General features: G+C 47.1%; 1 long non-coding RNA gene across 1 annotated transcript; it reads right to left on the bottom strand.

Moving 5' to 3' along the window:
• Positions 1-33,673: 33,673 nt before the first annotated feature.
• Positions 33,674-54,167, bottom strand: LOC138798789 (uncharacterized). The gene is made up of 2 exons (XR_011364165.1): positions 53,985-54,167; positions 33,674-33,935 (listed from the first exon to the last, which is right to left on the bottom strand). It is a non-coding gene; the product is annotated as an uncharacterized lncRNA (long non-coding RNA).
• Between the last annotated feature and the right edge of the window lie 17,922 nt (positions 54,168-72,089).

The following is a 72,089-nucleotide window of genomic DNA, read 5'->3' as shown; positions in this document are numbered from 1 at the left end:
TAAAAAGCTGCCTTCTACATGGCATGGAATGGTCTCACATGCAGCTGGCAAGGGAACGATCAGTTGATGAGACAGGCGGCTGGCCGCTTAGCCAATCACTTGCCAAGACAGGCCGCGGCTTTTGATTGGCTGATTGACACCGTGGAAGGCCTCCGAGGTCACCAGGGAACGTGGAAAGGTGAGTTATTACTTTATTATTTCAAACTAATTGTGAGGGTTGCATGGACATCGCTGCCGATGTCCGTGCAGCCCTTGCCGCCTGACAGTTGGCCCGTATAGTTGCTCAGTCTACGAGCACCGATCTAGCAATTGTTTGGTGTTAGTTTAAAGGTGTTGTTCACCAATTTTTTTCTCCCTTAAATCAAAAAGGACCAGAGATTTGTAATTTACTTCTATTAAAAAAAATCTCAAGTCTTCCAGTACTGTTGTATGTTCTGCAGGAAGTGGTATTTATCCAGTATGGAGAGCAGGAGAAGTTTTCTATGGGGATTTGCTGCGGCTCTGGACAGTTCCTGCTATGGACAGAGGTGGCAGCAGAGAGCACTGTGTCAGAATGGAGAGAATACACCACTTCCTGTAGGACATACAGCAGCTGATAAGTACTGGAAGACTGGAGATTTTATATTTGAAGTAAATTACAAATCTCTGGCACTTTCAGCCACCAGTTGATTTGAAAGAAAAAAATTGGGTGAACAACCCCTTTAGGGAACTTTAGGAAAATATTAGGCAGAATTAGACAGGGCCACTTCCAACACTTTTCCCTGTTTTATTATTTTCTGTTTAATTCCCTACCGCCGTCATTATTACTTGTTTGCATCATCATCTAAAACATCATCTTCCGTTCCAGTCATCAAATGACAAGTTGCAATCTTGTTATTTTAACCCGGCCAGTATTGCTGTGTGCTTTATATGTTTGTTTGTTTTTCTGTTTGTCATACAGTTTAGCCTTAGGGTACTAATAATACACCAAGCGATTTTTCGACGACCGCTATGGAAAACGACGCAAAATCGTTTGCGCAATTACACGGAACGATGATGGCTACTTATGATCGTTCTTGCGTAAGTTTTGTCGTCGCAATTGCGTATGGTTTAGCTATGACTTATTACACCGAACGATGTGCGAACGATCAAACGATAACAATTGGTTCGAATTCTATCAAACAACCAACGATTTCTTGTTGGTCGTTTAATCATTGTCTGCTATTACTCGAAACAATTATCATTTAAATCCGATTGATTTAACAATTTTTTGAACGACTGTCGTTCTGTGTAATACCACCCTTACTGTAAGTCCAGGGGATATCTGAGAACTGGGCCCAGGAAGGATGACGACTATAGTAGAAGCTTAGTTCTGCCATCTAGTGATCAACTGATGACTTTACATAGATGTAGATTTTAGGGGAAAAAAAGGTTATTAAGAAAGAAATTAAAAAAACAAACAAAAACTTTTAATACAGGGACAAATATATGTAGCTCTGTAGAGAACCACAAACTAATTATATATTAGAGAGATCCTATTAGGACATAAACCTCTCCGTCGTTCTCATTAGGATCTTATTTAACCGTTAAATACAGACGTTTGCTTTATTATAGAAAAGTATGAGCTTTCAGAGAACAGCCAACCCCAAGGGCTGCGAAGACTCCAGGTCTACAATGTCTCCGAATCCCAGGCGGATGACTCATATTTAAGTATCTTAATTATTAATTATAACCTTCACGGTGTCTGTACTAATCAGGAGGTATGGTGGTGATGTCAGGAGATTAATATCATCCATAGTCGCAGGTCCTTGAGTTAAGAGGATGATACTTACAATTGTGTATGATCAAGATGATCATGTCATTGAGATTTCAGCTCTTCTGGATTCCCATCTCTTCGGCTCTCCTCCCCAATGTGTCTTATTTCCCAACGAGCCCAAATTACACATTTATCCACCCACACGCTGTTCGCCATCAGTGTTTCTCATCCGCGGCTCTTGCGTTAATCACGGGAGGAGATGAAGTAGTTTGCCGTCTTCTCTCGTTATTTGGATGTCAGAACTGGATTGAGGATTAGAGAAGGTTATAATGTATCTGTACATGTGGAGATCATTAAAAGAACCCTACAAGTGCCATTAATGGAGGTCGTTCCCGGTCCAACGTCTGTGTTGCGTCCCTTGAGTGGAGATGCTACCACGCCATCAGATATCTCAATGCGTAAACCTTAAACTCAAGAGTCTGGTGGTGGGAGGATAAAGATGTCTGAATGATGGCTCTGAAAGATCTAGCTGATAAATAAGAAACCCTCTGTGTTGTTGGCTGCATCATTGACAGCAGGAGCCAAAAACGTGTCAGTGTCACAGATGAGATCAGAACCAATGAAGTAAAATTTCAAGGAGAAGTTAAACCAAGTTGTTGGATTATAAGGCAGAATCAGGCACATGGCTTCCAAAAGATAAAGCCAAACAGGGAGCTTTCCTTAAGCCCCTATTACACGGGGCGACTGAGAGAAGAACTATCAGCGCTCGTTTGTCTTATGTTGTGTCCCACTAGGGGTGTTACTATTATCCACACCCTTCGTAAAAGTCTGTACTTTTTGTCTTCTTGTTGCAGCTGAAGTGTTACTAAAGATGACCACTAGATGTCGCTGTATTGTAACTGAAGTATGGAAGCTGCACGGCTGAAGTGTCTCAAAGAGTTATTGTTAGAGATGAGCGAACCTCGAACATGCTCGAGTCCATTCGAGCCGGAACTTTCAGCATTTGATTAGGGGTGGCTGCTGAAGTTGGATAAAGCCCTAAGGCTATGTGGAAAACATGAATATAGTCATTGGCTGTATCCATGTTTTCCAGACAACCTTAGAGCTTTATCCAAGTTCAGCAGCCACCGCTAAACAAATGCCGATCGGATGGACTCGAACCTGAACCCGGTACGCTCATCTCTAGTTATTGTATTTGTGTATACCAGATTCTGTGTACCCTTAGGATCTCTACTTTCTTCTATCCTATCACCTCTTCCCTTTCTGCTCTTCTGTTGCACTCTTTCCACCCAACCACAGCACATCTCACACGCTAGTTAAGAAGTTAGTCCCTTGGGTGAGGGAGAAGTCGTAGTTGAGATTCTGTGGAGAAAGGACGCAGCTCAGATAGCTCTCCACAGTGTTTCTACCTGGGCCCTGGCCCCCTGCCAGGTCCCCCCTAACAAGTCTTAGTCAGGGCCCCGCATGGGTAGGACGTAGGACAGTCACCTCTTACAAACTTCTTTCTTGAAGCACCCAAACCCTGCCTAATGCAGTGCTAAACTCTTCAGGAGAGGACTAGCTAACAGATCATCTTAACCCACATCGTGGACTAGGAGTGCTACAGTGCAGGACAGTATCCACCAAAGAGCCAAAGAGCTAGGAACTGATCGGAGTGGAGCAAAGTTACTGGAAAGTCTATGAACTCCATCTTGCAGCGCGAGTGTCAGCCAGGGAACCCTCAGCACTCTGCTCATCCCAGGTAACAAGGTCTGGGGCCTGTGTTATCCATTAGTATGGTTCAGCCAAAGCTAGGGGCATAAGGTGGTGTGAAGACTATAGGAAAGGTGAATACATGGGCACAGGTTGATTCTTCTTCTACAAGTATCCTACTACACACTCCAACATCCCAGCAGAGCACATTACTACTTGGGTTGAGACTCTAACGGCACCCTCCTCTCTACTACGCTACCTCAGTACAACCTTATCAACTCCACTACATCCTACTCAGCACTTATCACACAGATCTGTTGGTTCTATGTTTGAGTATTTATTGGAACTGTATCAAGTGTATGTCAAGATCCGTTTTATTCTCTGCTGCACATTAACAAGTATTAAACCAAGTCTGTGATTACAGTATTTACTAACACGCGCACAGCACCTTCATCGCAACCTTGGGACATCTCCCCTTTTTGTGGGTGGCGGGTCCTACCACTACTGAGGAGGGTAATTACAACGCTCTGGCCACCTGTGACTACACTATCCCAAGGGACCCAGCAGCAACACAACATGACACCGACCACAAGCGGAAAAGGGTACAACCGGCCTTACAATTTTAAAGCAGGCGTGCCAACACACCAATGTGCCCACCAGGCACTGGTGTCAAGTGACAAAATCCTAAGGTCCGGCTGTATCTGGGCCATCCACCACAGTAGTGGCCTCACACTTCCACCTAGCAAGTGACCAGCCGTCCTACCGCTACAACACCATTCGGGGGCTCACCACAATTACACACGTTAGCAGCAAGAGGGTGAGTGCAGGGGGGGCTGCAGGGGGGGCCACCCGGGTGATCGCTAGATCGTCCAGGCAGCCCATAGCAGATAGCAGCGGTCTGCTGCTGCCGCTCCTATTCCGCAAAACGACGACAGCAGATCGCTGCTATCATAGTCATTTGTCTTTCAACATGTTGAAAGAAAAATGACTGCAACGATCAGCCGACATCGTTCATGTCGGCTGATCGTTGTCTTCTATTACACAAGACGATTATCGCCGATATCGGCCGAATACAGACGATAATTGTTTTGTGTAATAGGGCCTAATCTATGACGAATCTATGACGGTATGTCTCTTACTTTCATCCTCAGCACTGCTCCTGTGCAGATGTTAATGTAATCCTGTGTCCGGCAAGGCCGTGCGGTACACTGGGGCACCGCTCACTCTACTGATATTTATTAGAATGGCGGGCGGGCCGGGGGTGGACCGGCGCTCTGGAGGTGGGGCAGTGCCTCTAGGCAGAGTTTGGAGTCAGAGACTATACCAGAGAGAGAGCCTACTGAGTAGATTCTTCGAGGACCTGGCCTGGAGGCCAGGACCCACTTATGGGTTACTACCTTGCGTCAGAGTGTGCATGCAGATTTGCATTTTCTCGCACACTCCATCCATAGTTATGTCAGGCTGTGTTATGGGGCAACCCTATCCACGCTGGGCAGCAATTCTCTTCAAGGCCTGCAGTTCACTCCAGGATTAAAGACAGTGGCTACGTAAGCACAGCTAGCCAAAAATTCCACTGCAAGCTGCTAGGATTCCATGGGGGTTACCCTGACGGCTACATCTCCCCCCTAGGGAAGTGTGAACTGGGTCGAAGAGATTAATAAAAATTTTGGTCTCTTTAAAGCGGGGGTGATAATAACTATACAGTTTCTGCCCCCCCCCCCCCCCCCCCTCTAATACAGGGGCTACATTTACATACACACATTATAGAACTAAATAGGTAAAATAAATAAAAATACAAAAGGAGTGAGGGACAAGAGCTGGCGAGAGCTTACAGACTAGGAGGACTCGGGGTGAGACGAGGCTTTGTTTGGGAATCCAATGCCATTTTCTGCTCCCACCCTCTTCTTATGCATTGCATATATGTTTTCTGCCTCTCGCTGGATAAATGTGAACACTTAAGGCACCATGAATCTGTAATTAGTTTTTCTTACAGCATAAAAATTGTATGAAGTTATTTGCATTTTCAAACAGAACAATTACCTTCCTATTTAAAAGGAATTTCCAGGGATCACATTTAATTAGAAGCTCCAGCTACAAACTTAGCAAATCTACCACTTTACTTAATGCAGCTCGTAATTTAGAGTAAACTGCTGCAGCCGAATAAACATCATGTAGTGATAGAGTCCAGTGCCGGGCTCCATATACTGATGAAGATGGACTCCCCTCCCCAGATGATGCAGAGCACGATGTTGTGGGGAGAACTTTTACCTCTTTATTTATTTGTTTATGTTTTTGTTATAGTATTGTATTACTGCATCATTTATTATTCTTTATTTTAACATGTATGTTATACCAGTGATGCCCACCCACCATCACGCTTTGCATTGGCTCATGTTTAAATAGTGTATTTTATGCATTCTGTGTCTACTGCATTTTGTGTCTAGTACTGAAGAGCTGATCAAGCACATGTGCTGCCAGTAGCACCCCACTACCACCACCCCAGAACTCACTCAGCCAAACCCTACCCTTTCCTCGGGACATCACTCAGCTCAGGATTGCAGCTGCCCCCTCCCCCGGGACCTCACTACTGCTACTGCTCTACTGAGTGAGGTCCCGGGGGATGCTATGTAAGAGCTGAGTGATTGCGCCACCAAGCCCAAAATCCCGGCCCCCACTGGAATACTGGAATAGGGCAGTATTATACTAGTTTTACTCTTGTACATAGGAGCATTATTATAGTAGTTATATTTTTGTACATAGGAACAGTATTATAGTAGTTATATTACGGGTGAGAGGAGTTCAGTCGGCACCAGCAGATAACAACACTAACGTGAGGCTGAGAGCTAGGGAATATGCAGCAAAGTTCAGTGCAGGTCAACCTTTATGATCGGGGTGCAGGAAACAGCCAAGGACAACGGAATATACAAATGGAGAGAAAGGAATCCGCACTCACCGGTCTGCAGATAGAAGGGTTTATTGTTCCATACACCAGAGGCAGGAGCTGGGAGGGGGAAGGTGTTACGCAGGTGTGCTCCTTACAGCTACAATTGTTTCTCGCCTATTCGGCGCTTCGTCTGGCTGTGAGCAACGTCAGAGGAAGAGGGAGGTGCAATATATACAGAGGCAGGTGAGGGACAAAGACATTATTAACATATATGTGAAAAGATACAAAGTATAAATTACAATAATGTATTCATGTCGTTACGCTCATTCAGGCCACAAGGGCCTGTGGCGTCTAGTTTCAAGATCCACTGGGTTTCACGCTTTAAGAGGAGCTTGAGCCTATCGGAACCGTCTGTGGTATGGTTAACCCTTTCCAGACCAAAAAATTGTAGGAGCTTAGTGTTAGACTGGTGTACAGTCCTAACGTGCTCAATCAGTCGTGGTACTCCTTTGCCCGTGCGCACAGAATAAAGGTGTTCTTTAAACCGCGTCCAAAAAGGGCGCTTAGTCTTACCGATATAGAATCTGTGGCACGGGCATAGGATAGCATAGATAACATGGGTAGTACGGCATGTAATTAAATCACGCACAAAACAGTCCTGACCTGCCAAATTAAGGAAAGACGTATTATACATTTGTGGGCAGTAGGAGCAAGAGCCGCAACGCTTATTACCTTCTGGTCTACCCTGTTGGAGCCAGTTCAGATTACATTTAGGTGTACTTCTGTTTAATGAATCGCCTATAGTGGCATTTTTTCTGAAGGTGATGAGGGGTTTTCTATGAGCTACCGCGGCAATATCTGGGTCTTGCTGTAATAGAAACCAATGTTTTTTGATGATATTGCAGAGGGTGTTATTCATATGAGTATTTTGTAAAATGAATGAAAACCTTTTATCATCGGGAGCATTGAGGGAGTTAGTATTAGACTTATGCCTAGAGTGATGCAATGTAGCTCGATCTATCGCTGAGGCTCTGGTATAGGCTTTGTCTATGACGGACTGGGGGTAACCCCTACTGAGAAGGCGAGACTTTAGTTCATTAGCCTGTCGCTGAAACCCTGTTTCAGTGTCATTTATGCGTTTAATTCGCAACATCTGTCCGTAAGGGATGGAGTTGCGTACCTGAGGAGGATGGGAGCTCTAATAGTGGAGTAAGGCATTGGCTGCTGTGTGTTTACGAAAAACTGTCGTGTGTAACTGAGTAGATGAGGCTGTGACTAAGACGTCTAAAAATTCTAGACTGTTTCCGCCAAAACTGGAGGTGAAAAACATGTTACAAGTATTAGTATTGTTGAGATAGGAAATAAATGCATCAAATCTATCAGCAGTACTACTCCAAACAATGAAAATGTCATCCACGAACCGTTTATACAGCAATATGTCCCGAAAAAAGGGGTTGACAGGGGCAAAAACGGAATTGACCTCAAGCCAAGCTAAGAAGAGATTTGCGTACGTACAGGAGACCGGCGTACCCATCGCGGTGCCGGTCTCCTGGCGGTACCAATCTCCTTCAAAGGTGAAACAATTATTTTGGAGCACGAAAAGAAGAGCCTCTTTAATAAACAACTTAAACTCAGAGGATTTTCCCATGCCTGTGAGGATGTGGTGAATGGCCTCCACACCCGCATCATGGGGGATGCGGGTGTAGAGGCTCTCCACATCCACAGAGGCCAGGGAATAAGCAGAACACCATTGGAAATCACGAATAGTAAGGAGGAAATCATTAGTATCTTTGAGATACGATGTAAAACATTTAAGGATCGGACGCAATGCCCAGTCCAAATACTGAGATAGACCTTCGGTCACTGAGCCGACCGCCGAGACGATGGGACGGCCCGGCGGGCGGCTCAGTGATTTGTGAATCTTGGGTAACAAGTACCATTTAGGTACTCTGGGGGACTGCCTCTGTATATATTGCACCTCCCTCTTCCTCTGACGTTGCTCACAGCCAGACGAAGCGCCGAATAGGCGAGAAACAATTGTATCTGTAAGGAGCACACCTGCGTAACACCTTCCCCCTCCCAGCTCCTGCCTCTGGTGTATGGAACAATAAACCCTTCTATCTGCAGACCGGTGAGTGCGGATTCCTTTCTCTCCATTTGTATATTATAGTAGTTATATTCCTGTATATAGGAGCAGTATTATAGTAGTTATATTCTTTTATATAGGAGCAGTTTTATAGTAGTTATATTCTTGTACATAGGAGCAGTATTATAGTAGTTATATTCTTGTATATAGGAGCAGTATTATGGTAGTTATATTCTTGTATATACGAGCAGTATTATAGTAGTTATATTCTTGTATATACTGTAGGAGCAGTACTATAGTAGTTACATGCACAAGCCAAAAAGACAGAAATGGCTGCACATCGCACCCATGGCTGACACGAAAGCTTATTCAGCTACATTTAAAACCAACATCAGAAGTTAGTATATAATTTGGCCAAACCATATTGCCTCATGTATCACGTGCAGGTCTTCTGATACACATGAGTCCCTAACCATGTGGGGTCTGGGGGGGCCTTTTAGGGTCTGGTCCTGTGACAATGGGGTTGCAGGGCCATTCCGTGGCCCCCCTTCTCTGCTTGCGCACGTTTTGCGGGGATTGTGGTAGCTGACCAGCACAGTGATGTTTTTTGGTTAAGGACTCATGTGTATCAGAAGACCTGCACGTGGTATATGAGGCAATATGGTTTGGCCAAATTATATACTAACTTCTGATGTTGGTTTTAAATGTAGCTGAATAAGCTTTCGTGTCAGCCATGGGTGCGTTGTGCAGCCATTTCTGTCTTTTTGGCTTGTGCATATACTATAGTAGTTATATTCCTGTATATAGGAGCAGTATTATAGTAGTTATATTCTTGTATATAAGAGCAGTATTATAGTAGATATGGTGAGTGTAATACCTTATCCATACTTGTGTCGTTTGGGGGCAGCCTTCCCCGCCGATGGTGCTGGCCGGGTTCTGGTGAGGCTTTTTGGGTCTGGTCCTGTGACATGTGGGTTGCAGGGCCATTCCATGGCCCCCCTTCCCTGCACGTGCACGCTTTGCGGGGGCGGTGGTCACTGACCGACACGGTGTGGAGTTAGCGTAGGGACCCGTGTTAACCAGAGGACCTGCACGTTGGTACACTGGGTTATTATGGCTTGATCAAATCATATACAGACACTCTGGTGTTGATTTTTAATATAGGCCAAGCGGAATTAGTATCAGCCATAGATGGGATGTGCAGCCGTTCCTTTCTCTCCAGTTTCCGTGTATTATAGTAGTTATATTCTTGTACATAGGAGGCAGTATTATAGTAGTTATATTCTTGTACATAGGAGCAGTATTATAGCAGTTATATTCTTGTATAAAGTGGCCAGTATTATAGTAGTTATATTCTTGTATATAGGAGGCAGTATTATAGTAGTTATATTCTTGTACATATGAGCAGTATTATAGTAGTTATATTCTTTTACATATGAGCGGTAATATAGTCTTTGTATTCTTGTAAATGGAGAGCAGTATTATAGTAGTTATGGACATGGAGAAAAAGAAGCTGCTGCACCTTATACCTATGGCTGACACCAATGCCTCTTGGCTACATTTAAAAACCAACGCCAGGATGTTGGTATACAATTTGATCAAACCATATTGCCTCATGTACCACGTGCAGGTTCCCTGGCCCACATAAGTCCCCACACTAAATCAACACTGTGTCGGTCAGCGACCGCCAACCCCGCCAAACTAGTGGAAGCAGGGAAGGGAGGCCAAGGAATGGCCCTGCAACCCCACTGTCACAGGTCCAAACCCCAAGGCCCCCCCCCCATCAAACCCAGCAGGCGCCGCCGGCAGAGATAGCGGCCACCAAGCAACACAAGAGTGAACAAGGTCTTACTACTCACCACTGCAACGGAGATAGAATGGGAGAACTAGGAGGTACTTACCACGTGTGCACTAATTGGGGTCACATTGGTCTTACCAGGAGAGGTGCTAGCCACTCAGAAAGGGGAGAAAAGTAAAATACGGACATGGAGAGATAGGAGCTGCTGCACCTCACACCTATGTCTGACACCAATGCCTCTAGGCTACATTTGAAAACCAACGCCAGGATCAAATTATATACCAACATCCTGGCGTTGGTTTTTAAATGTATTCGAGAGGCATTAGTGCCAGCCATAGGTGTGAGGTGCAGCAGCTCCTTTCTCCCCATGTCCGTATTATAGTAGTTATATTTATCTGCACACTATAGAATGTATTTTGCAGCATCTTGGATTGTGTTTTACGATGCTTTTTGACCACATAGTCAATGACAAAGAAAGCTTTGACTTTGCAGCCTAGTAATCGGTTACCGCTTCTCAGAACCAGAGGTATCGTGTTTCTATAGCAACCAGACCTGACATTTTCAAACTGCGCACAGATCTGGGCTTCATGTGCCGCTCCAGTCTCTCCAAGGAACAAAAACCCAGGAAGAGACTTCTTAGAGTACAATCTGTTCTCTACCTGTCTCCCATCTCAGGAAAGCTGCTGTGATGGCATTGAGCAAGACTCTCTTACAGAACGTAACCACTCATCATTTCTCTTATAGATTCCAATTCTGTATTTCCATTTTCAGATGTGAGATTGCATTTCATTAACAGGGATCTATTGCTGCAGCGGAAGTGTTTAGAGTCGTTATCTCAAAGCTTTGGTCCTCCAGCTGTTGCAAAACTACAACTCCCAGGATACCCCGACAGCCAAAGGGCATGTTGGGAATTGTAGTTTCCCAACACCTGGAAAGTCACAGGTTGGAGACTGGTGTTTTAGAGCAGGGATGGGGAACTTTAGCCCTCCAGCTGTTGCAAAACTACAAACCCCATCAAGCTTCGCTTTGGCTGTCCAGGCATGATGGGAATTGTAGTTTTGCAACAGCTGAAGGGCTAAATGTTTCCCATCCCTGTTCTAGAGGGTTCTATGAGTAGTGTGATGGAACGTCCATTGGTTGGTCGACGTAAAGGGGGTGGGGTCTAGACCTTTCGGCCAGCCTGTTCCAATGGCCGACAAGGGGGTGGAGCCAACGGTGGTGTTGTGGGCGGGGCTAAGTGGCGCAAATTCCGTGAGGCCACGCCCACTTAACTCAATCTGCAGTTGATAAAAGATTACTTTTTACTTGAACAAGCACCATGACGTATGATATAAAATAAGGTATGAAAACCGCTAAATTTACCCTTTACACCTGTGTAGAGATGTCAGAATGCAAAAAGGAGGTGACAGGGTCACTTTAAAGCTTAAATATATGTATAGGTTTTCTTTTTTCTTTTTTACCAGTTATGTATATTTTGTCACATTTATGTTTTGATTATGAATCTTTGTAGAGAGTTTTATGGATAATAGGTGTTTGAGGCCGCCCACAGATCAAGTTTTTGAAGAATAAATGTACATATATTGCAAAGTAAATACCTACAACTGAGTCACATATATTGAGAGATTTAGAAGTTGATCTAAGAGCTGCAAGCATCAGGAGTTATGGCTCTGTATATCCACAGATCTATTGTTAAAGTGAAGGTTTACCCAAGGTGAAGTATAGTCATGTATCTGACAATGATGTATGCTGTAAATCCTTTAAGGGTTTTGTCTGTGCTGGATGCCCAGCAGACATTTCCTAACAGTTTCCTAGCATAAACTTCTCATCTGTGCGGTCAGGTGTCCATTCACACTATACAAAACTAAATGAAACTGTAGTGTCCCAGTATGGTTGGTCCGCTAAGTTTTAAGTCATCCGAGTAAAGGTTACTTTGTCAGGTGTCACACTATGGGATGATAGATGCCTTTTTGCACTTTCACCACTTGGTGTCTCATTCTCCCCAGTTTGAAAGAGCACAGCTGCAGGGTAAAGGGTTAACTTTGTGGTTTTTATGTTCACTGTTCTAACCAAATACGGGTGCAGGTACCTTACACACTACACAGCCACTTATACTCCTTTCCTCTTTTTTCTCTACACTGCTCCACCAAGAGGGGGTTAGATGCGGTCACCCCTATTTAAGGATAGCTAGTTCCTGGTAAGAGGTCTTGGGTCAGTTGTCTGCAGTGAGGAGAACACAAAGGGAGAGAGAGTTGCTGCTGCAGTCTATAGCCAGGCCTGGCTTAGGCCAGGGCCCCTGTATTGTCTCTTGGGCGTTAAATTCTGGAAAGAGAGAAACTAAGTCATTGCTGCTGTTTCTGCTCCAAGATACTATTGTTATGATGCAGTGCTAAACCCATAGGAGGGTAAACTGCCCTCTAGGGCAACCTTGTCTAGGCCAGGGATTCCTCTCCACTTTGTCAGGACAGTCTACAAGAGTCAAGAGACTGATTCCTAGTAGGACAAAGAGCCTAAGCAGATGTATCTTTTTGATCCACTCTAGGCTATCTTGGGAAGGCTCAAGGAGTTAGCTACACCCAGTTGTAAAGACATGGGGCTTATACTACTAAACCTGGTAGTCTCTGATCTGGTTTGGCGAAAGGCGGTCTTCTCTATATGGTGCTTTTAGCTACGAGTTCAAGTATTCTCTTAACTTAATCCCGGTAGATTACCTTTGTACCTTAGATAGGGCCCCCAAGACGATCCCTTACACCTAGAATTGGTCCAGCTACACTTCTTTTCAAGCTCACCTACTGTATATCTCCTCTATCAACTAACTTCTAAGGGTCACTGAAAATTTACAGTAAAGTCTCCATTTGGTTAAGTGCCAGACTCTGTAGTTATGCACGCTCACATTGTGCTACCCCTACAAGTGCCAGTGCCTGTGTGTCTGGAGGTGGGTAACGCCACTCCTGGCAACCGTGACAAGTGAACCAGCAAAAAACACCAAACGCCCACTGCTGCATAACACGTCAGCACCCGTAAAAGTCTTGCAAAAGCTACTGTAAGAAAACAAACATAATTATATCGTAGTTTATGAAAATGACACTACGATAATTTGCCTATATATAGAATGATCAATGATTTAATATAATTAATATTATAAGGTGTTTAAATAATACCACCATACAGTACATTGTCTAAATAATACTGCATAGTGCTACAATAATTTTATCACAAAGTGCATAACTTATACTGGACCACCATACAGTGCCTTAAAGGGGTTTTCCAGGCAAAATATCACAACATGTTTTTGTTCCAATGTTGAAGTTTTTAATTTCCAACAGCAATATTAGAAAACACGAATATACACAAAACAAGCTGATGGGGCAATTGGCATATGCAGGGATCGCGTCTATTGCTTTCTAACCAGCCAGCTTGTTTCGTGTATATTTATTCAGCAGCATGTTGATTATTACAGCATGTTTTCGTTCCAATGTTGATGTTTTTCATTTCCAGCAGTAACACTGGAACGAAAGCATGCTGTTATAAATAAATATACACAAAACGAGCTGGCTACTAAGAAAGCAATCAACATACACGGGGATCTAGTCTATGCAAAACTAGCATACAGAAAACTAACTGTATGCAAATTTTTAAAGGGGTTGTCCAGTATTCAGTATTTTTGATATACTGCTGCTGTTACATATAAAGCAAAAAACATCCTATGCTTACCTGTCCCTGCTGACTCTGTGTCCTTTTCTGGTGTTGCCAGTGTTCCCCGCTGACTGCAAAGCCTCTACTTCCGAGACAAACTTGTCTTGGAAGTCACAGCCCGCTCAGCCAATCACTGGCCACGGGGCTGTCCAGTTTCAGTCAAGTTCGTCTCGGAAGTAGAGGCTCTGCAGTCAGTGGGGGACACCAGCAACACCGGAAAAGGAAACTGGGAGAGCATAGACAGGTAAACAAAGGATTTTTATTGTTTTATGTATACCAGCAGCAGTATATAAAAAAATGCCAGACAACTCCTTTAAACTCCTAGAATAATATAATTAAGAAAAGTATGGGTTCGTGTGAACTGAACCCCAACTGTGCTTCAAGGTTCGGTGAACCTGACAAACTGAACTTTTGAAAAGTTTGTTCATTTCTAGTCTTAATTACTACCATACTATATCCAAATAATACCACAATATACTGGCGCCACATTCCTCGTACATCAGGGTCTTGTCTTTACCCCTTGATATGACTGAATGGGAGGTGAGTAGTGAGGGCCCCTAGATTTCAGAACACCTGCTACATGTGGCCTTGCTATACTCCAGTCTGAGAGGTGATGGATATCGGTTGCCTTAGTTGACTTTATGTTCTTAAGATGCAGCTAATACGAGTCAAGAAGAAAATCCACCAGGAGCTGAGGAACATTTTTCAACTCAAAAGTTTGGACAGATATCTTTGGGATTTTCCCAGCGGGGACCTGGTGCTGAACATTATAAATTGTGTTTGATTATACGTCCAAAGCTCATTTGTTACCCTTTTCGTATGAATGGTGGTTGTGTACAGAAAGTCCATGGATCCTCGATGTGACCCTGACCTTGTGTGGAGGAGATTTCTCACATTTATTTCTAAATGAGGCAAATGATGAAAAGGTGATGACAATAGAAAGTCCGACCCCCATCAGATTTGGAGCCATGGCAGTAGAAAAAGAAACTTCACCTTAACAAAAGTCTTTGATTTCCCTTTGCTATCCAACAAAAATCAATATGGCTGCCAATGCACTGCTTACAGAAGTTGTCACCCAGCTGCCTACTGTGGGCAAAAAGGGCAAATATTACTAAATATTAGTTATCCAGTATAAGGAATAAAAGTTATCCAGCATAGGGAAATTGTATATAAATAAAACTAAGACACCCTAAGACATATATAAGATATATATAAGTCACCCTAAGACATATAACTTTACTGATAGTACTGGCTTCAGAGTGTTTCACCCTAACTGGAAATAGAAAATAGAAGAACTACAAAATGTGTATAGTCTCCCCTTGGCTGGGTCCTTCCCGGAGGGATATCTGTCTTGTCTTGTGTTTTGAGACTCTTCAATGTGGCTCCACGGGTTCTTCTTTTGCATATTTATGTTTCCCAGGGAGCAATGCAATGCAGGGATTTCACTGCATTGAGCGCTTTAACCAGCAGCTGGCGGTGTTATCTCCCAGAGAACAGCGATCTGTTTCTCTTATGGCTCTACTAGGCATTGCTCCCATCTAGCCAGAATCCTGCTCCACACTGATGAGGGGCAATACCTCAAAACAGCTGTCTGTGGATTGATACCTGGCCTTGGTTTTCCCTTGTCATTACATTGACTTTTAGGGCCACCTAATATGGTGGTTTTGGTGGTTTCACTACAGGAGCCGCCCCTTGGCTTGGTCCTTCCCGGGGGATATCTGGCTAGTCCTGCGTTTTGAGACTCTTAAATGAGGCTCTACGGGTTCTTCTTTTGCATATTCTTGTATATAGGGGCAGTATTATAGTAGTTATATTCTTGTATATAGGGGGCAGTATTACAGTAATTATATCAGCACAAGCCATTGAGGAAGCACCTCTGGACCTGTCTCCCCCTGCCCTGAGCTTATCTGCAAGATGACATCTTACCAATAAATCACCATCACTGCATCAACCCGGTGAGTGCCGCTGGTCTTTACTTCCTCAATGGCTTGTGCTGATTAAATGAATTGCTTTCTCATTTACGCTGAGCACCACTATGATGCATGAATGTCACTGAGATTACTCAGTCAACAAAGACTACAACGCTCCTCATCTCACAAAGTCACTTAACCTGAATACACAAACAGCTCCATACAAATTACGGGTTACTGATAGTGCCAACACATCTATTTGCTTGTGCTTACAGTAATTATATTGTTGTACATAGGGACAGTATTATAGTAGTTATATTGTTGTACATAGGAGCAGTATTATAGCAGTTATGTTCTTGTACATGAGGGCAGTAGAACAGTAACTATTTTTTTTGCACATAGGGGGCAGTAGTATAGTAGTTATATTCTTGTATATAGGAGGCAGTATTATAGTAGTTATATTCTTGTACATAGGGAGCAGTATTATAGTAGTTATATTCTTGTATATAGGAGCAGTATTATAGTAGTTATATTCTTGTATATAGGGGGCAGTATTATAGTAGTTATATTCTTGTATATAGGGGGCAGTATTATAGTAGTTATATTCTTGTACATAGGGAGCAGTATTATAGTAGTTATATTCTTGTATATAGGAGCAGTATCATAGTAGTTATGTGCACAATGTAGAAAGAGATATGGGCACTCACCAGCAAACTGGAGTCTTTATTCAGGCACAGTTCACAGCGGGGAAGGGAGGACAGATGGAAGTAGTTATAGTAGTTATATTCTTGTAGATGGGAGGCAGGATTATAGTAGTTATATTCTTGTACATAGGGGCAGTACTTTAGTAATTATATTATTGTATATAGGAGCAGTATTACAGTAGTTGTTTTCTTGTATATAGGAACAGTATTATAGTAGTTATATTCTTGTATATAGAAGGCAGTATTATAGTAGTTATATTCTTGTATATAGGAGCAGTATTATAGTAGTTATATTCTTGTATAAAGGGGACAGTATTATAGTAGTTATATTCTTGTATTTATGAGCAGTATTATGGTAGTTATATTCTTGTATATAGGAGCAGTATTATAGTAGTTATATTCTTTTATATAGGGGGCAGTATTATAGTAGTTATATCCTTGTATATAGAAGGCAGTATTATAGTAGTTATAATCTTAGACACATGGACAAATTATTACTAAGTACAAACAAAGTTTAATACTTGCTCATTTGGGATAATGACGGAATAACCATTTATTTTAGATGCTTACATACAGTGTATTACCCAGCAGGGGGTGATATTAAGGACGGAGAACAACTTCTCTTAGGGTAATTATGGAACCTGAAATCAGTCTTTCTTTAGCATTGATGTTAGCTACAGTGCATGTTATGTATGTTGAATATGATTTTATCATGTACATTAGGACTATTATGAATATATAGTGATATTAGGTACAGTCAGACTTTTTTAGTGATCAGACAGCTTGAGTGGCAGAGCTGTGAGCGTTGAATAAAGTGTTAGGAACAATTCACGTTTGCCTGTGACAAGCTCCTCATTGTCACCTCTCGCAGGATCTGGGCACAGCAAGCATATGTGCGTGGGCTCCATTCCCAGCCCCTCAGTATGCTGTTTAGTAAATATTGTCTCCCTGAGCGATACACTGATAATGAGATGTGACGGTAACAATGACTATGGGTGCGCTAATTTATACAACACGTGTGAGTCCTAAGAGAGTGGTGCCTACACGCAGTTCGAAGAGCTGAAGCGCGCAGCTTCCCTAAAACATGGTTATTGCTATTCACTGTCAGAATAAGAATGGATAATTAGTAGATTAGATGGTACAGTGGTGCCTTGGATTACGAGCATAATTCGTTCCGGGACCGCGCTTGTTATCCAAATCCACTCTTAAACCAAAGCAAATTTTACCAAGAGAAATAATTGAAATGCCGTCAATTGCTTCAACACCCCAAAAATAATGATTTTTTTCTTATTCTGAATAACATGTAAAACAAATGAAACAAACATTTAGAAACAGCAGAATATGTGATATTATAAGTTACTGTACAGTAATGGAGAGGATGGGAAACACAAGGGCGGACAGAGACTGCAGGGAGCATGAAGGAATGAGCAGGGCAGATGTGGGCAAAGTATAGCCGCACTCTCTATCCGGGGAGAGAGGGGTTACAGCTATGGAGAGATTACCTAAACAGCCCTGTCCCCTGATGCAAGCCCCAGCCTGAAGTGGATTTGCTATGATTTGGAAGGTGAGGGAGACTTCCTGGGTCAGAGTACAGTGCTGTAGACCCCGCTATGCAGACCATGCCCTTCCCCCACTCCCCCTCCCACCCAGTACCGGGAGCTCTTACACCAAAGCAATGCTCTTAAACCAAGTCACAATTTTGAAAAACTGTGAGCTCTTCTTGCAAAACTCTCTCAATCCAAGTTACTCTTAAACCAAGGTACCACTGTACACCCACTCTGTAATGTTTATTCTGCATAGTTATGGAACTGCTGCAATAAGAACAATAGAAAAGAACAAAACAAGCACCTCTCTAATTTGTATGTAAGCCAATCACTCTATATAAAATTAAATGCATGAAAAGAACCCTGCTCAATATCCAGTATACAGGTTAATTTCAATATCCAGAGAAAGTCTGTTCGCTGTCATGTGATGGATGCAAATATATATGGTACGGTTATCAGAGGTCTAAGACTGTCACGTGTTTCAGGTTTCATCTTGGTGGTTCTAGTAGATGATGACATGGAGAGATCTTAAAGGGATACTCTCCACAGAATAGATTTTTTTGTGTTACTCCCATTAACTTTAATGGGAGTTGCGTAAGCAATAGCTTTGCTGCTTTTGCGATTTGGGAGTAATAGAAAAAGTGAAATTCCCAGTGATGTGCTCTTTATACATCTCACTTTAACCTCTATTAGAGTTACACAAACTGCATAAAACAGCCCGTTCATCTCATTGTGTACCTGGACTACATCCACAAGCTGTAGGAGGCCTGAGGGCTCCTATTAAAGGGGTTATCCAGAGCTACAAAAACATGGCCACTTTCTTCCAGAGACAGCACCACTCTTGTCTCCAACTTTGTCGGGGGTTTTCTGCTTAGTTCCAATGAAGTGAATGGAGCTTAATTGCAAACCACACCTGAACTGGAGACAAGAGTCGTGTTGTCTCTGAAAGAAAGTGGCCATGTTTTTGTAGCACTGGATAACCCCTTTAAGTCCTAGAAGTGGGACCTGGGAATATTATACATTTATGGCCTATACTGTGCATGTGCCATAAGTGACCCAGATGGGAGCACCCCTTTAAAAAACATAATTAATTGATGGAGAGAGTATATGGAAAAATTGCATACAAATAAGGATGAGTATTATGTGCGCAAACCAATATACCCCAAAATGCGCTCAACAGCTCTAAAATAATTCTGAAAAATTTTGCAGCATCGCCTTATCTTCTATTTCTGTTCTCAGCCTAGTTAATAAAGAAATGCAAGAAAATGGTGCAGAGTAAAGATCTCCTTCTCCCCACATCGTGTGCACGACCGCCGCCAACATGAACATTAAGCCATAATGACCATAGAAAAAAGCCAGACAGGAATAAGTCACTAACAGTAAATGTCATCTCTGCGGGGGGCAACATCCTGCAAATAAAGCAAATCCAAGATCAGCACAATTTACACTGAATGTGATTACCGCCACGGAATCCAGACAATACCTGTGGCTCCTCAGCTGTTGTGTTCATGCATGCTGGGGGTTGTAGTTTGCGACAGCTGGCTCAATAATTGAAAATGTGGTCACCGTCTGAAGACTTTGGAGGGCAGCAGATTTTTTACTTCTCCCAACAATTTATTCTTCTAGACGACAAAGGAGAGTAATATATGTAAATATAACAACACGGGTATTCTGGGCAGTGTTATGGGCTTACATTAGCAGATTTAAAATCCAACATATGGGAGTTCAACAGCATCACCCACTGGAGCCCATAGTAGTGGTATACTATATTGCTGGACAACAGTGCAGTCTATCTCAAACTGTCTCTGATGGGGGAAAGTGTATGTGATTGGAGTTTAAGTTTTACAAAATTTGGAGAAAACTTTGCTGTGGCCGGGCCACAACACCAACATCCACGTGAGCTCTGGGTTGGTTGATGTTGGGGATCCTAATATTGCCCCCTCCCCCAACCATCAGGAGGGATGATCCATCAGGGCACGGCACTTATCATTTGCCTCCTGTCCTACCTGTTCTAGTCTTTATTCAATAATCTATTGCCTGTACAAGGCTATGTTCACATGACGTTTTTCTGTCCTTTTTTTTTCCTTTTCAAAATGATGTCCATCATTTTCAGTGCCTGTTGGTACATTATTCTAGTTCAGGCCCTTTTGGGTGTATTTCTCTTTTGAAGGTGCATTGCACTGGCGTAGCTATCATGGAGGCAGGCCATGCAGCTGCTATGGGGCCTGTGCTTGAAGCCTCTGGCCGCACCAGCCCCCAACCCTGCACCCCTGAAAAGCTGCCGGCCATACCAGTTCCCTGCACTCCCAGCGGCCGCACCAGCCTCCCGACCCACACCTCCTGGAACCCACCAGCCACCCCCACCCCCCGCACACCCCTTGGACACCTGCCTACCTGCACCAATTCCCCCCTGGACAGCCACCGGCCCGCAGCAACCCAATGAAAGGTTTTCTAGAAGTTTCCTCCACAGGGGGTTATTCCTCTCCTGAATGCTGGAGGATTGCTCCTTGTGAGTACAGAATTTACTGTGTTTAGCACCAGATTTATAGTTTTGCCTGTACATCTAGTTTCAAAGTATGTCTGCACTGCATTAAATTAAATTATATATATATATATATATACACACACACACACACACAAGACAGAGAGAGATGAGCGAAGTGAATTTCGATTCGCAGCGGATCGGGCATTAAATTAGCTTCATATCGATTTGCGAATTCACCAGATTCGCTTCACTAATTCACTAAACATGGAGGCTACTATGTCGGCTGCACATGTTAGCTTACAGAACTTTCTTTTGGCGGGAGCAAGGGATTATCCATAATCCATTGTGCCTGTCCAATCAGCTCCAAACCCCTCTATGATGTCAGCAACACCCCCCCCCCCCCCAAGGTAACTGGCTTCCTGGAGGCGGCCAGTCGGCTGTATATAGTAGGTTGCAGCAGGCAGTTAAAGCGGGGAGAGAAATACAGAGATAGGGACAAAGAGCAGAGGAAGGTGGATTGTGGGTTGTTTTCTATGGGAGCAGTGAAGACATTTTCCAGTATACCAAGTAACTGGGTGACTGCTGTTCATTATACCAAGTAACTAGGTGACTGTTATTCAATATACCAAGTAACTCGGTGACTGTTGTCCCAAAATGTGTCCTTCTTAATAACTCACTGAGTGCTCATTTAACAATGTCCACTGCTGTCCTGGGACAAAATTTATGTTACGCCACTGATCTAATAATGTCCACTTCTGTCCATGGCGGAAATTGAATGATTGATGGGCTCATTGACATTTTTTTTTTTAAATTGACATTTTTCAATTTTAACACTGTCACAGCAACAACTGTTGGAAAAAAACGCTACTCTGTAATAGTCCCACTATTGTAGCTACTACAGTTTGCCTTTTTTAATAAAAAATTCATCTGTATGTGATTCACAAATATTTGTCAATTCACGCTAATTTTTGCAAACTTTGCCAACCAAATTTCTGAGTGACTCGCTCATGTCTCTCTCTCTCTCTGGAATATTTACTTCTCTGATTTAAATAAACCTTTATTGTTTTATGGGAAAATCTTTCCTATAGCTAAATGTCATGTATTAGTTTGCTTCTTCCTACGGCCTTTGCCTGTTCAGTGTCTGCAGGTCAAGGTCCGCTGTGATGTGTTATGGGAAATAAAATATTTCTATGGAATGCTACTACATTGTGTAGCATATCGTAAGAGCTCATATCTATTTTTAATGCAGTGGTAATAAGACTCCAAAGAAGACAACTATGAATGCAGCTCTTGAGAAAACTAGAGTATTAGATATAATGTCAAAACCAGGGGAAGGTAACTAAATATAATAAGCCGTTTTAATTGGTAGATCTTCATTCTTTACAAGCTGTAGGACCATGCACAGTACTCCAGAACAGAGTCAGCACTGCGTTCCCCGCCAAGAGAGCAGCTGAATGGTTGTCATTGGTTCTGAGCTTTATCTGCCTTGCAGTAAAGAGGTTAATTTGGTTTTATCCTCTGTGATGGTCCAATTTGCTCAGTGATTTCCACATTTGCGCTTTTACAATCCCTTTACAAAAATGAAAGGTTATTCCAGTGATTTAAGTAAACATTATAATCACAGATGTGAGCGGCTCCACTACGGCCTCTGTCTCTTCCCTCGTCTCTGATCTCAACTAATTGCTTCTTCGGCTGCTGGAATAAGTGACGACTCCACCGGTCTCTTATCAGCTCATCAGATATTAGTTACCCGCTACTTCTGTGGATTTCTTTCAAAGGGGAAAATCATCTCTGTCATAGCGATACTTATTGTATATACAATTATTCTACCCAAAAACTACAAATATTATATGACTTATCCTGTACTCATCTTGAGTTACATCCTGTATTATACTCCGGAGCTGCACTCACTATGCTGCTGGTGGGGTCATTGTGTACATACATTACATTACTTATCCTGTACTCATCCTGAGTTACATCCTGTATTATACTCCAGAGCTGCACTCAGCTCCGGAGTATAATACAAGATGTAATCTAAGGTTCCCATACACTTTATATGTATGACTGCTCACTACAGTACAGGAACAGGAGTCAAGTAACAGACGGATGTCTCTGCTCCTGTACACATATTCCATGGCGGGTAAGGGTAATAGCATAAAGCACAACAGAATGTGTGTACTGAAGAAGGAACTCTGGTCTAAGGCTGGACTCCCTGTTTATGTACTGTACTGGGCACTGTGATCTGTGTCTGTGTCATTGCAGACACAGATGGCAGGAGGCACAGAGCATCAGCTCTCTGTTCTTTCTTTAACTACTAGACTGCAGGCTGCATTAGTCCTGCAATCCAGAAGTGATCCAGAGCAGCTGATGATGCCTGCCTACTGCCTGCAGCATGGAGATCTAGAAAATGGGGGCACAGGAGAGGGGTTATTACTGCTTGGGCAGCAAAGGAAGAGGCTTATCAATATTTAGGGGCACAGGATTAGGGGGATTATTATTACTTGGGGGGCAGGAGAGGGGGATTTCACTAGTTTGGGGCCACGAGAAGGGGGATTACTGCTATCTGGGGCAAAATTATGGAAATTATTATTACTTGGGAGCACAGGAGGGGATTTATGCTGCTTGGGGGCACAGGATGGGAGATTATCGCTACTTTAAAACACAGAAAGGGGGATTATTACCACTTCGGGAGCTCAGAAGGGGGGGTTATTGCTTCTTAGGGGTATAGGGCAGGGATTATTAGTACTTGGGGGGCTCAGAAGGGGGGTTATTGCTTCTTAGGGATATAGGGCAGGGATTATTACTACTTGGGGGGCTCGGTAGGGGGGTTATTGCTCTAGGGGTAAAGGATGAGGTTTTTTTTATTTCTTGGGGGGCACATGAGGGAGGATTATTGCTTTTTTGGGGCAAAGAAGGAGGATTATTGCTACTCTCTAGCTCAGGAAGTAGGATTATTGCTACTTGGGGGCACAGAAGGGGGATTATGACCTCTTGGGGGCACAGAAGGGGAGATTATTATAATTTGGGAGCAAAGAAAAGTGCATTTTTATAGTGTGAAGGCACAGAAGGAGTCTTCTCAACTGTCAAGACAAAAAGGGTAGTACAACGTGGAGGAACAAAAGGTGCTAATGAAAGTGTGGTTCTTCAATGTGTGTGAGTGTGTGTGTGTGTGTGTGGGGGGGTATTAATGTTTAGGTCACTATGGATGGTTAATTTGTATAGGGGTGAGGAAAAGTGCTGAGCCTAAAACGTATGTCCGCTAGATGGCTAAAAGTAGTCTTCATGACGGCCCAAAGCAAATAGAGAAAGAAAGTGAACAAATCTAATTTAAGAAGATGCCCCCTGTGAGTCACTGGATGTAATTGCAGTAAAATCAGACTACTGTACCTTTTTAAGAACATTAATTCTTTTTCAAGAATACATTATTCTATGTTATTCTAAATTCTTCATTAGGAATGCTATAATACAATGTTACTCATTATGATCCCGGGGAACATTATATAGATATGGAAACAATATTAATATTTATTTTTATTTTTATCAACATGTAGGGTTCTGTGGGAATTTAGCGAAGCCCAAATGATCATCTCAGGATGAGAATAGTTGTAAACAAAGCAGTGAAAGGAAACAATGTTTCTCTTCATTTATTGCGTTGCAATGTAAATGTATAACACTCTGGTGGGTGGAGGGGGTTTAATTAGTTAAGAGCATTTCTTTCCTCTGATCAAATTAATTATAAACCAGGCGAGTAATTCCGTAATATCATGGAGAAGGGCCGGAGAGATTCACCCGGAGCACGATGATACCGCAGATATCACAGCTCTGCTATAGGAACGCAGGCCCACCCTTGGTCCACATTACCTGCCCAAGAGAATGGATGGACACGACTTATCACTGGGATATGGTATTCCTATAGCATAAATCTTTAGGTATAATAAAAAAATAACAAAAAACTCCAGGTTTTCATCTCTACATCCTCCACCCGTGACTGGAAAGTCTATTGAAAACTCATAGTACAGCACCTATAGAAGTCAGTACACCATTCTGTATTGTCTTATCAGTCACATTTCATACAGGAATATTGTTGGGGCCCCCCGGCCACTCAGCCCTCTTAATATGCTAGCAGATCCTTTCACTTCTCAGCTCCTGCCGAAATGATGGGTAACATGTCTATTCCAAAACTGGTGGTAAAGAGCCCGTGCAATTGCACAGTTAGGGGCCTCTGCAGTCATGTGCATTTGCCCATAGACTATAATGGGACTTATAACTAATACCTGTCGTTCCAGACAAGCAGAAATCTAAGATGTCCCAGTCAGGGCCGTTTTAATACAATGGTGGGCCCAGTGCACAGGCCTCAAGAGTGGGCCCCCCCAACCCAGCGTTATCAGAATCGGAGCTCCACACACAGTATGATCCCCTGAAAATGTCCCCACACTGTATTAAGAGCCCCAATACATACGGTAGTTACCTCATAACGATATCACCAATGATACCATTACATAATACCGCCACACCATGACCACTATCACTACAGCCCTATAACAGTTACATCCATTTACTCACAGGGGGCGTCTTCTCGGATCAGAGTCTGTCACCTTTTCTTTCACTCCATCCAGCCTGGGCCACCATGAAGTCTTCTCCTGGCTGTGAATCTTCTCTCCAGAATCTGCCAGAGAAACTTTTTAGGCTCCAACACATACAGTAGTAAGGTCCCCTGTACCCCTATACAGTAGTTACCCCCCTATGTACCCCTATACAGTAGTTACCCCCCTATGTACCCCTATATAGTAGTTACACCCCTCTGTGCTGCCCCCAGTAGTATATAGACACCTGTGTGCTGCACCCAGTACTATAGACCAATAGGTGCTGCTCCCAGTAGTATATATACCACCTGTGCACCCCCCAGTAGTATATAGACCCCATCGTGCTGCCCCTAGTATATAGACCCCTTGTGTGCTTCCCCCAGTACTATAGACCACTAGGTGCTGCCCCCAGTAGTATATAGCCCACTCTGTGCTCCCCAGTTATATATACCCCCCGTGCATCCCCCAGTAGTATATATATCCCCTGTGCTCCGCCAGTAGTATATACTCCCCCTGTGCACCCACAGTAGTATGTATATCCCCTGTGCTCCCCCAGTAGTATATAGTCCCCCTGTGCATTCCCCAGTAGTATATATACCCCCCTGTGCACCCTCCAGTAGTATATATATCCCCTGTGCTCCCCCCAGTAGTATATAGTCCCCCTGTGCACCCCCCAGTAGTATATATCCCCTGTGCTCCCCCCAGTATGCTTTCCCAGTTATATATAACCCCTGTGCACCCCCCCATTTATATATATATATAACCTGTGCATCCCCCAGTTAAATATATATATATATCCCCTGTGCGCCCCCGAGTAGTATATAGCCCCCATGTGCGCTCCCCGTTATATATACCAGTTATATATTCCCCCTGTGCACCCCCAGTTATATATACCCCCGTGCGCCCCCCAGTTATATATACCCCCAGTGCACCGCCCAGTTGTATATATATCCCCTGTGCGCCCCAGTTGTGTATAGCCTCCCTCTGCACTCCCCCAGTTATATATACCCCCCTGTGCGCTCCCCCAGTTATATATACCCCCTGTGCGCCCCCCAGTTATATATACCCCCCTGTGCACCCCCCAGTAGTATATAGCCCCCCTCTGTGCTCCCTGTTATATATACCCCCTGTGCACTCCCCCAGTTATATTTACCCCCCTTGCGCTCCGTTATATATACCCCCCGTGCGCTCCCCCAGTTATATATATATATATATATACCCACTGTGCGCTCCCCCATTTATATATATACCCCCTGTGCGCTCCCCCAGTTATATAGATCCCCCTGTACACTCCCCCAGTTATATATACCCCACTGTGCACCCCCCAGTAGTATATAGCCCCCCTGTGCACTCCCTAAGTTATATATACCCCCTATGCACCCCCTAGTAGTATATAGCCCCACTGTGCCCTCCCCGAGTTATATATACCCCCCTGTGCGCTCCCCCCCAGTTATATATACCCCCTGTGTGCCCCCCCCAGTTATATATACCCCCTGTGTGCCCCCCCCCAGTTATATATACCCCCTGTGTGCCTCCCCCCCCAGTAGTATATAGGCCCCTCCTGAGGCACCACTAGTAGTATAGACCCCCGCTGTGTGCTGCCCCCCGTTATATAGCCCCCCCTTTGTGCTCCCCCCTCCCATATAGCAAATAAAAAAAATAAACACTTTATACTCACCTGGGTCCGCGCGCTCCTCTTCTCATCACTACATCCTGGTGGCCGCAGGCAGTGCTTTGCCTGTGGTCACAAGAGGCCGCTCTCCCCTCTCGCGGTGTCGGCGCTGAGTGACGTCACTCAGCGCCGATACCACTACGGAAGAGCGGCCTCTTGTGACCGCAGGTAAAGCACTGCCTGCGGCCACAGGGGTTAATGACAGGGAGGGAGCCAATGGCTCCCGACCTGTCAGTGCCGCTGCTGCTGCCTGTACCTATGAGCGCTCGTTATGAGCGCTCGTTACGACAAAGCGCAGCAGCAGGCGGGGGGCCCTGCAGGGGGTGCCATGGATGGGTAACTTACCCATCCCGATGGCGCCCCCTGGCAGGCTGGTGACCTCAATGGTCGCACAGAGCAGAGGCCGGCCCTGCTCAGGGTGGGCCCCTTTAACCAGTGGGCCCGATGCACGTGCACCATGGGCCCTCTGGTTAAAGCGGCCCTGGTCCCAGTGGCTGGAGTGGGTTTTCTGGTCTTCATTGCCACCCTGGGAGGTCACTATAATGTAATGAGAGGACTGCATTGGTAAGGTGATATTTAGTGCCTTGGGGCATACCCTGGTAAAGAGGCAATGTCACAATTTTTTTTGTTTTTTTTAAAGAAATCAATAGGGGTTGTGATCACAAGCAGTTTTGCAGTAAGTTTTCTACGTTTAAATCCATGTTATACATATGGCCACTAGGTGTCTCCCTTCACTGCGCATGTGTACAGCTTCTGCACGTCCACAATCAGTAGCAGAGAATCCTGCAGGTGCTCGCATTGTATGGTCAGCTCTCCTGTCACACAGTACCAAAACCTTTGTAACCGCACAGTGACTTTATAGTGACTACATTGTTGCATAACAAAGAGCATTGTCTCCTGGTAAGCATGCATAGCTGATAATATATATGCAAAAGTTAATAATATAATTAGCTTTAATTAATAAGTTTATTGCCCTCAGTTGATATACAACCTGCATGATGTTGTTCCTTATGTGACTGGGACTTCCTGTGTTTGGTCTTTTTTTTAAAAAAAAAGACTGCATATTGGCACGGAGGAGACATGGACCGTAGTTTGGCCATACTGTTGATTTAAACATAGAAAACTTGCATGTAGTAGCCACAAGAAAGAGATGTTCTCTGGCCAGGGCAAATTGCATGTAGGGTGTCTGTAGTCGCTCCATGCAGTGACCAGGCTTGGTTCCACATGACGCTGGTAGGCCTTGACAGCTAACTGACTGGAGACAGTACAGTAATTTTTCATCTTTCATCTTTTTCAACTCTTGTAGCGAGATGCTGCATTGTTATGTACTCTATACATCTGTACATTGTACAGGGCTACAGAATATGTCGGTGCTATAGAAATATAGATTATGATTATATCTTGGCCACGCAGCATTCCTGTCCGTGCGTACATTGATTCCAGAGGCAGGGACATCAATAAATCACTAAAAAACATCTTTTTACTTCTAAGCCAGAGTTAAAAATACATAAAGGGATGGCCGCCTGTGAAGTTATAACTAGTGCAGCCAGGATCGATGGGGCTGGAGATACCAAAATCAAAGGCTTTTTATAGGAGGGGGTTTGGTTTTCATGAGCTGTGAACCAAGGTATCCTTGTATCCAGCCCTGTAATAAATGTCCCCCACCTATCCTCACTCTGACAAAGCGCCAGGAGTAGTTACCTCCTGGCATCACACATTTGGCCCCTTGTTACTCTCCGGATGATCCTGTATTGTTGAGGCGGCATTTATCTAGCTGGTAATTGTTTTAATCTGTATCTTTGAACCGCGCTGCTCGCTCTGAGTGGGAATAAAAAAAAGCATCATTTTTATTATTACTTTGAAATTGAAGCAGCGCAATAAAATCGGCACAATGACTACATTAAGCTAAATACTCTCACTTCATACGCTTGATTAAAAGATGTTTAAAGGGACGGCGCGCCGGGTTCCTGCGGCGGCTGCTGCGGTGACTGCCTCTCCACCTTCCAGCTTTTGTCTGCTCGGGATAATAGTTCTTCTCCCAGGATCCTTCTGCAACAAAACTCCTCCCTATTCCCATTCCTTATTTATAGGCACTAATCCCGAGTCTCCCTGGAGGAGGTGTTATGTAAAACTCCGGCACGGTAGAGAAATCTTCTAAGCGAAGGGAGTTTAATTGCTAATTGCAGAACGTTAACCTCTTCAGAGGGAAGCTGAGGCGTGCGAGACTTGGGAAATGGGGGTTGTAATACAGGGGTGTTCGGCTGTGTCCGTCATAGTGCAAAATCCAAGAGCACAAAATTTGTAGATGCAGCCTCAGCCTAGATCTGTGTGAGCCAGCCTGCGTCTCTCCAGCTGTTGCAAAACTACAACTCCCAGCATGCCTTAACAGCCTTTGGCATCTCTTATAGCAGTGTACCCAACCTTGCAGCTCTCAGTCCATTGCAGACTACAACTCCCAGCATGCTCGGACAGTCTTTGGATCTCCTTGCTCTAGCAAACTACAACTCCCTACATGCTATGCCAGCCATCAATGCATCCCACCTATACATCCTATTCCCCAACCCATTGTCCTGTGGGAATTATAGTTTTCAGCAGCTGGAGAGCCAGAGGAATATTTGTCTAGATCAGGGGTGTCAAACTCAGGCTCTCCAGCTGTTGCAAAACTACAATTCCCATCATGCCAGGCATGATGGGAATTATAGTTTTGTAATAGTTGGAGGGCCTGATTTTGACACCCTTGGTCTAGATGGATAAGGCCAGGACTCTATGAGAATGATCAGTGTGTGATTGTTGCACTAATCCCATTGGGGGAGATTTATGAAAGGGTGTAAATATACACCTGGTGTAAACTGCCCACAGCAACCAATCACAGCTCAGCTTTCAGCTCTGGTAAAATATGAGTATATATAAAATATATAATATATTAAAATATAAGAGGAGCTGTGATTGGTTGCTGTGGGAAGTTTACACCAAGGGTATACTTACACCCTTTCATAAATCTCCCCCATTGTGTTGGATATTGCATGCAATTTTACACATTACTTTTTTGCAAAGAGATATTGCATTATTATACAAATTGTGCAAAGCCATCTCACAGACAACATTCCGCCCAAATATACGCCGAAAACCTACTCCAGTCCTCAGCTGGCGTAGGTTTTCGGCAGTGCGCACCGGCGCGCACAGGATTTATGTAGAGGCAGTCCGCCTCTACATAAATCTCCGTAGCGCCGGAGCTGCGGGGGCATTTTTAAGTCCGGCGTAAAAAACGCCAGACTTAATAAATGCCCCCCTCTGTGTCTCCCCTTAAGAGACCTGTGATCACTGGCCTCCAGCATCTGGGCTGACTTGGCCAGATAGAAAAACCTGGACTGGCCAGAAAGGGAATGACAGGCCCCACTACCAACCTGCCTGTCATTCCATAAAATCAGTCTCATAGCAAGTAGTTTGCTATGGGTTTTAACTTTCCTAGATTTCTCCATATCTCACCCAGCTTTCCCTGGATGAGGTATGGACTTTCTGGAACCTAGTATTTACATTTGACAGGTACCTCGGGGAGATATAGCGATTCCCAACAACAATCCCTGTCACTGTCTCACTATATATATATATATATATATCTATGTATATATATATATATATATATATCTATGTGTATATATATATATATATATATATATATATATCATATATTAAACTACTTGCATACATAATTAACTAAATTCCCCTCACTGTGTTTTCTTTATGTTTAGTTTTATTTTTATTTACTATTACATCATATCTGAGTCACAGGATTCAGGAGTGCTGACATCACAGTAAGCTTTGCACCTCTCCTCCTCTTCCATGGACTCTGTTACTACTAGTACTTGTCTGTAGGGCAGCTTGGTTGCATTGTTCATTCATAATACTGGGATTCTTGGTTCATACCTCCCTCTGGGGTGTACCACCACGGGTGTTCTTTTTCATGTACACCTGTCGCATGTCGAAGGTAGTATTCTATAGTTTTACCACAAGATGTCAGTATTTTGTATGTATCCTCTTATGTATTGCAGAAGCCAACAAAGGTTTGCTGTTTTATGTGTACCATGTGCTTTTGCTAGCCTATAGGAGATGTTCTTTCCTTCTACCCTATCACTTCTCTTATTTCATTTACAATACTGGGATTTTTGGTTTACACTTCCCTCTATTTTTTTTTTATATACTAGTAAAGTATAGGACTATGTGTTATTGCAAATACAACTATAGCCCCCTGTCCAATCCATAGCCTCTCCATACCCCCATAATGGCCCCATAATGAAAATCAACAACTAGATAAAACCAATGCAAAAACTTCCCACACCTTTTTGTTACAGTTGTTTCAGCCAGACAATCCTCTGTGGGATCAGCATCCTGCACTCTACAATACATTTTACCCACTCTGATACTGTGTTACTAGCTGCCAGGACATGTTTTGGCTTTTTTGATTTAAAAAAAATTGACTTGATTGTTCATTGTTTTACGTGTTTTTCCTTTTGATGCCATTTACCTATTCTGGCGGCTGATGGCGGGCGAGCAGACAGCAGCAAAGCCAAAAGAATAATCCTTCAGGGCATCTTCCCTGCAAAGAGGGTGATGACTTTATTGTGGAAATCTCATAATCCACCTGCAATTACAGATTGGATGCATTTCATGAATAAATTGTTGGTTACGGAGAATATCCGCTGTTCATGTGAACACACAGAAGACTCATCTCTATGGTCACAGCTTTTTATTTCTCTATTTAGCTTCTCGCTTTCTCTCTCCAGTATGTGGGGACGGCTTCTGGGTAGAACGTGAATTTCTGCTTTATATTTGTAAATAATAAAAGATTTAAAAAAAAAAAAAACACTGAAAAACTAGAATGCTCAGCCTCATCCACACTGGAGGAAGAAGTCATTAAAGTAATAGAACATTTACAGATACATGACATTCTAAACTAATTTTCTGCTCCTTTATACCTCCGTACAACTCATCCAAACATTCAACTTTGTTGTAGGAGATGACATTTTGCTCCTTCAGCTATCAATACTGTTCTGCTTTCCAGCAGACAGCAAATACTAGAACATATTTTCCTTCCGGTTTTAAAAATTTCTTGATCACAACGGCCTCAGTCACAAAACATTTTGCTTGTAACCATGGACCTGTAGGTCACTCCACTACATTTACAAGTGTCAAGTATTCTTGACTTTAGCAATTTTCCTTAGGAAGCCTCCATGTTATACTATACATAACAAATAACTAACAAATATGCTAAACTACGCAACAGACAATATTTACACTCACAAATGTTCTCACAACTCAACTCCAACATCATACCTGGCTCACCAAATACATAAATCTGTGCTGTCAGTTTCCAGATCACACTGCAGTACATACTTACCTAGTGTGCTGCTGTGATCCGGCATCCTCTTCTCCGGCTCTACCATTCAGCCACTGTGTATTCAGGCCCTGTCTCCTCTGTCTGTCATTCATTTTAGAAGAGACAGGGCTTGAAGGCACAGCAGCTGGATGGGAACACTGGAGATACTAATATACTGTACTACTGTTTTTTAAAGTATAGTGCCACTGTCCACTCTAATGTACCACAGTCTTCTCTAATATACTGTCCTCTCTAATGTACTGTACCACTTTACTCTTTAATATACTGTCCTCTAATGTACTGCGCCACTGTCCTCTATGCACTGTACCACTGTCCTCTAGTCTCTGTTTCCCAATCTGGCTGTACAGCTGTTGCAAAACTACCATCATCAACTGCCAGCAGGACATAATGGATGTTGTAGTTCTGCAACATGGAGAGCCAGAGGTTGCAAAATTACAACTGCCATTATGAACTGTCAGCAGGGTATGACGGAGGTAGTAAATCTGCAACTTAATGAGCCACATGGTACCAAACTACGACTCCCATCACGAACTGTCAGACAGACATGATGGGAGTTGTAGCTCTGCAACCTGAAGAGCCATAAGTTGGGAAACACAGCCCATATTGGTTCCTGCTCTGCTGTGGTGCTCTTGCTCTGATCTCTTCTGGTCATGTATGAATGCTGTATAATGCAGATGTAGCTAATCGCACTGCTGTGCATTACACAGGAAGTATGAAGAGGCAGAAAAGGGAGCCATCTCTTTCCCCTGCCATCACTCTGTTATTCAGTTGTATCACTGATGTGCTTATACAAGTGCTGGATTCACAGCTTACACTGCTTAGTAGTGCTTTATAATGTCTTCCATATTGCACATAGAGATCTATGGTGACAGGAGAGGGGAGGAGGAGTTAGTTGCGGAAACATCATGGCAGCTGGACTACACCCACTAGCTCAGGGATAACAGAGGGGAAAACTGATGAAAAATGCCATATATAGGTGAAATTGTGCCACTCCTAAAATTGTCCTTGGAAGGCACCTAAAACTACAGGTAGGTTATGTGTGTGTCCCTTCCCTGCTTATCAAGGACCTTAAAGTGAACCTATCACCTGGAAATGCAGTACCATAGTGCTGACAATGTTACACAGTTCTTGGGAAAAGAATACATATTACCTTTCATTCCTGACTGCAGTCTGGTAAAAAAAAAACCAAAAAAAAAAACGACAAACTGTTTATGTTGCATTGAAGTGCCAAAGAGGTGTGACTTAAGCAGTTCACAGCTGTAATCTGTCTGGGCCACGCCCCCTTACTGCTTCAGTGAAAAGTAATTGAGCAAGTTTTTAGCACATTGCACAGACGGCTAAATAAAAGGTAATATGTGCATCCTTGTCCTTAGAACAACGTAACATTGTCAGCACTCTGGTACTGCAGTTCTAGGTGACGGGTTCCCTTTAAATCTGCCAAGCCATCAGGCAGAGGAGTGTGCATATGAATAGGTGAGTGAATACAAGGCAGTTGATGAAAACAACTTTTTCACATTTATTTATTCCTACAACCCAAACGTCAATAGATTTCTCCCTCCACATTCTGAGGTGGCATTCCTCCTGGGGTGATGAAAATATCGGAGGAGTCAGGGCGAGGGCATCTGAGGTGCACGCACATATTCATCCATCTATTCCAAACCTTTGTGGTGCTAAACGTCTTCGTCAGCTGTTATATATAGGGGGTTTGTGCAATTACACTCGCTCAGATCACAAGATTGGTGTCAAAGACGTCTCTGCAAATAAGATGTCAGAAATGTTAATGAGACAAACGTCTTGTGAGTCGAGCAAAGTGCAGAAGAAGGGAGAGGAATACATCAAATCCTGCGGTTAAAGGAGCGATTTTCTCTGCTTTCTTACATAATAGGAGACAGAAAATAGAATAGGAATAGATTGAAAGGGATTGATACTCAACGTGGGAGAAAAATGCAGGGGATGGTAAGGAGGGGATGTGTAGCCTAGTATGAAGTTATGGGTGGCTGGGTGTTACAATGTTACAGTAATTACAAAGGATGCATTGTCTATGTCTACTAGATGGATGGGAACCCAGCAACAGGATAAGGCCAGGTTTACAATGCATTTTAGGATTTCCAATGTACAGTATACTTCCTATCCAGCGATACAACATACTGTACTGTATAGGCACTGATAGATGTAGAGGAGCACTATGCTACTGACATGGGGCAGGCTATGCCTTACTGCTGTAAGGTGAGAGTCTGTCAACACCTTGTTGACTGATTCCAGGTAGCAACCAGCAGAATTCTGGATGTAAGTAAAGCAGAAAATAGGATGTAAATCGGCATCACTAGATGTTACGAACAATAGTACCACTTGGTCAGGGAAGAGATGGGGAAGACACAGACTGTAGACCCTGAACTTGTCCCCGCCCACTGTCCCTGCCTATTTGGCACAATCAGCCCTAGGTGGCTGCAGACAACTGGGCGACAGTCCCTGACACTAAACGCAGACAAGACAGACACACACATTACAGGAGGGTCAACAGTCCGAGATCACAACGAACAGGCAGCAGAGGTACAAAAATGTAATCCAAAGAGAAGTCAAGTCACAAGCCAAAAAATCAGGGCCATCGGAAAACCAGAATAGTCAGGGTACAGGTTACAAGGGGTCAGAAAAAACAGATAGCAAAAATAGCAAGGAACGCACTGTGCACACTAGGGAACCCAGACTTAATAGCCAGCGAGCGGTTAATACACTAGGGATGTTATATGGTAGGTCAGGGGTCTGGTCTAGATGTGATTGGACCAGTCCCTTGATCTCCAACCACAGGCAACAGTAAATCTTGCATGCTGACTGGCAGGGAGACCTGCCAGTCACAGAATTCCCCAAGGAGATTCAACACTCCGCCGGAGACACAGGCCCGCAGCCTCCCTGGTTACTGGGGACATCGTTGGGCATTCTTGATGCTCTTGCAGTGCTCTCATTATGTGGCGTGCTCTTGGTGCACTCCAGCAGAAGAAGATGGTGTTGGAGTTCTGGAAGGTAAGTTCATAATACAGGATTCATTTTGTTTGTTACAAGTTTCTTCAGGGTTCAGAGTCTTTAAGAGGTTCCCTCCTCATGAAGGTTAGGGTGCTGGTCAGGTTAGGACTCTCAGTGTTGCTATATGGGAAGGTCGGCAAACAGACTGAGGGCTCTTACATTGGAGGCTGCAGCCACTTTTTTGTTCCAGCTCAGTTTGATCAAATCTGAGTAAAGCAAAGTGTCTGCAAATCTCCTCAAACTCATCATATGATGATGTGGAGCTACTGTGCATGGCGCTCTTATTTCTGACAGTCAGCTGGTTACCTCTAATATAGAGTAAGAATGGCGTCTCCGCACCCAGCTCCACCACGCACTGACGGTGTCTGACGGTTTACACACCCTACTCTAACCCAACACAATGACAGGATGAAGCGCTCTCAGCCCCACTTGTGAATCACTCAGATATTATTTGCAGCACATCCTCTTAATCACTTTCTCTTTTACAGAATTTCCACTCGAATCCGTCATTCGCCAAACAGGAGAGAAGGAAATAGGATTATTCACGCTTCTCTTCAGTCCCGAGACAATGGATCCAGATTAAACAAAATAAACATATGTTAATGGGAAAAATATGTCTTATTAGTATGATGCCAAGAAAGCCTGTCCAGATCCAGTGACATGTAGCCCGGCGCAGCCCACTGATCCGCCGCTCTCTGATTAACACGTTTCTCCGGACCTATGGGACGGCCTGGAATTCAGCCAAGGGGAGCACAATTTAATGAGAAGTTTCTTGTTTTTTTATCTAAACAGAAAATAACAAACCAGAAACACAAAATCTCATTAAGCCGAGCGAGAAGACTGCTGGCGAATCTCAGCTGCTCAATTTATAAATGGAGAGCCTGTGTACTTGGGGACAAGGAGGAGGAGAGGAATCGGGAGGTGACAGCTGGGTCTCTTGTGTTCTGCGGGGTCTGTACCATCCACTGTCCAGTCCACCTCATTAGAGGGAAGAAAAAGCTCTTGTCATTAAGGATGGAGTGTAAGCTGCTGTCCACACAGAGAGGTTCTGCTGAGACTCCGCATTCATTGTACTGCATCTCAGTATAAACAGTGCTACATTACCAGAGGCTCAGTGCTGTACCACAAGATGTAATGTGCTGCTCAGTGCTGTACCTCCACATGCATAATGCTGCTCCACCTGATGCAAAGTGCTGCACCTCCAGATGCATAATGCTGCTCCACCTGATGCATAGTGCCGTACCTCCAGATGCATAATGCTGCTCCACCTGATGCATAGTGCTGTACCTCCAGATGCATAATCCTGCTCCACCTCATCAGTAGCGGTCTTCGGCACCAAGCACCCCAAGCAATCGCTTGGGGCCCCCAACATTCAAGGGGGCCCCCACGCCCCGCTCTTCTCTTGTGCTCAAGACCGCTAGACAGGGCCGCTGCCCCGCTCGCTGCTGTGATCTGAACTGTAACTATGAGCACTCGTAATGAGTGCTCACAGTTACATGCAGCAGCAGCACTGACAGGGCGGGAGCCATTGGCTCCCTTCCTGTCAGTCATTCTTGTGGCCGCAGGAAGTGTTTTCCCTGCGGTCACAAGTGGCCACTCTGTCCTTGTGGTGTCGGTGCTCCAGTGACATCAGCGGGGGTCTATATAAATGGGGGAGGAGCGCACAGCGGGGGTCTATATAAATGGGGGGAGCACACAGTGGGGCTATATGATGGGGAAGACACAGGGGGGCTATATATAACTGGGGGAGCACACACGGGGGCTATAGACTACTGGGGCTTCACAGAGGGGTCTATATACTACTTAGGTCAGCACACAGGGGGTCTATATACTACTTGGGGCAGCAGAATGGGGTCTATATACAACTGGGGGAGCACACAGGAGGTCTATATCCAAGTGGGGAGTACACAGGGGGGCTATATACTACTGGGGGAGCACACAGGGGGTCTATATACTACTGGGGTAGCACACAGGGGGGTCTATATACTACTGGGGTAGCACACAGGGGTCTATATACTACTGGTGGGGCACACAGGGGGTCTATATACTACTGGGGGAACACACAGGGGTCTATATACTACTGGGGTAGCACACAGGGGGGTCTATATACTACTGGGGGAACACACAGGGGTCTATATACTACTGGTGGGGCACAAAGGGGGTCTATATCCAAGTATATATCCTACTGGGGGAACACACAGGAGTCTATATACTACTGGTGGGGCACACAGGGGGTCTATATACTACTGGGGGAACACACAGGGGTCTATATACTACTGGGGTAGCACACAGGGGGGTCTATATACTACTGGGGGAACACACAGGGGTCTATATACTACTGGTGGGGCACAAAGGGGGTCTATATACTACTGGGGGAACACACAGGAGTCTATATACTACTGGTGGGGCACACAGGGGATCTATATACTGCTGATGCAGCACACAGGGGGTCTATATATAACTGGGGGGCACACAGGGGTCTATATACTACTGGGGCAGCACACAGGGGGTCTATATACTACTGAAGGAGCACACAGAGGTCTATATACTACTGGCGGGGCACACAGGGGGTCTATATACTACTGGGGAACACACAGAGGGTCTATATACTACTGGTGGTGCACACAGGGTGTCTATATACTACTGGGGGCAGCACACAGGGGGTCTATATATAAAGGGGAGCTCACAGGGGATCTATATACTGCTGGAGGAGCACACAGTGGTCTATATACTACTGAGGGAACCACACAGGGGGTTTATATACTACTGGATGAGCACACAGGGTTCTACATCCAAGTGGGGGAGCACACAGGAGGTCTATATCCAAGTGGGGGAGCACACAGGGGGGGCTATATACCCCTGAAGGAGCACACAGGGGCGCTATATACAAGTGGGGGAGCACACAGGGGGTCTATATACTAGTGGGGGAGCACACGGGGTATACGCAACTGGGGGCAGTACACGGGGTATATACGACTGGGGGCAGCACACAGGGGGTTTATATACAACTGGGACAGCACACAGGGGGTCTATATACTTTTGGGGGCAGCACACGGGGGCTATATAACTAGGGGAACACACAGGCGTCTATACACTACTGGGGGAAGCACACAAGGGATATATACTACTGAGGGGAAAAACACAAGGGGTATATACTACTGGTGGCTGCGCACAAGGGGTATATACTACTGGGGGCAGCACAGAGCAGTCTATTGTTCTGGAGTGCGTGTCAGGGGGGGAGGCCAAGACATAACTTCGCTTGGGGCCCCAGAAATGCCAAGACCGCCCCTGCTTACCTGTCCATGTTCCCGCACTGACCAGAGCCACTGCTGATACTTCCTAACCTGTCTTTGGTTTTCAAAGAATTTTATTAGTTTTAATAATTGAACAGAGCCCAACATAGGCCATCAGAAAACAGAGGCCTACAACGGCCAACACTCAAGAACATAGGCAGAAGCGTATAACAAAAAATTTAACAGCTCCCAGGCTTACATCAGAACAAAAGGTTAACAAAAATCACTCTTTACATTCCGTCATGACTCAACCACAACCACAACCCTTTCCGGGGTCAATCTGTCCCCATAACACTTCTGACCAAGCTCTAGGTACATAAAAACCAACAAGGAACACACAGAGACAAGACAACACAGAGACAACCAGTGTCCAAAACAAAGAGGGGGGGGGAAAAAAAGGGGGTAACATGAATAACAGGGGGGGATAAAAGGAACCATAAACAGCCCTCGCCTCACCCTACCTAGCTGCCCCCTCCCTAATGTAAGAAATCCAGGGGTCCCACACCTTTCGAAATAGATCCTCGCAATCATGTAAGATAGAATGTAAGCGGTCATTGACCATAATCCAATTTAGTCTGTCTTTGAAGTGACAGACCGCTCAGCCAATCACTGGCCACAGTGCTGTCCCATCTTGGCCAGTGATTGGCTGAGAGGCCTGTCACTGACGTTAATGATGTCCGTTCAGCCCTTGCTGTACGATAATCTAGCAGATCGGCGCTCGCTAATCAGGTGTATTGGGCCGTGTAATACCATCCTTATTTTTTCCTGCACGATATGTGCATTAGCTCTACCTAGGCATTTGAGCGGTGTCTTTCTCCAAACTAGAACCAACTATATATAAAGCAAGTAAGTAATTAAGGCAATGGCACACCAATGTGTCAAAATGTAGAAACAAAAAAAATAATATAGATGCGCACCAATCTCTACCACAGCTTGCACACCCCACAGTACAAGTGCATGCAACGGTATCTGCAATGTAATAACAAACACAGGAGTAGCGCAATGCAGGTAGAAGGCACAAAAGCAAAATAGAAAAAAAGAAAAAATTATTAGGCTAGATGAGAACAGGATGAAGGCAAGGACATGGACAGAGGGGAAGAGGCAAACAACATATTACTACGGGCCACTAACTTCCCACGCGTTATGTCCTGCTCAATCCCTGAGGAAGTCCTGGGAGTAGGACGTAACACGTGGGACATTTTTGTTACATTGCACAGGCACTTTGGCTATTATTTAGCTGTGATATACAGTAAAGGAGGAGCAGCTACTTCATAGGGATGGCATGCACATGGTTCTTTTGGCGTTTACATATATGATGATGATGGTGTTATAAGGAATGAGACATTCTTTGGAGTTTCCCTACTCCTTTATTGGCCATGAGAACATGATGACCTGTCATGTCTCTCTGTTTAGTGGTTTTTATTTGTTTTAAAAAAAAAACTTTTTGGGGTGTTTTTTTCTGTATATTTGATGAATTACGAATAAAGATATTTTCTACACATTGGTGTGCCATTGCCTTAATTACATACTTGCTTTATACATAGTTAGTTCTAGTTGTCTTCTTGTACGTTGGCTTTGTAGCACCCGCTTTTTACCCAAAAGCTGTGCATCTTCTCTTTTTGGTAGTTTAACCAAACCAGTCACAGTCCTGGGCGGTAATCGCACCTCTTGGGGCATGATTGACAGTCAGGGAACCTTCTGGGTCACAGGGAAGCCGGATGACATCTTGCGGATACGCCAACACACCGGTGACCCAGCAGGTTCAGCCCAGGAACTGTGACTGGTTCGGAGAAAGACACTGCCCAGATACCTAAATAAAACTAAATCACATACAATGCCGGAAAAGATAAAACAGTGACTTTGGGCGTTTTGAAAATACAGATGACCATCACAATATATGATGGGAACTATTGCAGCTTGCTTTCTTATGCTGTTTTGGGGGGTTTAGAGCTCAAAAAGGTGGTGAATTGTTCCCTTTAAAAGGGTTTATCCAAGCTCAAGAAAACACAGCTACTTTATTGGCAAAAACAGCGCCACCCCTGTCCTTAGGTTGTGTGTGGTATGGCAATTTAGCTCCATTCATTTCAATGGAGCTGAGCTATAAAACCCCACACCCAAACTGAGGACAGGAGCAGTGCTGTTTCTATAAGAAGTAGGCCATGTGTTTTTAAGCCTGAGTAACCCCTTTTAGTGGATAAATAATAATTCTAGGAGCAAAATAGCATACATGCCTATGTGAAAGTATAGAATCCCGTCTCCTCCCCTTCTTCCATCCATACCCCTTCTCTATATCCCTCTTCTCACCTCTCCTTGTTGAACCTGATGTGCCTTTGTTGACGTGTTTTTTTTTAGCCTTACTATGTGTCCTGTTGGCTCCTTACCCTTGTACTGTTAAAGGGGCACTAACGGCAGGAGGTTTTTATTCAATATCGCTGGGTGGGGGGATGAAAACAATGATGTCCATTCACCTCCCCGCTGGAGCGTTGGAATTGGGTAGATAAGTGGACGTCATTGTTTTCATCCACTCCCTCTACGGCTATACTGAAAAAAGGCTTCCCGCCCCGGAGTACCCCTTTAGATAAGATGATGGAATTGATATCATTTTACACAATACATTTCCTCAGGTTGCAGACACGACGCTCCACCCTCATTGTCACCTAAACCTCATGTCCAGCTGTGGAGAGACAAGTCTACAACACAGGAATATCAGCCAGGAAACCATCAGCTGCATCTGCTCCATGCAGTATCCGGAGTCCGGGAACCATCAGCTGCATCTGCTCCATGTAGTATCCGGAGTCCGGGAACCATCAGCTGCATCTGCTCCATGCAGTATCCGGAGTCCGGGAACCATCAGCTGCATCTGCTCCATGTAGTATCCGGAGTCCGGGAACCATCAGCTGCATCTGCTCCATGTAGTATCCGGAGTCCGGGAACCATCAGCTGCATCTGCTCCATGTAGTATCCGGAGTCTGGGAACCATCAGCTGCATCTGCTCCATGTAGTATCCGGAGTCCGGGAACCATCAGCAGCATCTGCTCCATGTAGTATCCGGAGTCTGGGAACCATCAGCAGACGCCGCACTCTATCACCACCGCAAATAGCTGTAAAGAGAAGCAACACATTGTATCCACCTATGGACCATGTATCACTATGTTCTTCCCAGAATATGGGCGCAAATATTATCTATCAAAGACCCAAAACTGTTACATTCAGATTTATTTTGTAATTGTGAAGTAATTTTATTATAATAAGATGTAATTACAGTGGTGTCTTGGATTACGAGCATAATTCGTCCTGGGACTGTGCTTGTAATCCAAATCCACTCTTATACCAAAGCAAAATTTCCCATATGAAATCATTGAAATGCAAAAACAATTGGTTCCACACCCCAAAAATAATGATTTTATATTCTGAACAACATGTAGAACAAATGAAACAAACATTTATAAGCAGCTGAATATGTAATATTATAAGTTACTGTACAGCAGGGGTACTCAACAACTTTTAGTGAAGGTCCACTTACCGGGGTCTATTGTCAGGTGAAGGTCCGAGCTGAACATCAGTAGGAAACGTGTTTTGTTACTTTGTCACAAACGTTCAACTATTTATACACAGAATTGCTGCTTATTAGCGGGAAAACTGGCATTTTTTTCTCTCTCACCAGGCCTTTGATATTAGGTACAAAGGGGGTGACTGCCCTGGTAGTATATAGCCCCCCTGTTGCTCCCCCAGTAGTGTATAGCCCCCCCTGTGCGCTCTCCCTCAGTAGTATTTAGCCCCCTGTTGCTCCACCAGTAGTATATAGCCCCCCTGTGCGCTCTCCCCCTGTAGTATATAGCCCCCTGTGAGCTCCCCCCAGTAGTATATAGCCTCCCCGTGCGCTCTCCCCCTGTAGAATATAGCCCCCTGTGAGCTCCCCCCAGTAGTATATAGCCCCCCTGTGCGCTCTCCCCCTGTAGTATATAGCCCCCTGTGCGCTGTCCCCCAGTAGTATATAGCCCCCTGTGAGCTCCCCCCAGTAGTATATAGCCCCCCTGTGCTCTCCCCCTGTAGTATATAGCCCCCTGTGAGCTCCCCCCAGTAGTATATAGCCCCCGTGAGCTCCCCCCAAGTAGTATATAGCCCCCCTGTGAGCTCCCCCCTGTAGTATATAGCCCCCTGTGAGCACCCCCTGTAGTATATAGCCCCCCCGTGCGCTGTCCCCCTGTAGTATATAGCCCCCTGTGAGCTCCCCCTAGTAGTATATAGCCCCCTGTGAGGTCCCCCCCAGTAGTATATAGCCCCCCTTGTGCTTTCCCCCTGTAGTATATAGCCCCTGTGAGGTCCCCCCTGTAGTATATAACCTCCTGTGCACTCCCCCCAGTAGTATATAGCCCCCTCAGTAGTATATAGCCCCCTGTGAGGTCCCCCCTGTAGTATATAGCCACCTGTGCGCTCCCCCCAGTAGTATATAGCCCCCTCAGTAGTATATAGCCCCCTGTGAGGTCCCCCCTGTAGTATATAGTCCACCTGTGCGCTGTCCCCTTGTAGATGCCCCCCAGACAGAAAAAAAAAAATAACAAAAACAACTCACCTAGCACCTCGTTCCCCGCTGCGGCTGTCTTCTTCTCTTCCCGTCGGTCCGGCCCCCGGCTGATACGCGCTCTGTAGGGATGTCCCGGGGATTCCCCAGCAGAGCGCGCATCAGTGACCTCAGTGTACGCCGCCGGCCTGCACTTCCAAGAAGGACAGGCCGGCAGAGTACACTGAGGTCTGTGGTGCGCGCTCTGCTGGGGAATCCCCGGGACATCCCCAGAGAGCGCGTATCAGCCGGGGGCCGGACCGACACTGCCCCCAGCCCCACAGGCGTACTGACATCTAAGGACAGTACGCCTATGGGGCGGGAGGCAGTGCGGTGGGGAGCGGGACCTCCTAACCGCCCCGGGACGGACCGGATCCGGGGCGGTTAGGAGGTCTGACCAGGGGTCCGGACAGCTGGCCTCCGCGGTCCGGGTTGAGGACCAGTTGAGGACCCCTGCTGTACAGTATAGAAATCAGCATATGGAGTATAATGTTTAGTAAGTGCATAACCCTGAAAAATAGCCGCAACATGCTAGAATAGAGAAGCAGGGCTGCTGTCAGAGGTCTGTGTGGTCACATGACAGCAATGGGGAAGGGGTGTGTGTTCAGCACGGACCAATCAGGACTGACACAAACTGCAGGGAGCATGAAGGAATGAGCAGGGCAGATGTGGGCACATACATGCAGCACTCTCTGTCCGAGGAGAGAGGGGTTACAGCTATGAAGAGATTACTTCCACAGTCCTGTCCCCTGATGTGAGCCCCAGCCTGAAGTGGATCTGCTATCATTTGGAAGGTGAGGGAGACTTCCTGGGTCAGAGTACAGAGCTGTAGACCCCGCTATGCAGACCATGGCCCTCCCCAACTCGCCCTCTCACCCAGTACAGGGAGCTCTTAAACTAAAACAATGCTCTTAAACCAAGGTCTGCAGTTTATCAGGAGAAATGTCTCTTTCCCTATGGGCTGTAATATAGCAGGTACAAGCTCTCAGCCACCTTGCACTCATGGTACAGGAGCTTCTGTCTTTGGGCATTGATAATATTATGGGGGTTACCCGGCCTCGCCTCCTCATTAGACGCAGTAAGTGTCATTTATCATTATAACCTGTTGGAGGCGCTCCGCAGAGGCGGATCCAGTTTTCCTTTTTCTAGGACATCACTGAGATCTGGGCTAGAAATGAATGTCCCTGTTATTTGCGCTGATATAAAACTACAGATTTGTGGCTATTAGAACCAGAAGGAAAATGCAGGAAAAAAGGTCAAAATATTTATTAAACCTTTTCTTTATTTGTTTCTATCCCAAATAAAACTGCCATGTTCCTTATTTCCTTGATCTTTTCTTCTTATAATTTCCATAGACGGCACTCACAGACTGATGTATTGTTAACTTTCCTCTATGTGTATTCTTTCCAGTCTGACACAGTGCTCTCTGCTGCCACCTCTGTCCATGTCAGGAACTGTCCAGAGCAGAAGAGGTTTTCTATGGGGATTCGCTACTGCTCTGACAGTTCTTGACATGGACAGAGGTGGAAGCAGAGAGCACTGTGTCAGACTGGACAGAATACAACACTTTCTGCAGGGCATACAGCAGCTGATAAGTACTGAAAGAGTTCTTGAGATTTTTAAATTGAAGTAATTTACAAATCTGTATAACTTTCTGATACCAGATTATTTAAAAACATTTTTCTCCAGAGAACCCCTTAAATATGTACATCCAGGAAGCAGCAAACGTGCAATAAAGTAAAGTGCAAAAAGTGTTATTTTTAAATTACCTATCTGAGCTCCGGCCATGTTCTCTGTGTCGCCCCCTGGTGTCACACACAGGGGGCACAGAGAGACGGAGCGCACACACAGGAGGCATATAGAGACGGAGCGCACACACAGGAGGCACAGAGAGACGGAGCGCACACACAGGAGGCACAGAGAGACTGAGGGCACACAGAGACGGAGCGCACAAACAGGAGGCACAGAGGGATGGAGCGCACACACAGGAGGCACAGAGAGACGGAGCGTCCACACAGGAGTCATAGAGAGATGGAGCGTACACACAGGAGGCATAGAGAGACGGAGCGCACACACAGGAGGTACAGAGAGAGGGAGAGCACACATAGGAGGCACAGAGAGACGGAGTGCACACAAAGGAGGCACAGAGAGATGGAGTGCACACACAGGAGGCACAGAGAGATGGAGCGCACACACAGGAGGCATAGAGAGACGGAGCGCACACACAGGAGGCATAGAGAGACGGAGCGCACACACAGGAGGTACAGAGAGAGGAATTGCACACATAGGAGGCACAGAGAGACGGAGCGCACACACAGGAGGCACAGAGAGATGGAGCACACACACAGGAGGCATAGAGAGAGGGAGCACGCACACACGAGGCACAGAGAGATGGAGTGCACACACAGGAGGTACAGAGAGACTGAGTGCACACACAGGAGGCACAGAGAGATGGAGCGCACACACAGAAGGCATAGAGAGAGGGAGCACACACACACGAGGCACAGAGAGATGGAGCGCACACACAGGAGGCATAGAGAGAGGGAGCGCACACACAGGAGGCACAGAGAGACGGAGCACGCACACAGCAGGCATAGATGACCCGAGAGGAAACCGGGGGGGGGGGGGGGGGGGTAACACTGCCTGGACTGCAAATGAGAAGCTATGTGTACTGCCCCCAAACGTTAGACAGTGGCTGCGTGGCCTGCCAGGAGAGGAGGGGGCTGATCTTATAGGGGAGGTCACAGGGTCCCAGCAGCACAGAGGTTGTCAGGAGAGGAGGGTGCTGAATTTATAGGGGGAGGTCACAGGGTCCCAGCAGCACAGAGGATGTCAGAGGGGAGGGTGCTGATCTTATAGGAGAGGTCTTAGCAGCACAGAGGATGTCAGGAGAGGAGTGTGCTGATCTTATAGGAGATCACAGCAGCACAGAGGATGTCAGGAGAGGAGGGTGCTGATCTTATAGGAGAGGACACAGCAGCACAGAGGATGTCAGGAGAGGATTGTGCTGATCTTATAGGGGAGGTCTCAGCAGCGCAGAGGTTGTCAGGAGTGGAGGGTGCTGATCGTATAGGGAAGGTAACAGGGTCCCAGCAGCACAGGGGATGTCAGGAGAAGAGGTTGCTGATCTTATAGGAGGTCACAGCAGCACAGAGGATGTCAGTAGAGGAGGGTGCTGATCTTATAATGGGGTCACAGCAGCACAGAGGATGTCAGGAAAGGAGTGTGCTGATCTTATAGGGGAGGTCACAGCAGCACAAAGGTTGCCAGGGGTGGAGGGCAGGGCCGTTTTAATACATTGGTGGGCCCAGTGCACAGCCCTCAAGAGTGGGCCCCCCTTTACCTTTCTGTACATTGTATAATGTACTGAATTTGCCCCCACACTGTATCCAGAGCCCCAATACATACAGTAGTTACCTTATAACACTATTTCCACCATACAGTGATTACATATTACATAAAAACTGCACTAAACAAAACAGAAAGATATCACCAATGATACCATTACATAATACCGCCACACCATGACCCCTAACACTACAGACCCTATAACAGAGTGCAGTTACATCCAGTGACTCACCGGGGGCATCTTCTCCGATCAGAGTCTGTCACCTTTTCTTTTTCTCTCCATCCAGCCTGGGCCACCTTGAAGTCTTCTCCTGGCTGTGAATCTTCTCTCCAGAATCTGCCAGACAAATATTTTAGGCTCCAACACATACAGTAGTTAGGTCCCTTGTACCCCTATACAGTAGTTACACCCCTCTGTACTCATACATAGTTACACCCCTCTGTGCCTCCATAGATTTAAGGTGTCCCTGTAGTATATAGACCCTCATGTGCTCCTCCAGTTATATACAGCCCTCCTGTGCGCTCCCCCATTAGTATATAGCCCCCCTGTGCACTCTCCCCAGTAGTATATAGCCCCCCTGTGCTCTCCCACATTAGTATATAGCCCCCCTGTGCTCTCCCACAATAGTATATAGCCCCCCTGTGCTCTCCCCCAATAGTATATAGCCCCCCTATGCTCTCCCACAATAGTATATAGCTCCCCTGTGCTCTCCCACAATAGTATATAGCCCCCTGTGCTCTCCCACAATAGTATATAGCCCCCCTGTGCTCTCCCACAATAGTATATAGCCCCCTGTGCTCTCACACAATAGTATATAGCCCCCTGTGCTCTCCCCCAATAGTATATAGCCCCCCTGTACTCTCCCACAATAGTATATAGCCCCCCTGTACTCTCCCACAATAGTATATAGCCCCCCTGTGCTCCCCCTCAATAGTAAATAGCCCCCCTGTGCTCTCCCCAATAGTAAATAGCCCCCCTGTGCTCTCCATAATATATTGCCCCCTGTGCTCTCCCCCATAGTATATAGACCCCTGTGCTCCCCAATAGTATATAGCTCCCCTGTGCTCCCCAATAGTATATAGCCCCCTGTGCTCCCCAATACTATATAGCTAACCTGTGCTCCCCAATTGTATATAACCCCCTGTGCTCCCCCATAGTATATAGCCCCCTGTGCTCCCCCATAGTATATAGCCCCCTGTGCTCCCCAGTAGTATATAGCCCCCTGTGCTCCCCATAGTATATAGCTCCCCTGTGCTCCCCCATAGTATATAGCTCCCCTGTGCTCCCCAATAGTATATAGCTCCCCTGTGCTCCCCAATAGTATATAGCCCCCTGTGCTCCCCAATAGTATATAGCTAACCTGTGCTCCCCAATAGTATATAACCCCCTGTGCTCCCCCATAGTATATAGCCCCCTGTGCTCCCCCATAGTATATAGCCCCCTGTGCTCCCCAGTAGTATATAGCCCCCTGTGCTCCCCATAGTATATAGCTCCCCTGTGCTCCCCCATAGTATATAGCTCCCCTGTGCTCCCCCATAGTATATAGCCCCCTGTGCTCCCCATAGTATATAGCTCCCCTGTGCTCCCCCATAGTATTTAGCTCCCCTGTGCTCCCCAATAGTATATAGCTCCCCTGTGCTCCCCAATAGTATATAGCCCCCGTTCTCCCCCATAGTATATAGCCCCCTGTGCTCCCCAATAGTATATAGCCCCCGTTCTCCCCCATAGTATATAGCCCCCTGTGCTCCCCCATAGTATATAGCCCCCTGTGCTCCCCAATAGTATATAGCCCCCGTTCTCCCCCATAGTATATAGCCCCCTGTGCTCCCCAATAGTATATAGCCCCCGTTCTCCCCCATAGTATATAGCCCCCTGTGCTCCCCCATAGTATATAGCCCCCTGTGCTCCCCAATAGTATATAGCCCCCTGTGCTCCCCAATAGTATATAGCCCCCTGTTCTCCCCCATAGTATATAGCCCCCTGTGCTCCCCCATAGTATATAGCTCCCCTGTGCTCCCCCATAGTATATAGCCCCCTGTGCTCCCCCATAGTATATAGCCCCCTGTGCTCCCCAATAGTATATAGCCCCCGTTCTCCCCCACAGTATATAGCCCCCCTGTGCTCCCCAATAGTATATAGCCCCCGTTCTCCCCCACAGTATATAGCCCCCCTGTGCTCCCCAATAGTATATAGCCCCCGTTCTCCCCCATAGTATATAGCCCCCTGTGCTCCCCAATAGTATATAGCCCCCGTTCTCCCCCATAGTATATAGCCCCCTGTGCTCCCCAATAGTATATAGCCCCCGTTCTCCCCCATAGTATATAGCCCCCTGTGCTCCCCCATAGTATATAGCCCCCTGTGCTCCCCAATAGTATATAGCCCCCTGTGCTCCCCAATAGTATATAGCCCCCTGTGCTCCCCAATAGTATATAGCCCCCTGTGCTCCCCAATAGTATATAGCCCCCTGTGCTCCCCCATAGTATATAGCCCCCTGTGCTCCCCAATAGTATATAGCCCCCTGTGCTCCCCAATAGTATATAGCTCCCTGTGCTCCCCAATAGTATATAGCTGCTATATAACATTGAAAAAAACAAACACTGTTACTCACCTAGGTCCACGCGTTCCTCTTCTCTTCCCTCTTGTGGCCGCACTTCCTGCGGTCACAAGAGGCTGCACTCCCCTTACCCTCGCGCCGACGCTCTAGTGACGTCGGGCGCTAGAGAGAGAGTGCGGCCTCTTGTGACCGCAGGAAGTGTGGCCACAAGAGTGACTGACAGGGAGGGAGCCAATGGCTCGCTCTCTGTCAGTGTCGCTGCTGCTGCAGCGCTGAAGCGCCGCAGCAGCAGCGGACAGACGGGGGGGCCCTGCAGGGGGCGCCATGGAGGGGTAAGTAGATTACCCATCCATGGCGCTCCCCCCTGACAGGCTGGTGGCCGGAGCCCTGTGCGACCGCATTGGTCGCACATAGCAATGGCTGGCCTGCTTGGGGGGGCCCCTTTAACCAGTGGGCCCGGTGCACGTGCACCATGTGCCCTCTGGTTAAAGCGGCCCTGGTGGAGGGTGCTGATCGTATAGGGAAGGTCACAGGGTCCCAGCAGCACAGAGGATGTCAGGAGAAGAGGTTGCTGATCTTATAGGAGAGGTCACAGCAGCACAGAGGATGTCAGTAGAGGAGGGTGCTGATCTAATAAAGGGGTCACAGCAGCACAGAGGATGTCAGGAAAGGAGTGTGCTGATCTTATAGGGGAGGTCACAGCAGCACAGAGGTTGTCAGGAGTGGAGGGTGCTGATCGTATAGGGAAGGTCACAGGGTCCCAGCAGCACAGAGGATGTCAGGAGAAGAGGCTGCTGATCTTATAGGAGAGGTCACAGCAGCACAGAGGATGTCAGGAGAGGAGGGGGCTGATCTTATAGAGGCCTCACAGCAGCCCAGAGGATGTCAGGAGAGGAGAGTGCTGATGTTATAGGGGAGGTCACAGCAGCACAGAGGATGTCAGGAGAGGTGGGTGGTGATCTTATAGGGGAGGTCCCAGCAGCACAGAGGATGTCAGGAGAGGAGTGTGCTGATTTTGTAAGGGAAGTTCACAGTAGCAAAGAGGATGTCAGGAGAGGAGGGTGCTGTCATTGCTTGCAGCTGCAGCCATGTCAACATGCACAGTGTGGGGCTGTCAGGACTACAAGTCTCAAGAACCCTGCTGATGAGAGTTGTTGTTAAATTGGAAGGCTGCTGCTGCAACACTGCAACTCCCAGCATGCCTCATTGTGCACTACAACTCCCAGCATACCTCATTGTGCACTACATACTCCCAGCATACCTCATTGTGCACTACAACTCCCAGCATACCTACTTGTGCACAACAACTATCATAGCCGCAGTTTGGGGGCCCTCCCCCCGGACTGCGGCTATGATAGTTGTTGTGCACAAGCAGGTATATTTGTATTTTTTTTGAGGTATCGAACTGGTATCCGAGTATCGAAATAAAAAAAGCTGGTATTGTGACATCACTAGCAGGGCCTAGGCCTGTAATGCCTCTCTGTGCTTGCTCCCCACCTCTCTGCATTTCAGTAACGGTCCAGGGCTGGATTGTGTCCTCCTTTACCGGAAGAATATTGCGCTTGTGCCACTGCTAGCGGGGTGGTTCAGCCACACTGGGGGCCCAGGTTGGGCACAAGTTACATTTAATCTGCTAACCCTTCTTGCAGGACATACAGCAGCTGATAAGTACTGGACTTTTTAATACAAAAATAGGTTAAAAAAAAGTTTAACTTATTGACACCAGGTGATTTAAAAACTATTTGAAGATGTGAAGCAAGGACTAAACATATTATAAATGCCATTTTTCCTATTTCCCTGGGGTCCTCAGGGTTTTTAGGGCTGCATACGCCTTGTAATGTATACTCAATGAGGGTGGATATACAGGACGCCAAGATCAAGGAAATCTGTCTGGTCCGTAGCAGGTAGAGAGCTGCATACACAAGCATTGTACAACCGCTAGTCACAGGGCCGGCGTCAGCATCCGGCTTACCTGGGCACGTGACGGGGCCCTGTTAGCAGCTAGCAGAACGTGATGGCAGGTGTATTTTGGCAACAGCTTAACAGTCGCTTGTTAGGAAACAGTCACCTGTGGGAAAGTTTCTTTAGTGCAGCGCTCTCTAACATGTGACTTTCCAGTTGCTGCAAAACTACAACCCCCAATATGGACCGCTGGCAAGATATAATGGCAGTTATAGTTTGGCAACAGCTGAAAAGTCACTGACTGGGAAAGAAAGATTTAGGAAAACTGTTTATTTAATCCAGTGTTCTCCAACAAGTGACTCACTCTCCAGTTGCTGCAAAACTACAACTTTCATCATGCACTACTGACAGGACATGATGGGAGTTGTATTTTGGCAACAGCTGAAGAGCCAGTGGTTGGGAAACAATGATTTAGGAGGACAGTGGCCCAATTTATCTAGGGGTGCAGTGACAGGGGGGCATTGTCACAGTTCTTAAGTGCAAAGTTATTTTGCACCAAGAGAAGGGCTAACTACAGACTGAAGCACAAGGTGCAGCTCACCTACAGATGGGGGGCACAAAGAGGGTCCTGTTACTGTTTGGGAGCTCTATGCCATCATGTATTGGGCTGTAAAAATCTGCAACATATCCTCCATGTCTGAACTCACCCTCATCATTCTGAGAGGCCATAAAAGCCTATTTCACATCTGACATTGTATAGTGGGTGACATGGCTAAGTCTAGGTTCACAATGCGTTTTATCCTATACGTTTAACGTATACATTTTATGGAAAAAACGGATGCAACTACTGATGCAATTGTGTGCCATCCGGTTGGATCCGGTTGGAACCGGTTGGATCCGGTTGGAACCGGTTGGATCCGGTTTTTCCATTGACTTGTAAACAACAACAACAACAACAACAACAACAACTTGAAACAACAACCTGACAACGTGTCTGGGCATGCTCATGACATCACTACGACAAGCAGTGACATCATGTAAGTGACATAATTGGCGATGTCATCCAAGGGCCCTATAAAAGAAGGTGCCGAGCCCCAGAATCTCTGTTCTTAGGGACTCACTAGCGATCACACTGTTGGTACTACCTTGCGTTCTGCCTGTGTATACTGATAGTCATTTCTAGTGTTTTTGATTTTTGTCAGTCCATGGAGAGAGAGGAGAGGATTGACAGGGAGCTTGCCATTTTTGGCAACCTCCTGTGCTATTTGGTTCCAATCCTGGTCGGCTGTCTTTCCACCAGACAACCACTCAGCATGATTGAACCCTTCATCAACCCGCTGAGCTGGGGCAATTCCATCAGCAACCCGCTCAGCTGGGACAATATCACCTCGGGCCTGCAGTGGTCAAACAGTACCATCACAGACCAGACCAGCTGTAAGATTACCCCAAACCTGCAGAGGCCCAATTACACCACCAGAAACCTGCAGCGTCCAAACACCACCATTGGAGACCTGCCCGACTGTGACCTGATGTCCATCACCAGTCATGTCCAGAGCACAGCAACCGCCTTTACTGACCTGCTTAGCTGGCTAACTGCTGTTAGTGATGTGCTCAGCTGGACATCCACTACCAGTCGCCTGCTGAGCTGGACTTTCAGTAATAGCGCCCTGCTGACCTGGATCACAGCTGCTGTAGAGAGAGTGAGTGTGATCACCACCACCTGTGATTACATCAACTGGATCTGCAGCACCAGAGACCTGATCGCCTGGACCACCACCCTCACCCGCAGCAGCTTCCTGGAGATCTGGATGACCACAGCCGCCTGGATCACCAACACTACCACCGGTGAGCTGACAACGTTTATTTCCACCGTCACCACCAGCGATCTGCAGGCCGCACTGAGCAGCATAAGTGAGAAGCTGGTGTGGATTGCCACATCCCTCCAGCTTCTCACTTGGCTGACCAGTCGCTGCAACAGGTGCGCTTGGCTCATAACTGCGGGTGAGGCGTTGTCCTGGATGAACACCACCAGCAGGATGCTGATCGGCGCCCTACAGGGCATCAGACTTATCGTGCGATGTCTCTCCAGTACCGAGGAGCTGAGGAAATGCCTGGCCATCATATCCGAAGAAGTGCTCAGCGGCTTCCCCGCCACCACCACCACAGCACGCTCCGAGGGACATTCCTACCGCCGACAGCGAATGATTTGAAATGATAGAACATCACCAGGGGCCTGCAGTTCCATCAGAGAGCAGCCCAGCTGGAAGATTACCACCAACCTGCAGAGCCCCAATTCCACCACCACCAATCTGCAGCGTAGCAACTCCAGCACCATCAAAATGCAGAGTCCAAACAACACCATTGGAGACCTGCCCAACTGGAATATGACCACCTGTGACCTCATTTCCATCAGCAGCCATCTCCAAAGTGCAGCAACCACCTTCAGTGACCTGCTTAGCTGGATATCCACCACCAGCCGCCTGCTGAGCTGAACTTTCACTAATAGTGACCTGCTGACCTGGATCACAGCTGCTGTAGAGCCAGTGAGTGTGATCACCACCGCCTGTGATTTCATCACCTGGATCTGCAGCACAAGAGATCTGATCATCTGGACCACCACCCTCACCAGCTTCCTGGAGATCCGGATGACCACAGCCACCTGGATCACCACTACTACTGCCGGTGAGCGGATCACGTGGATTTCCACCATCAGCACCAGCGATCTGCAAGCAATCACAGCGAGTGCGACATTGTCCTGGACTATAACCACCAGCAGGATGCTGATCGGCTTCCTACAGAGCATCAGACTGATCCTGCGATGCTTCACCAGTACCAAGGAGCTGAGGAAATGCCTGGCCGTCATCTCCAAGAAAGTGCTCAGCGGCTTCCCCGCCGCCGCCACCACAGCACGCTCCGAGGGACATCCCTACAGCCGACAGCAAATGATTTAATAACTTTAATAAAAGTTTTTCTTGTTGCCAAAAATGTGTACTATTATATGTCACTATACATTGTAGTAAGGTGTCCAAGGGTGTAAGTGTGTAATAATGATAATGTGGGACACTAAAAACACCATACACCACCTCTCTTACCCTGTACCTGTCATGGCCGCTCTGCCGTACTCACCGTTATTGTGTGAGGTGAGGAGGAAAGGGGAACTACAACCATGGTGGACGGCACACAGGAGCGCCCCCTGCTGGTCACTCTCCTTCTCCAGCTCTTCCCTATTCCACTGGCTGTAGGAGTATACACTGCCCAGACAAAAAACACCCGGTGGGGTCTCAGTAGATTTATCCTTGTTTCCAGATAGTAACCAATCACAGCTCAGCTTTCACATATTATTTGCCCTGGTAAAGTGAAAGGGGAACTGTGATTGGTTGCTTTGGGCTACTAAGGGAAATGTATTGTGCTGTTTTATAGCAAGAGACCCATAGCAACCAATCACAGCTCAGCTCTCATTTCTCACATTGCTCTGGGAACATGAAAGCTGAGCTGTGATTGGTTGCTATGGGCAACAAAGAGACTCTTACCATTAGAAAGCTTAAAGGGGTTGGCCACTTTATAGTAAAATTGCTCAGTGTACAGTATTAGTAAGTGTACTCACTGTATATACTGACAGCAGCTCCCTGTGTACCTCATAGAGCTAATATCAGACTTCCCTCCTCCAGGCTGTGCTCCCCTCCAGGCCCCGCCCCCCAGTGTCCACCACAGCCTGTATATGTCTATGGAGGACACAGTGGACAGGGCATGTCACATGTTCCTCCATGTCGGCCATTTTATGGACTGAAACAAAACAGAGCAGGGCAGTATAGCCTGGTGAAGGGAAATCTGATTTTAGCTCTATGAGGTACAGAGGGAGCTGCTGTCAGTATATACAGTGAGTACACTTACTAATACTTTGTACAGACCTATTTTGCTATAAAGTGGCCAACCCCTTTAAGGCTTCGTTCCCACTGAGCAAAACTAGCGGAATTCCGCGGAATGCCGTTAGCCTCCCTCTCATAATGGGAGTCTATGGGAGGCGCGCGCTCCTGCTCTGTCCGCGCCGAAGAATGAACATGTACATTCTTCAGCGCGGACAAAGCCGGAGCGCGCGCCTCCCATAGACTCCCATTATGAGAGGGAGGCTAACGGCATTCCGCGGAATTCCGCTAGTTTTGCTCAGTGGGAACGAAGCCTTAAAGGGGTTGGCCACTTTATAGTAAAATTCTGCTAGTTTTGCTCAGTGGGAACGAAGCCTAACAAATAACCCCCATTCCTAGTAAAAAGTTGTGTTCACACTTGCTGTTTTTGTTCCATTTTTTTTATTTTCTGTCTATTTTTCTGCAAATTGCGAAACCTCTTTAAAATAGCAGCATTTTTTGCCTTGATTTTGGTGAAATTGGCAGAAAATAACACGTTATTGCAAATTGCAGGAAAATTGAGGCAAAAATGCATTAAAAACACAAGATAGGGTGCCTTCACACGTACCGTATCGCTGCGTATTTATCGCTGCGGGCCGACTTAAGGAGCAAACGAGCGATCTCAGCTCTCAGTGCTGCCCGGGTGATCGCTAGATCGCCCGGGCAGCCCATAGCATACAGCAGCGCCTGCTGCCGACGGAACGACGGCAGCAGATCGTTGCTGTATCAGTCGTTTGTTTTTCAACATGTTGAAAGACAAACGACTTCAACGATCAGCCAACATGAACGATGTCGGCTGATCGTTGCCTTCTATTTCACGGGACGATTATCGGCCGTAACGGCCGATAAACGTTCCGTGAATTAGGGCCTTTAGCCTAAAGGGGAAGGTGTGATTAGAAAAGAAGGAGAGGGAGCAGCGATCAATACTCATATGTGGCGCTATATTATAAATGGGGGGGGGCACATCCTTTAATGTTTGAGACCCATGGAAAGCATGCAGCACTGTTTGTATAGTGATGACAGTCCCATCTCATCATATATTATTAGGCTCTGTAATCTATATTTATGGTTTTATAACTTCTTGCGACTGTATGGACTAGCATGAAAATCAAGAAGATCTAATCCTTGTGTAAACAGGTGATGTGTGTCCAATAACAATGTTGTTAAATGGCCGCACAAACTATACAGGGATCGTTCAGGAGTTCCTGCCGCTCAATAAGTTGTGCTGTGTTAGGGCATTGCAAAGAGCGCTGATCTCACTGAGCGTCACTCATTTGTGGCCACAGATCGCCGAAGATTATTATTAAAGTTACCAAACAGCCCAGATACGTCAGGACATTCCCAATTTCGGGGTGCTGTCCCAGAACACACACAGTGACCCACAATACCCACCACCTCCACTGCTGCCCAGTGTTAATTAATGTTGCTGCATCCAATGCCCGACAATCCTATGCAACGTTAATTACCATTCTCTGGATGACACAGGCACAGAGAAGCTGTGCCTGTGTCATCTGCGGCGGGTCCCAGCTGTCAGTGATTGGGATTACTGCCACACAGAAGGGACACAGAGGGGAGGGCTGGCACAGAGGGAAGGGATGGCACCAAAAAGGGGTACAGAAAGGAGAGGACTGACAGAGGGGAGGGCTGTTACAGAGAGGGGAGGACTGACACAGAGAGGGGAGGACTAGCACAGAGAGGGGCATAGAAAGGGGAGGACTGATCTGAGAGGGGACACTGAAAGAGCAGGGCTGGCACAGAGAGGGGGCAGAGATGGAAAGGCTGGCACAGAGAGGGTAGGGCTGGCACAGATGGAATAAAATACTGTAATAAAATTAGTGATGTGTTGCCCTATGATTGTGGGAGAAGTATTTGGGTATTGTTGGGGGGTGTCTTGGGATGTGGGTGTGGTTGGGGCATGTCTATGTCCCTCTTTACACTGAGCCAAAGTTGGGAGGTATGTATTATTATGTCTGATAGGACCCTTAGCCAATGTTTTGAATACGTAGGAGGCAACTACACAGGGTTTGTAACACATCAATGTGTGTGGGGGCCCACTGTACTACCCAATCGGTTTGGCTAGGTTGCTTTTCAAGAGTGGCCTGAGTATAAGTAGTGGCCTGCCAGCAAGGCAGTGGAGTTAGGTCCTGACTCTGGCAAGTGGCACAAGTTCAGGGTCAGCCATGTGGGTCAAACATAGGGGGTCAGCATATGCAAGGTGTGATGTCCCACCACGGTGTTGCTGGTATACACACCCTTCGCAAAAGCCTGTACTCTAAGTAAATGTGGTGATGCAGTCGTACCTAAGTTTTGCCACTAGATGTCGCTAGTATGTATATCATAAATCTGTGTATTTCACAGCTGTAGTATTCAAGGGGTTATTGTTCTTTGTGATTTATGCACCAATGAGAGCTCTTTCCTCTTAAATAAAGACACAACTCCATTGTACATAATACTCATGTTTTTTTTTATTTTTGTAGTGAAGCCTATAGTTGTGTACAGTAGCGGTCTTTGGCACCAAGCACGCCCCGCTCTTCTCTTGTGCTCAAGACCGCTATACAGGGCCGCTGCCCCGCTCGCTGCTGTGATCTGAACTGTAACTATGAGCACTCGTAATGAGCGCTCACAGTTACATGCAGCAGCAGCACTGACAGGGAGGGAGCCATTGGCTCCCTTCCTGTCAGTCACTCTTGTGGCCGCAGGAAGTGTTTTCCCTGCGGTCACAAGTGGCCGCTCTGTCCTTGTGGTGTCGGGGCTCCAGTGACATCACTGGAGCATCGGCGCCAGGACAAGGGGAGCGGGGCCACAAGAGTGAAGAGAAGAGGAGACGCCCGGACCCAGGTGAGTATAAGTGTTTGTTTTATTGTGTTATATACTATATGGGAGGGGGAGCACACAGGGGCCTGTGTAACTGGAGGAGCGCACAGCGGGAGTCTATATAAATGGGGGGAGCACACAGTGGGGCTATATAATGGGGAAGACACAGGGGGGCTATATATAACTATATGCAACTGGGGGCAGCACATGGGGTATATACGACTGGGGGCAGCACACAGAGGGTTTATATACAACTGGGACAGCACACGGGGGTTTATATACTTTTGGGCAGCACACGGGGGGCTATATATAACTAGGGGAACACACAGGCATCTATACACTACTGGGGGAAGCACACAAGGGGTATATACTACTGAGGGGAAGCACACAAGAGGTATATACTACTGGCGGCTGCGCACAAGGGGTATATACTACTGGGGGCAGCACACAGCGGTCTATTGTTGTGGAGTGCGTGTTGGGGGGTCCAAACATAACTTCGCTTGGGGCCCCAGAAATGCCAAGACCGCCCCTGCACCTGATGCATAGTGAGTGCTGTAACTCCAGATGCTAATGCTGCTCCACCTGATGCATAGTGCTGTGCCTCCAGATGCATAATGCTGCTCCACCTGATGCATAGTGCTGTAACTCCAGATGCTAATGCTGCTCCACCTGATGCATAGTGCTGTGCCTCCAGATGCATAATGCTGCTCCACCTGATGCATAGTGCTGTAACTCCAGATGCTAATGCTGCTCCACCTGATGCATAGTGCCGTACCTCCAGATGCATAATGCTGCTCCACCTGATGCATAGTGCGGTACCTTTAGATGCATAATGCTGCCCCCCCCTGATGCATAGTGCGGTACCTCCAGATGCATAATGCTGCTCCACCTGATGCATAGTGAGTGCTGTACCTCCAGATGCATAATGCTGCTCCACCTGATGCATAGTGCGGTACCTCCAGATGCATAATGCTGCTCCACCTGATGCATAGTGCTGTAACTCCAGATGCATAATGCTGCTCCACCTGATGCATAGTGCTGTAACTCTAGATACATAATGCTGCTCCACCTGATGCATAGTGAGTGCTGTACCTCCAGATGCATAATGCTGCTCCACCTGATGCAGTGAGTGCTGCACCTCCAGATACATAATGCTGCTCCACCTGATACATGGATCTGTACCTCCAGATGCATAACACTGCACCACTACATGCATATTGCTGCACCAACAGATGTATAGTGCTGTGCCACTGTACCTCCAGATGCATAGTGCTCTACCTCCAGATGCAGAATTCTGCACCACCAGATGCATAGTGATGCACCAATGTACTTCCAGATGCACAATGCTGCTCCACTTGATGCATAATGCTACACCACCAATTCAGAACGGTACACCACCAATGTACAATTCTGGACCACCCTGTACATAGTGCTGCATTACTAGATGCATAGAGCTGCACCACTGTACTTCCAGATGCACAGTGCTGTACCTTCAGATGCATAGTCCAATTTCTATGATAATTACCACAATTTATCTTTGTAAAGGTTAGAGCTTAGGGCTTGGAGTCCCTTCCCTTGATACTGCCATATAATTACTTGATGAAATTCAGGTTGCATGAAGCCACTACTAGGAGGAACTCAAGAGGCTTAGGTTATATTAGGACTAGTGGCTGCATGACATAAAATTGCAATACAGCACATGTAATCATAAGTCATGAGGTTGTGTTGTGATCTGTAAGTTACAATTACACAATAGCTGGCTGAAGTTAGAAACCTGTTGCATTTCTCTGCAACCACTTATCAGTTGTGATTGTACCGGGCCAACATTGTGATGTTATGTTTTCTTTTGATCTCACTACATACAAAAAAACAACAAAACGTATCTAACGTTAATGCAGATCCCATATGGAGTTCCAAAAAGTAGGATCTTCTTTGTATAGCCCTAAAAAAATTCTGTCTTATTCTTATCTTTTATTTCAGGACCATCCATTTACAAGCAACGGCTTCAAGCAAGGCAATGCAAAAATATAAAAACAGGAGGTAAGGTGTTAACAACTGAGCCAAACGTTAAGACACAAGGAAAACCAATGAGGGCCTGTGAGCGGCTATAACTCCGGAAAAATACGAGTGGCACAGTACATTTGATGTAGCAATGTTAATGTCTGCACAGGAGCGAAAACAAAATTACCATCTTCCTATAAATCAGCTGTGAGATTTGGGACAAAACGTGACGCCGTCTGTCTGTGAAGTCGATGAATTTCATCTTGAATCTGAGCAGGTTTGATGCCAGACTGATACTGAACTTTTCTACAGTCTGCTGCCATCTTGGGGGTTGACTTTACTAACTTTTATACGACAAGGAAAGTTGTGGATGTTCAACTTTTTCTTTATCTTTCCACTTTTTGTAAGTTGACAAAGTTCTGTCTCCGAGAACGAATGAACATTTATGTCCAGCTGAGAAACCTGTGAAGAGCGGTAACCGGCGAGCAGCAGGGCACATGACCAGCGCTGAGCTGTCAGTATGGTAACAGGCTGGCATCTGTCAGCAGAGAGAGCCAGTTGGCATTCGGAGCACTGGGGAATGAGTAAAAGAACACTCAAAAGCCTCCTCAGTATGAGAACAGGCAGGCATGGGTTTCCAGGGAGCTGGAGGAAAGCAGATATAGAATGCTAGGTATGAGACTTCCCACAGCCACAATGCCTGCATTCGCTAGGTCCAATGATAAGAAGCTGCGGAAATCAATTCTAACTTACATGGAAAAGGTGTCATAAAAAGCAAGTCAAACACTGGTAAAGTTCTGACGTTACCTCCCATATAATGTATAAAAGTACAGCGAAAAATGTATTCATATGACAGCGTTCTCTTCTGCTGAGTAAGGTATTTTATATGCGCAAGAGAAGTAAAGTGACAAATGCTCTGAGCGTTATGTGCTGTACATCAATGGCTGTCACTTTATTGTATGATTATATAATAAGGTTCAAGATAGTAACTACTATAATACTGAATACTGCCCCATATGTACAGTAATATAACTATGGTAATGCATATTCTGATGTGTTTTTTATTTAGCCTAGGGGCACTAGTATCAGCCATAGGTGTGAGGTGCAGCGCGCTTTTTCTTCCCTGAACCGCATTTTGTTTCTCTCTTTTCTCCGTGTTTTGCACTCCTCCTGGTGAGACCCACATGACCGCAATTAGCAGGAGACACCTGAGTGCACATGGGTTTTAATCCCTCCTGTTTTTTCCCATTCTGTCTGCAGCAGCTATGGTGAGCGCAATACCTCATCCAGACTTGTGCTGTTTGGGGGCGACCTTCTCCGCCGGCGGTGCTGGCCGGGTTCTGGTGTGGTGTTTTTGGTGTCTGGTCCTGTGGCATGGGGGTCGCAGGGCCGTCCCATGGCCCCCAATCCCTGACTATGCACGCCTGCGGGGTTGGTGGCCACTGACTGGCACGGTGTGGACTTAGTGTAGGGACCCATGTGTATCAGATACCTGCACGATGGTACATGGGGCAGTATGGCTTGATCAATTCATACACAAAATTCTGATGTGTTTTTTATTTAGCCTAGGGGCACTAGTATCAGCCATAGGTGTGAGGTGCAGCGCGCTTTTTCTTCCCTGAACCGCATTTTGTTTCTCTCTTTTCTCCGTGTTTTGCACTCCTCCTGGTGAGACCCACAGGACCGCAATTAGCAGGAGACACCTGAGTGCACATGAGTTTTAATCCCTCCTGTTTTTTCCCATTCTGTCTGCAGCAGCTATGGTGAGCGCAATACCTCATCCAGACTTGTGCTGTTTGGGGGCGACCTTCTCCGCCGGCGGTGCTGGCCGGGTTCTGGTGTGGTGTTTTTGGGGTCTGGTCCTGTGGCATGGGGGTCGCAGGGCCGTCCCATGGCCCCCAATCCCTGACTATGCACGCCTGCGGGGTTGGTGGCCACTGACTGGCACGGTGTGGACTTAGTGTAGGGACCCATGTGTATCAGATACCTGCACGATGGTACATGGGGCAGTATGGCTTGATCAATTCATACACAAAATTCTGATGTGTTTTTTATTTAGCCTAGGGGCACTAGTATCAGCCATAGGTGTGAGGTGCAGCACGCTTTTTCTTCCCTGAACCGCATTTTGTTTCTCTCTTTTCTCCGTGTTTTGCACTCCTCCTGGTGAGACCCACATGACCGCAATTAGCAGGAGACACCTGAGTGCACATGAGTTTTAATCCCTCCTGTTTTTTCCCATTCTGTCTGCAGCAGCTATGGTGAGCGCAATACCTCATCCAGACTTGTGCTGTTTGGGGGCGACCTTCTCCGCCGGCGGTGCTGGCCGGGTTCTGGTGTGGTGTTTTTGGGGTCTGGTCCTGTGGCATGGGGGTCGCAGGGCCGTCCCATGGCCCCCAATCCCTGACTATGCACGCCTGCGGGGTTGGTGGCCACTGACTGGCACGGTGTGGACTTAGTGTAGGGACCCATGTGTATCAGATACCTGCACGATGGTACATGGGGCAATATGGCTTGATCAATTCATACACAAAATTCTGATGTGTTTTTTATTTAGCCTAGGGGCACTAGTATCAGCCATAGGTGTGAGGTGCAGCGCGCTTTTTCTTCCCTGAACCGCATTTTGTTTCTCTCTTTTCTCCGTGTTTTGCACTCCTCCTGGTGAGACCCACATGACCGCAATTAGCAGGAGACACCTGAGTGCACATGAGTTTTAATCCCTCCTGTTTTTTCCCATTCTGTCTGCAGCAGCTATGGTGAGCGCAATACCTCATCCAGACTTGTGCTGTTTGGGGGCGACCTTCTCCGCCGGCGGTGCTGGCCGGGTTCTGGTGTGGTGTTTTTGGGGTCTGGTCCTGTGGCATGGGGGTCGCAGGGCCGTCCCATGGCCCCCAATCCCTGACTATGCACGCCTGCGGGGTTGGTGGCCACTGACTGGCACGGTGTGGACTTGGTGTAGGGACCCATGTGTATCAGATACCGGCACGAGGTACATGGGGCAGTATGGCTTGATCAATTCATACACAAAATTCTGATGTGTTTTTTATTTAGCCTAGGGGCACTAGTATCAGCCATAGGTGTGAGGTGCAGCGCGCTTTTTCTTCCCTGAACCGCATAACTATGGTAATACTGCCTCCTATATACAAGAATATAACTACTATAATACTGCCCCTATGTACAAGAATATAACTACTATAATACTGCTCCCTATATACAAGAATATAACTACTATAATACTGCTCCTATATACAAGAATATAACTACTATAATACTGCCCTATATATATAAGAATATAACTACTATAATACTGCCCCCTATATACAAGAATATAACTACTATAATACTGCTCCTATATACAAGAATATAACTACTATAATACTCTCCCTATATACAAGAATATAACTGCTATAATACTGCCCCTATATACAAGAATATAACTACCATAATACTGCTCTTGGGAAGCGTGGATGACGTGATGACGTAGTACGTCACGCGGGGCGGTGTTCGGCTGGCGCCATGTGAGTGGGACGGAGAGCGTGGACGGTTAGCCGCATGAACTGCTGGGGGAGCGATCCTGGAAGCCGGAATGCCTTGGAGCGGCTGGGAGCTACTGGTGGAAAAGAGCGGAGAGCGGCCCTTCGGGAATGCACGGAGAAGATACATGGTGAAGGTCAGGGAGCCGGAAGGAATTAACTGACGCGGTGCAGTGGTGTAGGAGGTTGCCGAAGCAGAGACGAGCAGGTGGAGGCAGAGAGCAGGTCCGGACCCTCGGAAGCTTGGAGCGTGCGAGGTGGAGGCGGAGGTTCAGGACAAAGAGACACTGGCTTGTGGAGGACTGGAGAGTGCGGGTGAAGCTGCAGGGCTCCAGGGGTGACAAACAGCGGCCTCTCACAAAAGGAGACTTGGGTGAGATCTAACCACACTTATGTACTGTTGCTATCTTGGGGATATAAAGTGGAAGGGTCGGGCGGACTGGAGGTTCGTGTGTAGTTCGGCCGCGAATAATATAAGGGACCTGGTTTTCTTTCCGGCAGAGACTGAGCTCCTCGTAAGAACCAAGGACACTGGGAAAATTGTATAAGTAAATCCTCTGAATAACACAGTGTTGGTACATGTATGGTGCATTGGTCCTGAGAGGCTAACAGCAACTAACCCTATTACTTCATCTGTGACACTATAGGAAGTAGCGGAGAGACGCATTTGTTACCTCTCACTGGTTAGGCAAGAGTGTGAACATACATATTGTGTGGGCCTGTAACAGTTGTACACTGAAATACCTTGTGGTGGAAAGTGTGTGGTGGAGTATGGGAAGTCTGAACCGCTACTAAAGGAAGAGGAAAGGGAGCCCCAAAAATGGACACATTTTTAAGCCCCACACCACAGGGGAAGACTGGAAGGTCTAGACTGAGTGAGGGAGGTAAAGGGAGGGGTCTCCAGGAGCTTCAGGAGTTTGAACAGACAGAAAATGGAGCAGCTGGTGTGCGAATGACTGACCCTATGTTATCAGAGATACTGGCAGCTGTAAACAAAACGAATGAAGCCCTCAATGGTATAACCCCGCAGATTGGGGAAATTAAAACTGATATTTCTCTAATACGTTGTGATATGAATAAAATAAGAGAGAGGGTCACAGAGGCCAAAAATCGGATTAGCACCCTGGAAGACAATGTGGGAAAAATGGACTCAGAGTTGAGAAGGGTCTGTAAAGAGAATAGGGAGCTGCAGATTAAAGTAACAGACTTTGAGGACAGAAACAGGAGGGCCAATATTAGGGTAATAGGGGTCCCTGAGGGGATGGAAGGCTCGGATTGTACAAAATACATGCAGGAGTGGCTGATGGGAAGGGTGGGGGCGGAGAAGCTATCTAATCACTTCTGTGTGGAGAGGGCCCATAGACTTCCTTTGCGGAGAGGAATCGTAGGGAATAGGCCCCGGTCTATTATTGCAAAAATCCACTGTGTCAGAGATAAGGATATCATTCTAAGGAACGTGAGGGAGGGGCCACCACATGAAATAAATGGATCTATGGATCTGTGGGTGGGGATCTGTGGGTGGGGCTGGGTGGCGGGGGATGGAGGGGGGAGGGGGGAGGGGAGGGGGGAGGGTAGAGTGGCGAAGTCTTGTTTATTTTACTTTTTTCCTTCTCCTTGTTGTCTCTTTCTACTCGAATACGGATGGGTCATGCGCCTTGTAGAAATTAAGGGTAGATGGTAAATCTAGTAGTATGGAATGTCAGGGGTATTAATGATAGACTGAAGAGGTTTGCTGTATCTAGAGAGATCTCCAGGTTCTTACCAGCAATAGTGTGCTTATTGGAGACGCATCTGGATCTAGAGCGTGTTAATATATTAGCACATAAGTGGGTGATGCATCAGTATCACTCAACATACTCTGTGTATTCGAGGGGGGTGAGTGTGCTGGTGCACCAGAGTATAAGTTTCAAACCGAAGGAGGTTAGAATAGATCCAGGAGGTCGCTATATTTTCATTTATGCAGAGCTTGAAGGACATAATACAGTTCTCGCCTTTGTGTATATACCTCCACCGTTTGCTGTGGACGTATTGATTCAATGTTTCCAATTTGCTGCAAAATTTGGCAGTTGTATGTTATTAATACTGGAGGACCTAAATGCAGTGATGGATGAAGGAAGGGACAGGAAGAGAGATATATTAAAGACAAATGGAACTGGTAACTCTCCATTAAGCAAAATAGTGAAGGAGTATGGATGGATTGATGTGTGGCGCCATTTGAATCCTCAGGGTCAGGAGTTTACATGTTACAGTGCTACGCATAAAGTCCTTTCAAGGATTGACCTGGTTCTCGCAAATGAGGTAGCTCTCCTTAGAATTAAAAAGGTGGTGCACGAGGCTCGCAGTATCTCAGATCACGTCCCGGTGAGGGTAGAACTGGAACTGGATAGTAAGAGTGGGGGAATTAGAGAGTTCAAGTGTAACCAGCATTAGTGTCACGGCCGCGGCGGCGTCCCCTGCTCCGGGCCGCCGCCGCGACCTCCCCCCATCTCATGCAGCTGCCGGGGTCCCGGTGCAGGGACCCGGCGCTGCTACACGTTCGGCCCCGGGGGGCGCCTCACCTCTCCACGCTCCTGTCTCTCGCTGTGCCGGCCGGCGCGCGCGTCCCCGCCTCCTAGGGCGCGCGCGCGCCGGCTGTCTCAGATTTAAAGGGGCAGTGCGCTCCTAATTGGTAGTTGCACCAATCACTCCCCTATAAATCCCAGCATGCCCTGTCCCCTGTGTTGGAGCCTCTACTTGCTTCCCATAGCGTTTGGCCCAGCTCCCTGTTGTTCCTGTGTCCTGTCCGTTACCTGGTCCCTAGTCCCTGTTCCTGGTTCCTGTTCCCCTGTCACTCCACCTGTTCCTGTGTCCAGCCTGTCACGTGCTCTCTCATCTGCAGACTATTGCCTGTGCCATCTCCTGCCACGCCTCGCCTGCCGACACCAGCAACCAAGCCAGGGGTAGCGACCTGGGGGTCGCCTGCCGCAGCAAGTCCATCCCGCCTTGCGGCGGGCTCTGGTGAAAACCAGCGGCCCCTTAGACTCCGCTCCCTGGTGAGGTTTGTGCCATCGCTGGTGCCGGTCCAGTGGATCCACTACTCCGGGCGTTACAGTAGGCTCCAACCATGGATCCCGGCGAGGTGCCTGATATCCGCGAGGTAGCCCGAGTGGTCGCCCTACAAGCTCAACAGATTCAGCAACAGTCACAGCTGATTCAACAACTGACTGCAGCCGTTCAACAGCATACCACAGCTCAGCAGTCATCACCTCCGGCAGCCTCTTCAAAACTACGACTGGCTCTCCCAAGTAAATATGGAGGTGACCTCAAGTCGTGCAGAGGGTTCCTGACCCAATGCACTATGTACATCGAACTTTTAAGCAGTCAGTTTGCCACCGAGCGCTCTAAAGTGGCTTTCATTATCAGCCTATTGGAGGGAAGAGCTCTGGCCTGGGCCACGCCACTATGGGACCGTAATGATCCGGTTGCTGCCAATTTTCGAATCTTCCTGGACGAGTTCCGCTCTGTCTTTGAGGAACCTGCCCGTGCGTCTTCGGCTGAGACTGCTCTCCTCAATTTATCCCAAGGGACTTCCTCCGTTGGTGACTACGCCATCCAGTTCCGCACCCTGGCTGCGGAACTAGACTGGAATGAGGCCGCGCTGATTGCCACCTTTAAAAAGGGCCTGTCCAGCCAAGTGAAGGATGTGCTCGCTGCCCGGGATCTGCCTACCTCCTTGAACGATCTTATTCTACTGGCTACCAGAGTCTACACCAGGTTTTCCGAGAGAGAGGAGGAGGTCCGGCAAGGACGGCGTCTGAGTCTGCCCCGTCGCCATCCTCGGCTGGCACCGGTGTTCCAGAATCCTGTTGCTCCTATGTCCCAGTCGCTTCCAGAGGTTCCTATGCAGGTGGAACGTGTTCGCCTGACGACTGATGAGAGGAACCGTCGACTGGACCAGAATCTCTGCCTCTATTGCGGTGGCGCGGATCACTATCGGCAGAGATGTCCCCAACGCCCTCAGCGTCCGGGAAACGCCCGCACCTAGGTCCGGTGGGAGAGGCCTCCCTAGGTGTGAATGCCACCTCTCCAAGGTTGACTATGCCCGTCTCCATCCAGACACCCTCTGGGCAAGTTTTCCAGACTACTGCCCTCATCGACTCTGGCTCTGCTGGCAGTTTCATCTCTGCTTCGTTGGTCCAAAGATGGCGGCTACCCGTGATCCAGCTAGCCCAACCCCGGTCTATCTCTTCGGTTACGGGGGAGGTTCTTACCGAAGCGGTGTACAGCCAGACGGCACCCCTAGTCCTCCAGGTGGGAGCCTTACATCAGGAGAAGATCTCCTTCTATGTCTTGCGCCATTCCTCTTCCAACCTCCTGCTGGGGCTTCCTTGGCTGCAAATCCATACCCCTAAGCTGGACTGGAGAACTGGGGAGGTTCTCAGCTGGGGTCAGGACTGTCATAACCGGTGTCTGAGATCTCCTCAACCCAAGTGCTCTACAAGGTCACCTGCTTGTGTCAAGCCTCTATCCGGGCTACCGGAGGACTACCAAGACTTTGTCGATGTTTTCTCGGCCAAGGAGGCGGACTCACTACCACCTCATCGGGCCTATGATTGCCCTATAGACCTCCTTCCTGGGGCTTCTCCTCCACGTGGTCGAGTATACCCTCTCTCTGTGCCCGAGACTGAGGCCATGTCCTCCTACATCCAGGAGAACTTACAAAAGGGCTTCATCCGCAAATCCACGTCTCCAGCTGGCGCCGGATTTTTCTTTGTTCAGAAGAAGGACGGTTCCCTCCGCCCATGCATAGACTATCGGGGTTTAAATAAGGTGACCGTTAAAAACCGCTATCCTCTTCCGCTTATTCCGGAACTATTCGACCGTCTTCGTGGAGCTAAGATCTTCTCCAAGCTGGATCTCAGGGGAGCGTATAACTTGGTCCGAATTCGTAAGGGAGACGAATGGAAGACCGCTTTCAACACCAGGGATGGGCACTACGAATATCTGGTCATGCCATTCGGCCTATGCAATGCCCCAGCGGTCTTCCAGGAATTCGTGAACGATATCTTCCGAGACCTCCTCTATGTCTGCGTCATTGTTTATTTGGACGACATTTTGGTCTTCTCCCCGGACCAGCAGACTCATGTGGCACAAGTGCGTCAGGTTCTACGAAGACTACGGGCCAATCATCTATACGCCAAGCTTGAGAAGTGTGTTTTCCATCAGCGCAGTCTTCCATTTCTTGGCTATATCGTCTCCGATCAGAGCCTACAAATGGATCCAGCCAAGCTCGCAGCTGTCCTTCAATGGCCACGCCCGGTGGGACTTAGAGCTATCCAACGTTTCCTGGGCTTCGCCAACTATTACCGGCAATTCATCCCTCACTTCTCTACCCTGGTCGCACCCATTGTGGCTCTCACTAAAAAGAAGGCGGACCCCAGACGTTGGCCTCCAGAGGCCGAACAAGCCTTCAATAGCCTCAAGTCTGCCTTTGCCTCCGCTCCTGCCCTAGTCCGCCCGGATGTCTCCAGGCCGTTTTCTCTCGAGGTCGATGCTTCTTCTGTGGGCGCAGGAGCCGTTCTCTCGCAAAGGGACACATCAGGCAAGACCAGAACCTGTGGGTTCTTCTCTAAGACTTTCTCCCCTGCCGAGAGGAACTATACCATTGGGGACCGTGAACTCCTGGCCATTAAGTTGGCACTGGAGGAGTGGCGTCATCTATTAGAGGGGGCTAAACACCCGGTTAACATCTACACGGACCACAAGAACCTCCTCTACCTCCAATCGGCTCAACGCCTCAATCCCAGGCAGGCTCGGTGGTCCCTCTTCTTCTCTCGGTTCAACTATACCATCCACTTCCGTCCAGCCGAGAGGAATCTAAAGGCCGATGCATTATCCCGAGCATCCGATGTCATGGGGCAAGAGGAATCTCCTCGTCACATAATACCTCCCGACCGCCTAGTACCAGTTGCCACTTCTGCTCTGCAGAGTCTGCCTCCCGGGAAGACTTATGTGCGCCCCGCACTCCGTAAACGCATCTTGAAGTGGGGGCATTCCTCTTTGGTAGCCGGGCATCCAGGAGCCCAAAAGACCGGGCAATTGATCTCCCGTCACTACTGGTGGCCCAATCTACTCCAGGATGTCAAGGATTTTGTGGCTTCCTGTGCAGTCTGTGCCAGGAATAAATCTCCCCGTCTAAGACCTGCCGGCCTACTATTGCCCTTGCCAGTCCCGGATCATCCCTGGCACCACATTGGGATGGATTTCATCACCGACCTACCTCCATCTGCGGGCAATACAGTTATTTGGGTGGTGACGGACCGCTTTTCTAAAATGGCTCACTTCGTGGCCCTTCCTGGTCTGCCCTCTGCTCCTCGTCTGGCTCAGTTGTTCTTCCGACACATCTTTCGCCTGCATGGACTTCCTCTTCACATTGTGTCCGACCGAGGCTCTCAATTTGTCTCTAAATTTTGGCGTGCCCTATGCTCGCAACTCCAAGTGAAGCTGGACTTCTCATCGGCCTATCATCCTCAAACCAACGGGCAAGTGGAGAGAGTCAATCAGATTCTGGGCAACTACCTACGCCATTTTGTTTCAAGCCGCCAAGACAACTGGTCCGATCTACTCCCATGGGCAGAATTCTCTTATAACCACTTGGACTCGACTTCCACAGGCAAGTCCCCTTTCTATGTGGTCTACGGGCATCATCCTCGTCCTCCTCTGCCTCTCTCTCCATCCTCTGAAGTCCCAGCCGTGGAGGAGTTGTTATCTGACCTGCAATCGATCTGGGAACAAACTCGACAGTCCTTACTCAAAGCCTCTGAACGCATGAAGGACCAGGCTGATAAGAAGAGGAGACCTGCCACGAATTTTCTCCTAGGTGACAAAGTCTGGCTCTCGGCCAAATATGTCAGACTCAAGATCCCCAGCTACAAGTTGGGCCCTCGATTCCTCGGTCCTTTCTCGGTGCTAAGACGCATCAACCCTGTCACCTACAAACTCCGCCTACCCCCCACTATGCGGATTCCGAACTCCTTCCATGTTTCCCTCTTAAAACCAGTGGTCCTGAACCGGTTCTCCGATAGATCTTCGTTCTCTGCTCCTCAAGCCGTCTCTGACGACGTCTACGCTGTTAAGGACATTCTGGCCATGAAGACTGTCAGAGGGAGAAGGTTCTTCCTGGTGGACTGGAAAGGATTTGGTCCTGAGGAGAGGTCCTGGGAACCCGAGGCTAACATCCTGGACCAAGATCTCATCAAAAGGTTCCTGCAGGTTAGAAAGAGGGGGAGGCCAAAGGGGGGGGGTACTGTCACGGCCGCGGCGGCGTCCCCTGCTCCGGGCCGCCGCCGCGACCTCCCCCCATCTCATGCAGCTGCCGGGGTCCCGGTGCAGGGACCCGGCGCTGCTACACGTTCGGCCCCGGGGGGCGCCTCACCTCTCCACGCTCCTGTCTCTCGCTGTGCCGGCCGGCGCGCGCGTCCCCGCCTCCTAGGGCGCGCGCGCGCCGGCTGTCTCAGATTTAAAGGGGCAGTGCGCTCCTAATTGGTAGTTGCACCAATCACTCCCCTATAAATCCCAGCATGCCCTGTCCCCTGTGTTGGAGCCTCTACTTGCTTCCCATAGCGTTTGGCCCAGCTCCCTGTTGTTCCTGTGTCCTGTCCGTTACCTGGTCCCTAGTCCCTGTTCCTGGTTCCTGTTCCCCTGTCACTCCACCTGTTCCTGTGTCCAGCCTGTCACGTGCTCTCTCATCTGCAGACTATTGCCTGTGCCATCTCCTGCCACGCCTCGCCTGCCGACACCAGCAACCAAGCCAGGGGTAGCGACCTGGGGGTCGCCTGCCGCAGCAAGTCCATCCCGCCTTGCGGCGGGCTCTGGTGAAAACCAGCGGCCCCTTAGACTCCGCTCCCTGGTGAGGTTTGTGCCATCGCTGGTGCCGGTCCAGTGGATCCACTACTCCGGGCGTTACAATTAGTTAAAGCTACTGAACACCCATGATCAGATACAGAAGGAGATGATGGAGTTCTTTAGTATTAATATCGGCACCGCGAGCCTGCGCGTGGTCTGGGATACTGCAAAAGCCTATTTGAGGGGGTTACTAAAAAGGGAGGTTGGGAGACAAAGGAAAATCTATAGGGAACAGGAAGATAGTTTGAGATACAAGGTTAAAAAGGCAGAGAGTGAGTATGTTTGTGACCAGACGGATAATAAGCAGAAAGAATGGCATATTGCGGTGGTGAAGCTTAGGGAGTTTTTGCAAGTGAAGGCCCAAAATCAGTGCTGGTTCCGGGGGGGCTGAACAATATACACAGGGGGGGAAACCTGGTAAATATCTAGCTAACTTGATTAAATGTAATAAGGGGAGAAGGTTGATATCTGAGGTCAGGGATACAGATGGAACAATAGTGAGGGAAACGGGGAGTATACTGAGGGTGTTCTTGCAATATTTTGCGAGGATATATACGGCAAGGGAAGATATTGTGAGTCAGAAGTGTATGGAATATTTAGAAGAAGTAGAGCTGACGGTCCTTGACCTTGGATAGAGGGAGTGGTTAGAGCGACCACTGGAGCAGGAGGAGGTTAATCAGGTCGTGAAGTGTATGGCTAGTGGTAAGTCATCGGGGCCAGATGGGCTTCCTGTGGAAGTGTATCGGTGTTATGGGGATGTTCTCCTGAAACAGCTATATGAAGTACTCCGACGCGCATGTGACGAAGGGTGTTTGCCGGAGACAATGTACGATGCGAATATTGTGTTAATACCTAAGGGGGACAAGGACCCAGCGGACCCGGGGGCATATCGCCCGATATCGTTGATAAATACATATATCAAGATATTGGCAAGGATACTGGCACTTAGGATGGCGAGAGTAATGGAAGAGCTGATAGGTTATGAGCAAACTGGCTTTATAGGAGGAAGGACAACCCATGATAACATCATGAGAGTTCAGGCCAATATTCAGGGAGTTGGGTCTGAGGGGGGCCACTCCATACTGTCACTGGATGCCGCT

This window comes from Dendropsophus ebraccatus, chromosome 8 (genome assembly GCF_027789765.1).
Source record: "Dendropsophus ebraccatus isolate aDenEbr1 chromosome 8, aDenEbr1.pat, whole genome shotgun sequence".
Taxonomy (NCBI): domain Eukaryota; kingdom Metazoa; phylum Chordata; class Amphibia; order Anura; family Hylidae; genus Dendropsophus; species Dendropsophus ebraccatus.
Note: the sequence above shows the minus strand (reverse complement) of the source record. Positions and strands in the feature narration are given on the sequence as shown.